Raw genomic sequence first — 72,089 nt, forward strand, 5'->3', positions numbered from 1 at the left:
AAACCTCATCACGCCCTTCATAGGTGATACCTTTAAGAATACCCAGTCATTAATCCTGAACTCTAAGTCTCGTCGCCGCACGTCAGAATATGACTTCTGACGACTCTGAGCTGTCAACAGTCGCTCCCGGATAAGCTTTACTTTCTCTATGGCCTGTTGAACCAGGTCTGGCCCATATAACCCAGATTCCCCAACATCAAACCACCCTATAGGAGATCTGCACTTACGCCCATACAAAGCCTCGTACGGAGCCATCTGAATACTGGAGTGGTAACTGTTATTATATGCAAACTCGACAAGAGGTAGATGTTCATCCCAACTTCTTTTAAAATCCAACACACATACTCGTAACATATCCTCGAGCGTCTGAATTGTGCGCTCGGCTTGTCCATCAGTCTGTGGATGAAAAGCTGTGCTGAGATTCACCTGAGTCCCTAGACCTCTCTGAAATGACCTCCAAAAATGTGCTGTAAACTGAGCCCCACGGTCAGATATAATAGAAACTGGTACTCCGTGTAGCCGCACTATCTCCTTAATATATAACTTTGCATAATCTTCTGCTGTATATGTAGATCTGACCAGTAGGAAGTGAGCTGATTTCGTGAGCCTATCGACTATCACCCATATGGAATCGAACTTACGATTAGAACGAGGTAAACCCATGATAAAGTCCATGTTTATCGCCTCCCATCTCCATGTCGGGATCTCTATAGTCTGCATTAGCCCTCCAGGCTTCTGGTGCTCTATCTTCACTTGCTGGCAACTAGTACATTGGGCGACAAACTTAGCAATGTTCTTCTTCATATCATTCCACCAGTACACATCCTTAATGTCATGATACATCTTCGTCGACCCAGGATGGATGGAATACCATGAATAATGTGCCTCTGACATAATCCTGTCTCGTAACCCTGCTACATCTGGAACACACAAACGACCCCTATATCTGAGAACCCCATCTCCCTTTAGCTCTAACAGTGGTTTCTTCTGCTGCGGAACTCACTCTCTCAGCTCGACCAACTCTGGGTCCTCGTACTGCCTTTCCTTGACTTCCTCTATGAGGGATGATTTTGTAGTGTTTTGGAGTACAACTCCACCATCCTCAGAATCTACTTACCAAACCCCCAACGAAGACAATTGATGAATCTCTCTAGCTAATTGTCTTTTCTCGGGATCTACATGTGCTAAGCTACCCATAGATCGGCGACTTAATGCATCTGCTACAACATTAGCTTTCCCTGGATGGTAGAGAATGTTAACATCGTAATCTTTCAATAACTCAAGCCATCGCCTCTGTCGCAAATTCAACTCTTTCTTCTTGAAGATATATTGCAGGCTTTTATGATCAGTAAATACATCAACATGAACACCATATAAATAATGCCGCCATATCTTAAGTGCATGGACAACCGCAGCTAACTCGAGGTCGTGGGTCGGATAATTCCTCTCGTGCTTCCTCAACTGCCTTGAAGCATACGCAATTACCTTCCCATGTTGCATCAGGACACATCCTAACCCGATACCTGATGCATCACAATACACGGCATAACCCTCTAGACCCTCTGGAAGTGTTAGAACTGGAGCTGAGGTCAACCTGTTCTTAAGCTCTTGGAAACTCCGCTCACAAGCCTCTGTCCATTGAAACTTAGTTTCTTTCTGTGTCAACTTCGTCAATGGTGCCGAAAGGGAAGAAAAACCCTCTACGAACCTCCGATAGTATCCTGCTAAGCCTAGAAAGCTACGAACCTCTGTCGGAGTGGTAGGTCTAGGCCAATATTTCACGGCCTCAATCTTCTGAGTGTCCACCTTTATCCCTTCATCTGATACAATATGCCCCAAGAATGCTACAGACTTCAACCAGAACTCACATTTAGAAAACTTAGCATACAACTTACGATCACGGAGGGTTTGGAGTACCGCTCGTAGGTGGTCCGCATGCTCATCCTCTGAACGGGAATAAACCAGAATATCATCAATAAATACTATCACGAACAGATCTAAAAATGGCCGGAATAGGCTATTCATCAAGTCCATAAATACAGCGGGTGCATTAGTCAACCCGAAGGACATGACAAGGAACTCGAAGTGGCCATATCGGGTCCTGAAGGCTGTCTTCGGAATATCTTTTTCCCGAACTCTGACCTGGTGGTACCCCGACCTCAAATCTATCTTTGAAAAGCATCTAGCCCCCTGCAACTGATCAAACAAGTCATCGATCCTTGGAAGTGGATACTTATTCTTAATAGTTACCTTGTTCAGCTGCCTATAATCGATACACATCCTCAGCGAGCCGTCTTTCTTCCGCACAAATAGTACTGGTGCACCCCAAGGTGAGGTACTGGGCCTGATGTAACCTTTCTCCAGCAAATCTTTTAACTGCTCCTTCAACTCCTTCAATTCACCAGGTGCCATTCTATACGGAGGGACGGATATTGGTTGAGTTCCTGGAAGCAAATCGATGCTAAAATCAATCTCTCGCTCTGGAGGAATACCTGGAAGCTCATCTGGAAACACATCTGCATACTCTTTGACCACGGGAATAGACTGAAGTGTAGGTATCTCAGCATCTGCATCTCTAACTCGCACAATATGATAAATGCACCCTTTTGCGATCATTTTCCTCGCCTTCAGATAGGAAATAAACCTACCTCTGGGTGTTGGTGTATTACCTACCTATTCAAGGACTGGCTCACCCGGAAAATGAAATCTGGCTGCCTTTGCTCGGCAATCAACTGTGGCATAGCAAGCTGCCAACCAGTCCATGCCCATGATAGCATCAAAATCCATCATCTCTAGCTCAACTAGGTCAGCTGAGGTCTGACGACTACAAATTGTCACCGTACAACCTCGGTAAACCCGTCTAGCAATAATCGATTCTCCGACCGGTGTAGATACCGCAAAAGGATCACTTAGTATTTCAGGCACTATACCAAACTTCCTCGCGACAAATGGGGTAATATACGATAAAGTAGATCCTGGGTCTATCAAAGCATAAGCATCGTGAGAGCAAATGGTTAATATACCTGTCACAACGTCTGGTGAAGACTCCTGGTCCTGTCGACCCGCTAAAGCATAGATACGGTTCTGATTACCACTTGAACTGGAACCTCTACCTCTGCCTCGACCTCTACCAGCCGAAGACTGAGACTCGCGCCTTGAAGGATGCACGGACATAGATGATCCTGTTGCTGAACTCGCTGGTTGTGCCATTCCCCCAGAATCTCTATTTGGGCAATCTCGCATCATATGCCTCGGACGCCCACATGTATAACAAGCATCAGAACCTGCTCGGCATTGGCCTAAGTGTCCTCTACCACAGATGTCACACCGTGGAGGAAATGACCATGTGTGCGCAGATCCTCGCTGTCGCTGCAAACCCGACGCCCGTGAGCTCTCACCTGGTCCTGACTGATTATAGCGGTCATACCTGTAACCCTGTAACTGAGGTGGCAGAGGCCTAGGTGGCCGTCCGAAGTACTGGGTCCTATAACTACCCTAATATTGCTCCTGAGACCTGGGAAATCTCATCCTCTTACGTTGCCCTTGCTCAGCCCTTTCTGTACCCTGCTGCCGACGCCTACCCCTTTCTATATTCTGGGCGAATGCCTGAATCCGGGAGATATCCATACTATCCTGCAATGCAGCGGTGGCACATGCCTCGGTTAACTCTGGGGCTAACCCTGCTATAAACCTGTGAATCCTGTCCCGCATAGTAGCAACTATGGATGGTGCATATCTGGCCAATGAGTCAAAACGGAGACTATACTCTCGAACACTCATATTACCCTACTTGAGGGCTAGAAACTGATCGACTCGAGCCTGTCGGATCTCCCGTGGTAAGTACTGGTCAAGGAAGGCATCTGAAAAATTCCCCCAAATAGCTGGAGGTGCATCACGTCCCCTGGACCTCTCCCATCCCTCATACCAAAGGATGGCTATATCTCGGAGTCGAAAAGCTGCTAGCTCAACTGCCTCTTTCTCCGTGGCATGCATAACACGAAAGATCCTGTGAAGCTGATCTATGAAATCCTGTGGGTCCTCCCTCTGATCTGTCCCCGTGAACTCTGGGGGACTCAAAGCAATAAACTCTCGGACCCTTGAACTCCCAGACCCCTCAGAAGTTCCTGCACTAGCTGATGCCCTAGCCTGTTGCTGGGTAGCTACCAACTGTGTCAACAAATGCACCGCACTCCTCAAGTCCTGATCTGATGGAAGTGGAGGGGGAACTGGATGTGCGGTTTCCCTAGGAATCTCCGTAGTTGGTGGAGGAGCCGGTAATGGCTGAGTAGGGGTCTCACCTTGAGCCTCAGACTGGGCCCCATCTACTGGGGGTACCCTGCTGGTCCCCTCACCTACTGCTGTATCTCTCCTCTGGCTAGCCGTAGTCTTCCTAGGGCGTGATGAGGTTTGGCAAGAAAGGAAAGCTTAGCCCACGGTATATTGGGCCTTATAGGATCATTCGGAGAGTGGGCCAACTAGCTTATGAGTTAGAGTTGCCCTCAGAATTGGAGTCTGTCCATCCGGTTTTTCACGTATCTATGCTACGGAAGTGCATTGGCGATCCTACCCGAGTGGTGCCCACGGATGATGTACAGATTACAGAGGACTTGTCATACGAGGAAATTCCAGTTGCCATCCTAGACCGACAAATCCGCAATCTACGAAATAAGGAGGTAGCTTCCGTAAAGGTTTTATGGAGGAGCAAGAATGTAGAAGAGATGACGTGGGAATCGGAGGAAGAAATGAAGTCTAAATACCCCCACCTATTTCAAACTGAAGATATGGTTCGAGATGGGACGCTACAACATAGCTCTATGTAGGCTAGCAGGTCATCAGGTAAGCTTTTATTTTTCACTTTCAATATTTATGATTTACGGTCGGTGAGGCAAATTGCTGCTATTTATAAAGATTGGCCATATGTGGCATGCATAGTATGTTTCTGGCTACGTGCAGGTTGGTTTTAACCTAGTGTACGAAGGATACCTTGGCAAAATTTTCCAAAGTCTCTAAGAGTAAACATTCGAGGACGAATGTTCCCAAGGGGGGAGTGATGTTACACCCTATATTTTCGTATGTAAAAATGCGTCGTAAGCAAACTAATGTAGGACCAAAAATGAGATAATATTTAAAAGTATATAAAGTAAGTTAATCATGTTACCTCTGAGGTTACAAATATTGAAGATCATGAACAACAAGTACAAAGAGGGTTGGACAGTTCAGAAGATAAAGCAATTAAATAAAACAATGTTTGGTCGAAAGTCGACAAGTTGGGAATGTTATAACATGTACCTTTGGGGTGAGACTAGGGTGATTAACATGATAAGGAGATTATGTTATGATTTATATTAGTCGTATGACATCCGTGTGTTATGTTTTAATGTCAAGCGAGTTGTGGAACAAAAGTCGATGAAATTCATCACAAGTTACACTCATAAGTTTTACTGAAATTTTGGGTCAAATGTAACTGCGATTTTCTCCCAATATACTTAGACTTATGGGGTGTTCCACCCATCAAATTAAATATCTATGAGTCTATTTTCCAACGCATTAAACCGTTTGTTAATACGACATTGGAGTAGAAAGATATGGGCATTTGTGCGATACTGCGCAAGCTGCTAGGTGACAAGTAGGTGTGTCACCTACTTGCTTAAATGAAAGCCCAAAAATGGGCCATTTCGAGTCGTCCAAAGAGGCCTTTTAAGGGCATATTTTCTTCATATATTAGACTTAAAATATAGCATAATAACCAAACATAAGCTCTGCAAAGAATCCTCCCAAAAATTTTTCACAAACCCTATTTGATTTTCTCTCCCTTTCAAGTTCTAATTGGAGGTAAAACCTAGAGTTTGAAGAACCAAGATAAGAGCTGTGTTATCCAACAAATAAGGTGAGTTTACTGCTCTCTTTCATCCAATTTTTCTTCTGTAAATTCATGGTAAGTCGTTCTATACTTGTAAGAACTCACGGGACGGTGATCGGAAGCCGTGAGTTCGAGTTATTCACTTGTAGCGGACTGTTTTGTGGACTGTTTTGTGTTGCTGTTGGGCTGCGTGTTTTACTACTATTTTGTGGAGTTTTGGAGGAGGAAGGGGGTTTATAAACACCATATAAATTTAGGGTGGTTGGCTGGTCGTTCGTCATAACATTTTTGGGTCGTTTGACACTACTACGGTGGTCGTTTTGTGTACGAAGAGATTGGGGTGTGTTGGGCTGTTTGGTAGTATTTGATGGTGTATATAGGGCTGGAAAATGATGTATATATGTTGTTATTGTTCTGTTCTTGTATTGTTGGTGTTATCTTGAATTTGGAGGAAGTAAGGATTATAGGGGAGATGCTGCCCGTTTTAATACAAAATAAATTTGTCGTTCGTTGTGCGATAGTTGTACCTTTCGTAACTTAACGATAGTATTATTATCGTTCTTGTAGATTAAGGTGCAAAGAGGTGAGTTCAACTTGGTGATTGGAAAGATTGTGATAAGGTATGTTAAGGCTAAGCCTTCCTTCATTTTGGCATGATCTCGTAGCTACATGTGTTAGTAATGAGACAAAAAGAGAAGTTCATATTCATGAATTTATTCACACTATTCTAGTCTCATAAGTTACAATATTATTCCTTATCGAGACTCTATATTCAATTTTAGTATTGTCTTCTTCCAGTCAAGAGAGCAGCAAGCCTATATATACAATATTACAGTATTTTCATTACCATCGAGCTATAATCGATGGGCAGGCCCCTATTGGGCAACCTCTGATCAGATGGAAAGTTATATACCGAGCCTACTGTGGCCGAGCGCCTATGAGTGAGCCCAGCATGGTCGAGATACATAGCCTAGTATGGCCGAGCGCCTATGAGCGAGCCTACTATGGCAGAGCAGTTATATATACCGAGCCTTATAAGGCCGTACAATTATTTTACTTACTATATTGAAGGAGTTGAGTCAGTATCAGCAGGTAAGTATATCTCCAGATCATCTTTGACTCCCAGTTACTTCCAGTTATTATATTATCAGTTCAGTTTCGATTTTCAGTTATGTTATTGCCTTACATACTCGGTACATTATTTCGTACTGACGTCCCTTTTCCGGGGACGCTGCATTTCATGCATGCAGGTTCAGATAGACAGACGAGTAGATCTCCTCAGTAGGTGTTTCCCGAGTTCAGCCTGATCGGTAAGCTCCACGCCTTTCGGAGTTGCCAGGTCTAGAGTGTTGTGTACATCTTATGTATATCTGTATATATGTTATGGGTAGGTCGGGGCCCTGTTCCGATCATAGTACATCTATCAGTAGAGGCTTGTAGACATATCCTGTTGGTTAGTGCAGTATGTTGGGTTTGTAGGCCTGGTATGTATAATTTGGTGGTTTGTCAGCTGTAGTAGCTATGACGGCCTTTTCAGCCTAGCTTTATATTGATGTTTAGTTAGCGCTAGTTTCCATTCAGTTTTATATTTTGCTTCGCAAATTGTCTTGCAAGGTGGCCCCATGGCCAAAGTATGACATTATGTGTTCAGAGTCCCTTAGTCGCAATTTGGTACGCCAGGTTAGGTGAGGCACCAGGTGCTTGTATCGCTCCTAGGTTCGGGGCGTGACAAACTTGGTATCAGAGCAGTTCTGTCCTAGGGAGTCTACTTCACGGCATAATTTTGGAAGAAATTTCAGCAAGGTTTGGGTACGCAGGTGAATCTTAGTAAAACCTTTTATCCACAAACTGACGGGCAAGCAGAGCTGAATATTCAGACGCTTGAGGACATGTTGCGTGCTTGTGTCCTTGATTTTAATGGTAGCTGAGATGATAATTTGCCACTCATAGAGTTTGCTTATAACAACAGCTTATGGCACCATTTGAGGAATTATATGGTAGGAGGTGTAGATCTCCCATTGGGTGGTTTGAGATTGGGGAAGCAGAGTTGATAGGGCCAGACCTCGCGCATCAGGCTATGGAAAATGTTAAGATCATTAAGGAGCAGTTGAAGACAACTCAAAGTCATCAGAAGTCCTATTCGGATGTTTGTCGTAGGGATTTGGAGTTCAAAGAAGATGATTGGGTGTTCTTGAAAATTTCCCCCATGAAAGGTGTAATGCGATTTGGCAAGAAAGGGAAATTAAGTCCGAGGTATGTCGGACCGTACAGAATCATTTAGAGGATCGGTGAGGTGGCGTACAAGCTTGAGCAACCACCTGAGTTGTCATTAGTGCACCTGGTATTTCATGTGTCTATGTTGAAGAAGATAGTTAGAGATTCATCAGCTATTGTGCCGGTTGAGACCATTGAGGTTAATAAAGAACTGTGGCGATTCATCAGCTATTGCCTCTGTGAAGGTGTTGTGGCGAAACCAGCAAGTTGAAGAGGCTACTTGGGAGGCCGAGGAAGAGATGAAAAAGAAGTATCCTTACTTGTTTGTATAAACTATGTGACCTTTTTATAAAACTATCACCTATGGATTCTTCTATTACTTGTTCAGTTAATGTAAATGTGCTTCTTTCAAAATATATTGTATATGAGGCCACGACTGGTGTTGTTATGAGTTATGTTACGTCATTGGTTTATGTATATGTTTTACGGATGTGTTTCTGGGGCTCTCTAACAGGTGGATAGGTCTAGTTACAGGGGAAACTCTAGCAAAATATTTGGAAATGTAGGGAGTTAGTCAAATTTGGGGCTGATGGTGTGCGGTATGAAAACTGAGTTGCATAAGATGCTAATAGTGAACCTTGACCCTCATTCAAGGACGAATGATCTTAAGTGGGGGAGGATATGAGGCCCCATGAAATTTGGGTTCCGTGATGCCGGGGTAGGCGTAGAGGTTATCTTCGAGACACTGCAGGGCTGATAGGAGCACTTCCCTTCTTGATTCCTCATCGTGCAATTTGATTCCTTTGAGGCTTGTGCCTTTATTCCTTTCCTACTCAATCTTATGCGATATGAAGCGCTTGTTATCAATTGGGAATCAAGGAATTTTAATGGCACTACAGATGTAGTGCGGTTCGGACTTTTTGGATTGAATAGTGCGCTGGGGAGTTGAAAGAAAAATATTTTGTAGGATTGGGCATTTCTTCTGCCCATTATACGGCCGCATAATCACCCTGCAGGCCACAGAATGGCCGCAGAGTGAAGCAACTATTTGGGCCATTTTGTATGTCCATTTCGAGGCCAGATATGCAAACGCACAACCATTTCGCAGGCCGCACTTTTGTCGCACAATCATCCTTAGAGTTTTTACGGAGGGAGGTTCTGCGGCACATTATGCGACCGCATAACAGGCCTGCGGGCCGCATAGTGACCACAGGCAATTCTTTTCCAGTTTTTGACATAAAATTGTGCGGCCGATATGCGGAACGCATATTCATTCTGCGGTCGCATAGGCGGTCGCAGATCCTGTCCTGGGGCTTCATTTTTTGGGTTTTAAAACCCGACCGTATTTCATTAAAACATATGCCATAGTCCATTTTTGAGCTAAAACCTAATATTTTGAGAATGAGAGAGTGCCCTAGAGTGGGAGAGTAAACTTCAACAAATTGTCCTTCAATTCTTGCTCAAATCTTTGAAGATTAACAAGGAAAACTCACAATGTCTTCATCCTAGAGGTAAGATTCTACACCCTAGCCCTTAATTTGAAAATTTACATAAGAATGGGTAATTAGCAAGAAATTCTTGGGTATAGCAGTTGTTTATTTTGCATGCATATGTTATCAAAGGGTGTAGAACGATTGTGAGCTAAAAATGGTAAAAAGTAGGTTGTGGGATGATGGAATCCTCCATAAAAGGACCTTGAAACCTTAATGCACACCTAATGTTTGATAAAATGCTCAAATGAGCTAGAACCATGATCATCTTCTAAAATAGATTGAAGTTGCTAAAAATTCCGGATTATTTTAGAGTTTAAGGAAGCTCAATTGAGGTATGTTGGCTAAACGTTTCTTTAAGAATTGGAACCCCAATATCCTTATAAGTTCCAAGATATTTATTACAAGTTGAGTATTCCAAATAAGTTTTGTGACAAAGATATATGTTTAATTTGTGTTCAGATGCTCTAATGATATTGTATTATAAATTAAGGGTGTGTTCCAAACTATGGATTGTGTATCTATGCGTTATGATTCCAAGTCGTGATTTACGTGGAAAACTATTATGCTAAATTGTGTAGAGAATGTGATTGGGGTTATACCTCCACCCGGGAGAAGGTGTTAGGCACTCCCGGGAATTTAGCACGGTTTCTTTACGATCATATTTGGCTTAATTATCCGATTATTACGCGTTTTAAAACCTATGTGTATTTTTACCTTTACCGCTTTTAATTACTTGATTGTTAAATTATGGAATTAATCTTTGAAACGAATAACGTATGTGTAAATCCGTTTTGTTCGGGTTTCAAAATTATGTCACGCGTACGTGTACACAATTAATAACACTTAATTATATATTAAAATTGTTGGATCAAAGTCGCATGAACATATATTTTGATTTATTTTTGGGATTGTAATCATGTCACACGAACTTATACATAATCAAGATAATGATTTACAATCACGCTTAAAGCAATCTAACGTATTCATGATTTAGTTAATTTCTAAACGTTTGAGATTGTTGAAAGAAGTCTCATAGCTATAGAATTATTTTGTGAACAAGTTGAATCTGAATTTATAAATCTAAGTGCATGGCCTTTTAAAGGTCAGAAATGGGTTTGAGAAAAACTGCGTTAGTGTAGCAGGCATCTAACGCTAATTGATGTTATTTATGGAAACTACATTAATTTAGGACATGTTGGCCAAAGTAAAGAATAGTTTTGAAGATTGAAACAGGAACTCAGGGATGAACCAGGTCCATCACTGGTAGGCATAGACACGGGCAGATTCAAAGCACGTGAGATGCACATGCAGGAGATAAACGAAATCTGGCATAATAATAGATATCTCCTGATCGAAAAGATTGCATAATTGATAAGGAGAAGGACTCTTTACTCAACGAGAACATTATCCTAGATAAGGAAGGAGTTAGGAGTTGAGATTAAATAGAACTCTTCCACCAAGGAAGAGTAACATTAGAACTCTAGTTATTTTCTACTCTACTAACTCTATAAATCACTGGATGTTCTCATTCTACAGGGGACACACAAAAGCAGAAGTTAAACGTGAATTGAGAGCAAAATAGCAAGGCATTTTGCAAGCAGTTCATGTGTGATTCATGTGTGCAAACCTGAAGCTACATGAACCAGATAGAAGAACCAGCTCCAAGTGTCTGTCTTTTATTCTAGTTCAATTGTAGTAGGTATTTTCGTATTGTACCTTTCAGCTTTATCTAGAGGCAATTGTAATAGGTACTCAGAGTATTCAAGTTAGAGTTAACTTGAAGTTGTCATAGCAGTTAGAGGCTGGTTGCCACAACGGGATTAGAGTTAATCCTAGATTTACAAAAGTGTTTTGTAAATGCAGTTTATGGCTCAGTGATTTAGTGGAGAGTTTGGGAAAATCCTACTGGGAAGTAGGTCGTGGTTTTTTCACCTTTGGAGCCTGGTGTTTTCCATGTAAAATACTTGTATTCTTTAGTTTCTGTATTTATTATTCCGCAACAGTAGTATAAGGAACACATAGAAGAACCAGGTCCTTCTATAATCTGTGCACGCAAAAATTTGGACACCACACAAATCACCCCCCCCCTCTTATGTGGTATTGACGTATAAAACATCAATTGATATCAGAGCAGGTTATCCTTGAAGAGGCTAACACCTTAGGAGAAGATAAAGATGAGTGTACCACCTAGAAACTGGGAAGGGCAATCCACTGCTAGGCCACCACTCTTCAATGGCTAGTACTGCTCCTAGTGGAAAAATAGAATGAGAGACCACATCATAGGAGAAGACTATGAACTATGGGACATTGTCACAGATGGTCCATTAGCTACCATAAAGATAAATGACAAAGGAAAAGAGGTGCCAAAAATAAGAGCTGACTGCACTGCTGACGACTTAAGGAAATGGGAGAAGAATGTTAAGGCCAAGAAATGACTTGTGTGTGGACTTGGTCCAGACGAGTACAACAGAATTCAAAGTTGTACTACTACTAAGGAAATTTGGGACACCTTGCAAGTGGCTCATGAAGGAACTGCTCAGGTGAAGAGGTCCAAAGGTACTTTACTATATTCTCAATATGAGAATTTCTCTATAAAGGAAGGAGAGACTATCCAAGAGATATATACAAGGTTCACCACACTGACTAATGAACTGAAGTCTCTTGGAAGGACTCTTCTTGAAGAAGACAAAGTTGAGAAGATTCTGACTAGGGTTCTACCAATTTTTTGGGAAAGCAAAATCACTGCAATTCAGGAATCTAAGAACATTGCAACTCTTAGGTTGGATGAGCTAATTGGAAATCTCAATGCTTATGAACTTAGAAGGCAGACCATGAAGATGGATGTGCCCAAGAAGGAAAGGAGGTTGGCACTTAGAATCACTGAAGGTGCTGATCTGGAGGAAGATGAAATGGCTATGATCACCAAGGACTTCAAGAAATACCTTATGAGAGGAAAAGGTTCTTCAAGAGGTGGAAATTACAACAAAGCAAGGGTTCCTGAAAAAACGACCAATGAGGGCTGCTACAAGTGTGGGAAGACTGATCATCACATCAAGAACTGCCCTCAATGGGAAATTGAATGGAAGAAGGAAAGATCTGAATGAAGGAACATGAAGAAGGAATAGGTTCATCCCAAGAAGAACAAAGGATCAAAAAAGGCTATGGTTGCTTCTTGGGGAGAAAGTTCCGATGAGGAATCAGATGATGAAGATGGAGATGAACAAGCACTTATGGCAATTGGAGAATCAGATGAGGAATCTGAGGTAAGTATAATTCATCTCAAAGACAAGATTAAGTTTTTTTCTAAAGAAAAACTCTCTGAATTATTCTAGATTTCATTGATGAATCTGAGGTAATAAATAAAGACAAAGAACAGTTGTCTAAGGATTGTGTAATTTTAAAAGCAAAGTGTAAGAACATGGAGCTCAGAGTTAGTGAGACTGTGAGTGAAAATACTGCTTTGAAGAACCAGGTTCATACATTTGAAGCAAATGTTCTTGAGTTAAAATCTGAAAATCTAAAACTGAAACTAGGAACCAGTAAGAAGACAGCTGATTGCACACAACTCACTTTAGAAGAAAATGTAGGCAAACCGAAAGATGAGTTGTATAGGAAGGATGAGCAGGTAAGAGTGCTAAAGGAGGATCTAGGCAAGGTCAAGCATGAACTAGACAGAACTAGTAAATGGAACAGGTCCTCCGATGCTTTGTCATGGCTACAGGAACATCACAGTAGCAATAGAAGAGGATTTGGCTTTGGGAATCAGCTACCTAAGTGGGATCCTAAAAACAAGTACCTCACTCTTCCTGAGAAAAAGATTTGTACTCATTGTGGTAAGACTGGTCACTATATGTAACGCAAAAGAAAGGGCTAGTCAAAAGAACAAAAATTTTGTTCAGGGGAAGAATTGGTTACCAAGTTGGGCTAAAAGGAATTTAATTCATCGTTTTGCTTATAGAAAGGGACCCAAACTAGTTTGGGTTCCTAAGACTAACCCCTGATTTCCTTTTGTAGGTTCAAGTGAAGGGGAGCATCCAAATATGGTACATGGACAGTGATTGCTCAAAGCATATGACAGGAAGCAACCTCAAAGGAGGAAATGTCTCCTTTGGAAATGGAAAGAAAGGTGAAATCATTGGGGTTGGTAAGGTAGGTAAGGATGACTCTCATTCCATTAAGAATGTCTACTTGATAGACGACTTGAAGTATAGCCTAATCAGTGTGTCGCAATTGTGTGATAGAGGTAACTTAGTAGCATTCACCTCTACTAAATGTTTTGTGATAAATCTTATCACTGACAAGATTGTTTTGCAGGGTAAAAAGGGTGAATAATATATATATTATAGATCTGTCCACACTCTCGGAGAATGAACTAACTTGCTTAAGTGTGCTGGATAGTGATCCCCTCCTTTGGCACAAGAGACTTGGACATGCAAGTCTGACTCAACTTAACAAATTAGTCTCTAAGGACTTGGTGATAGGAATTACTAACACCAAGTTCAAGGAAGACAAAGTTTGTGAGGCTTGTGCAAGGGGGAAGCAGGTAAGATCCTCTTTTAAATGCAAGAAAGTGGTAAGTACCACCAGAATGATGGAGCTGGTTCATATGGATCTCTGTTGTCCAATGAGTATATTAAGCAGATGTGGTAAAAGATACGTGATAGTGCTTGTTGATGATTACTATAGGTTTACTTGGACATTGTTTTTAACATCTAAAGATGAAGCATTTGACATGTTCACTTCTTTTGTTAGAAAAACTCAAAAACAACTAGGTAATCAACTTGCATCAATTAGGTCCGATCATGGCACTGAATTTGAAAATACTAAATTTGCTGAATTTTGTGATGAGCATGGCATAGATCATAATTTTTCTGCTCCTAGGACTCCACAGCAAAATGGAGTAGTTGAAAGAAAGAACAGGACACTTGAAGATATGGCTAGGACTATGCTTCTTTCTAGTAAACTGCCCCATAGCTTTTGGGCAGAAGTTGTAAATATTGCATGCTACATCATAAATAGGTGCATGACTAGACCTCTTGTTGAGAAAACTCCCTATGAATTACTTAAAGGGAGAAAACCAAATATATCCCATCTTAGGGCATTTGGATGCAAGTGCTTTGTGCACAACAATGGTAAAGACTCTCTAGGCAAGTTTAATCCCAGAAGTGATGAGGGAGTATTCTTGGGATATTCTTCATTTTGTAAAGCTTATAAAGTTTATAACAAAAGAACTATATGTGTTGAAGAAAGTGTACATGTGGTTTTTGATGAAACTAACATTCTTTCTGAGAGACAGGAACGTGATGATGAAGAAATTGGGCTCGTTAAACACTTAAATAAAACCACAGCCCAGACTGAAGCATCTCTGGAGGAAGGAACAAGTGAAGGAACAGGTTCGTCTATCCCCGGCAACATGACAGGGGGAATAGAACAAAACAATTCTCAAACTTCAGTGGAACCTGTACCTGAACATATATTGGGGTGAGGCGGCAAGGCCGCTTTGTGTATGATTTTTTAATTGTTGTTGCACCACCACCCACATATATATATTGGGGTGAGGCGGCATGACCGATTTGTGTATGTATTTGTACCGTTGATGCATTTCCGCCGGCATATATTGGGGCGAGGTGGCGGGGCCGCTTTGTGTGAAAATGGGTATTGTGTTTGCACCTCCACCCGCATATATTAGGGTGAGGCGGCGGGGCCGCTTTGTGTGGAAATGGTTACAGAGGATCTCATCTTGAATTTTATAAATTTTAATGACAGCTCTCGATAAGCTTGTTTTGGTTTAACCGGCTATCTATGTTATTCTATTGTCGCCCTAGTTCATCATGTTCATATTGTATTTTCTAGTTCTTAAATTGGTGTTTGGTTTTCATACTAGTACTATTCGACATGTACTAACGTCCCTTTTTGCCGAGGGCACTGCATCTTTAATGGATGCAGGTGGTTCCACAGTAGAGGATAGCAGTGCTCATTCTTCCCAGCTGACTTGGTGAGCCCCATCTCATTCCAGGGTTGTGCATCTTTTGTTTCGTATATGTTATAATATTTTGAGGTATAGCCGGAGCGTTGTTGCCGGCATTATCTTTGTTCTCTTTGGCATTTTAGAGGCTTGGTAGACCCTATGGGTTGTGTGTGGGTGTTGGGAATGTTAAACTAGTTGTGTTGTGATTAAATCACTTGTTCCACTTTGAACCATGAAGGTGTGAGTATGTGTGTTTTGAGACTTATTAATGGAGTAACTAATGGTAATGAATTGTTATTGTAGACATGATCAACTTATTGTCTAATTAATGAAAATATGTATTATCCTTATACATGGATGAGATTTGGTTTGAAGGAAATCTAATAGTCTTGCTCGATCGAGTTCACTCGGTTGAGCGCCGGTCGTGCTCCCCGAGTTTGGGGCGTGATAGTTTCAGCTCAGTATCAGTAATTCCTATGGTTTTGAAGTTGGGCACTGGTTGTTATGATGATTCATGAGTTGTTATCGCATAGTATAGATGTAATGGTAAAATGCTTGTCTATGTGTCGGGGCAGTGAATGACTTGAAAGGAGGTTTTTCTCAGTCCATGATTCATAGGTTCAGCGATTTATTTCCCGCAGAGGGAAGCCAATGGGACTATGAATGTTCAGGGTTGGATTGATGGAGTAACGAGTCTTAGTATTTTCTAGCATGGCAAAATTTTCTTCTGTGATGTGGCGTCATTGTCCTTGTTGAATGTGTTATGTTCGCCGGTGTTATAGTTTTCTTCAATTCACCTTCGGGGCAGGGTATGGTGGAATGGTGCCGGGGAAGCTGCTGTCAGAGATCGCGGTGTGCTGTGGTTCCAAATTGAATTGGTGTTCCTAGTGTTGATGGCTCGAGAAAGGTGATCTTCCGGGAGGTTTAAAGTTGGTAGCGATCAATTAATCCAAGTGCTACAGAGATGGATTTTGATTTAAGGCAACAACTGGGCAGCGAAGGATGAGGAAGGACATGGTAGAAGGGAGTCTTGCAGTGGTTGAATTACTAGTAGGTTAAGTATGAAAAACAGAGGTCGGGAAGTTGCCTAAAAGAGAGAGTTTGACCAAAGTGGGAGAGTGGCAGAGTAGAATATGGGTTCTGTGATAGGATAACTGCACGCCTTGAAGAAAGTTTAGAGTGATTTGGGGATTCTTGGTGGACAGTGACTAGGTCTACGAGCTTAATTTTGAATATTGGCTGCTATACGGAGGAAGGTTGGATACAACAAAAAGGAGTTGCTTGATATGAAGAAGGATACAACATGACTTTGGATTGAAATGTATTGTCGCACCTTTAAGTGGTGTCAATGAGGAGTGAACGGACTTGTACAGCTGGTGAATGAGCACGGGCTCATGATGGTTTAAGGATTTCATAGTAATTGTACTCAGTGCAGTGTCGTTGGAAGGTGTCGGCATGGGCTTTCCACATGTAGGATATCTTCTGTGAGCAGGCTAGTGGTTACGTGGTGTTGATGAAGCTTCTGCGAAGCATTTTACTGGCTATCCAGTAAGAGGCCGAATATGTGAATGTGGCTAGTGATTAAGAATGTTCATGAAATGTTTAACAAGAAGATTCCAAGGAATTTTGCGGGTCGATTGTGCGAGATCGTGTTAATGAGGAAGAAGGAATTTTGGTGGGTTCTGGGGTTATGCAGTTGTAGCTTCAAGATAACTGGGAGAGCCCCATCGCCTACGATTTGATTCCATGGTTGTCTACTTGTGAGGTTTCTGGTTATCAGCATATTTGGTGGGTTATTACGACTAAGGAAAGAGAACATCAGTGGTCATTTGAGCAAAGGATTTGAGGAATGTGTGCTATAATTGGCCTTATCGATTTATGTTCATGCTTTGGGAAGACTGGGTATTTATGCTTCATGTAGATGTGATGTACAAAGAAAGTGATTCAGCCGGGTGCTTCCTTGAGAGGGTGTTCATATGCTAGCAAAGCTTTGGAGTTTGATCATATTCGGGAACAAGTCAGAGTGGGTGACTCTTAACAACGGTCCTAGAGGGCTCAAAAAAAAAATTAAAGTGCGGTGCCTAAGGATTTTGAGTTTGTCGTATGTTTAAGTATCGAGCATTGCAGCGAATTACGAAAAGGGGCTTGGAGTGTTCTATGTTATCATCGGTTTGCGGTGTAGCATTGGAGGAATGGGAGAAAATAACTTCGGATTCATAAAGGAAATATCATAATGGGTATACCAGTTGAAGATGTGAATATGCGCACAAGGAGGGTATAAAATGGTTCGTGGATTTTGAGACAACATGGTCTCGAGAAATGAGGTCACTCCGGATAAGGGCGGATTTGGGTTCTCTATGTTTGAAATGGAGCTACTATTATTCCTAAGGCTAGTCCAGAGTAAATTAGGAGAATTCGGATCGATTAGCAATGGTTGAATTGGCATGGTGGTGGTAACGATCAGTTCCTTCAACGTGTTAAATTTTACAGGTAGTTGCGGCGGTACGTGCGAGGCTTGACGGCCACCGTAATTGATTTTACTTGGAGGCATTCGAGTTTTATGGCCTGTTATGTGTAGATGGATTCCGGAAGGGTCATGGTGGTTTAGACCACTACTTGGGGTTGTATTTTTTGCAGTTATGAGAATTTGGTCGCGTGTTGCAATAATTCTCCTGAAATTAGTTAAGTGAAAAGTTGCTATATGACGGAGTGTTTATTCTATTAGCGGATCAGGGATTATTATGGAATTCTTGTACTCTCACGTATTTTCATGTTAGATGCAATGAGCGACATGGAAATCGGAAGCTGAGGATCAAGGTTGCGGTTCAGTATTGACAAGAATGTCACGAGCTCGGACAAGCAGGAAAGAATTCAGATGGTTAGAATCAGCTGGTATTACCTTTAGCGTCACCTGAGATTGGTGTCCTGTGTAAGAGGCTTTATGTACTGATTTGTGGATTCTTGATTTGCTTTACAGCATTAATGTGGCCGGCGGTATAGAGGTGCAGACTTGTTACCTGCTGCGGAAGGTCGTGGGAGCATATCCCACAGGAAGATTGTCTAAGTGTGACATGTAGTCATTTGAATGATTAAAGATTGAAATCAAGTATGAAGATTTTTGTAGTATCGCTAATGTGAGGATTTAGGCCTGAAAAGGCGCTCTATTCAATTGGTTGTGAATTGTAGAAGTTTGTTCCGGATTTGACGGCTATTCTTAGGGGTAGATCCTTGAAAGGTTATTAGCTCAGTACAGTACGATTAGAATCGTCTTGAGGTCCATGAGTCGATCTAAATGTGAGTGTGTACTCTATATCGGGCCGGATGTGTTCATTTCAGCATAGCGTTGCTTGCGGAGGAGTCTTGGGGATTGGGATGTTATTTTCGTCGTCAGCTATTTAGTGTAATCTCTATATTGCCATGTAGGTTGTGAGGCGGTTTGATTATTTGCACTTGTATTGAGATCTCGTGTAGCTTGTGGTGCTATGAGAGCAGGATGGCTCTCAATATGCAAGTCAGTTATTGTACCTTAGTTGTGCTTGCGTTTCATAGCGTATGGAGATATCCGTCTCCCCATGATTTGTATTATGCACTTTCCGTGCTTGTGGTTGATATTGGGGTATTTCGTAGGTATAAACATTTCTGGCTTGATGGGTATTTCCCTATTTATTATTATGTGTAGATCGGGTGGCACGCCGCCACGGATATGTTGTTTGGATCGGGTGGCATGCCACCACGGGTATTATGGTTGGATCTAGTTGCACGCCGCAACGGTATTATGTGTGGATCGGGTTGCACGTCGCAACAGTGTGACGTTGAGTACAATTTTCCATAGCTATTTCTTGTGTGTTTTGTGTCTCATTTCTGAGGAAGGTTCATAACATCTTCTCGGTTATTAAATTAGTTACGTGGGTTGAATAGTTCATTCTAGAGTTCGTTTTCCTTATATATCACATTCGAGTTTGTAGCTTGTTAGCACAATGTGGCATCATATGAGGCCTTTGTAGTATCTGAGGTGGCTTATTGCCTGAGCAGCTTGTACTGGGTGAAGCGAGATTATTGGACTTGGGATCAGTGCGATCAAATTTATATAAGGCATATTAAAGAGTAAATATTGTTATTCAGTCTAGAATGAGGTAATGGTTCTTGTCGGAAGGAGAGACTCCATAAATTGTGATTCGGTAGGTAGTTATGAGTTCTACATATCTTCTCTATCGTAGCTGTATTGCGAGAGTTAAAGCAAGGCTTAATTGGTCATGATGTACATTACGGGCTTCGGGTCAGTGGAAATTTTAGCTGTTGTGCTTTGGAAAGATTGCCTTTGGGCAAATGAGTTACGTGGTGCATGGTAAGAATTCAGTAAGGGTATACAATCGTGTTTGGTGCAGTGTGTAGTGATTGGTACGGTGTTCGTATGTTGGAAACAGGCCTGGTGGAGAATTCCGGATATTGGAATTTGACTCTAAGGCTTACTTGACTAAATAAAGGGGAAAATCTTTAGATTGGCTCGAGCTAATGTGGTCAACTGAGTTGTGGTAGCACGGGTAGGTACACGAGGTGTTAAACGGTGATTTCAGACAACTCCAGAACATTTCTTAGCACGTTCGAGGATGAATGTATGTTTAAGTGTGAGAGAATGTAACGACCCGGCCGGTCATTTTGATCCCTAACACATTCTTCGACAGTTTGAGGCCATGAGTAGCTTCACTTCAGGTATTATGACTTGTACGTGTGGTAGGAATTGAATTTCGGGAAGTCCGGAATTGATTTAGAAAGAAAATTCTCATTTCGGAAGCTTTAAGTTGGAAGAATTTACTAAGGTGTGATTTCGAGTAAATGACCTCGGAATTGGGGTTTTGAAGGTTCCAACAGGTTAGTATAATGATTTTGGACTTGGGCGTATGTCTGGATCGGGTTTTGGATGCCCCGGGAGCGTTTTGGCGCCTATTGTGGAAAGATGGCATTTTGGAAGGATTTCATATATTTGGGTTGAAGTGCATTTCAATGTTATCGATGTCCGTTTGGGATTATGAGCATAGGAATAGCTCTGTATGGTGATTCTGGACTTAGGGGTGCGTCAAGAAGTGGATTTGGAGGTCCGAAGGTCGTTTCGGGGTCATTTGGCGAAAAATGGAAATTTGAAGTTTTTGGAAAGTTTGACCGAGGGTGGACTTTTTGATATTGGGTTTGGATTCCGATTCCGGAAGGTTGAGTGGGTTCGTAATATCATTTAAGACTTGTAGTAGAAGCCCAGGTTTGCATTTGCGATGGATTTGTCGCATTTGCGACCTTCGCACTTGCGAATCAGGTGTCGCAAATGTGACATCTGAGACATGTGCTCAACTCTATTAAATGCGGGACTTAGGCCATTTAGCTCATTTTCTTTCATCTCTTGGGAGATTTTGGAGCTCTTGGAAGGGGGGGTTTCACCTGGCACTTTGAGGTAAGTATTTTCTACACAACATGAGTTAAATACATAGATTATGGGTAGATTAACATGTAAAAATTTGGTAAAATCAAGGGTTTAGATGAAAACCTAGGTTTTGGAGAAAAATAGAATTTTACCACAAAATTTGTTATGGAATGTAGTAAAAATCATATATTTGAGTTCATGAGGTTATGGGTATCAACTTTCTTCAAATATTTCGGGAATCCGGGCACGTGGGCCTGGGGATAAATTTTAGGAATCTAATGTTTAGGGTTGGGTAATCACTTTAATAGTTAGAATATAAACTTTTAAACATGTATTGATTAGTTTATATACTATTTGATTAGTTTTGGGTTGTTCAGCACCAAATTGAGGGTTTAAGCATAATCTTGGTCCGGAAAGTAGGCTTTGAGGCGAGGTAATTCTCTTTTCTAACCTTGTAAGAGGGAATTAAACCAATAGGTGAATTGAATAAAAATGTGCTTCTATTTGTGGGGGCTACGTACGCACGAGATGACGAGAGTCCGTACGTAGCTACTAATTATGCTATTGTCCGAGTAGTCTAGGACCCATATCATGCTATACATACAATTTGTACCCTACTTGTTAACTTAATTGCTTAAGTCTTTTGAAACTTGATAAATTAAATTTCACTTACTTGAAGTTGTGAATGGAACTCTTGACTGTTATTGAGAATTTATGTTTTCCTTAAAATATTTTCTATTTTTGGATCTGGCCGAATGCCTCGGTAACAAATAGATGCATCTATGGTTCGTGTCGTTCGACCTTTGGCAGTGCACAATTTAAATATTATGTTGGATCGGGCCGTACGACCTCGACATAATTTGCGCATGATAAATCTTTGGAGCCAATTATAATTGATATTGCTTCTTTGGCTTGAGATATAAATTATTAAATGATGAAAAATAAATTTGGGACTTAATATTGGTGAAGGGATTAGTTACTGTTTCCTGTTATTGGGTTTTCAGTATTCTTTATGTAATCCATGCTTAATTAAAATTTTGAAATATTTATTGTTAGCCCATAGTAAGTGTCGGAGTCGACCCTTCATCACTACTTCTTCGAGGTTAGACTAGATACTTACTGGGTAGGTACTGATTTACGTACTCATACTACACTTGCTGCATATTTTTGTGCAGGTACATATATGTCTAGCAGACTTGTGGGCACAGAGGCGCGGCTATTTCGGGGATTTGGTGAGCTGCATCCCATGCTGCGAATTCGCAGTACACAGAGTCTCCATCAGAGTTATATACCCTATCCTGTCTAATTGTACTTTTAGACAGATGTTGTATTTCTAATATATTTTCTAGTAGATGGTCATGTACTTGTGACACCGGGTTTTGGGGGTGATTATGGGTTGTTCATTATAGTAGTTTTGAAAATACTATCATTTACTTTGTAAAGCCTATCTCTTACTATTTAATTGAAGGAAATTATGATTTCAAAAATACTGAAGTGAGTAATTACGTTAATCAATTATTGTTGGCTAGCCTGACAGCGGTGTTAGGCACCATCACGACCTCTAATGGAATTTGGGTCGTGACAATATCCCCAATTCAATTATTTCATTTCCAAGCATCTTTATAGATTATCAACAACGAGATATTTTCAATCAAGACTTTGGGTACACATATGAGCAATTTAGAGTCTTAAGCACATCGAGTTTTTCTCACCCAATTGGTATACTAGTTTTCATTTAAAACATGACTCAAAGTCATAAAATTTTAATACGCAAACCATACTTTGAACATATATCTTTCGACATATGGCTCATTCGGAATAGTCAAGTTTATAAGAGATAACCCTGAATATAGAAATTAGAAATCTTGAGCCAACCATACTTGAAATTACGAGAACATTATGCAATTCGATTCTAAGGGAGAAAGTTTAGCCAACATACCTCAATTGAGCTTCCTTACACTCTAAAATATTACGGAAATCTTAGCAACTTCGATATATTTTTAAAATGTAACAGATTGAATCAAAATTAGGAGGATGATCATGGTTCTAGCTCATTTGAGCATTTTATCAAACACTAGGTGTGCATTAAAGTTTCAAGGTTCTTTTATGGTGGGTTCCATCATCCCAGACCCATTATCTACCATTCTTAGCACAACAATCTTCTTACACCCTTTGATAACACATGCATGCAAGATGGACAACTCTCATGCCCAAAAATTATCTTACTAATTGCCCAATTCTAGACAAAATTCGAAATTGAGGGTTAGGGTGTAAAATCTTACCTTTAGGATGAAGACCTTGTGAGTTTTCCTTGTTAATCTTCTACGATTTGAGCAAGACTTGATGAATAATTAGCCTAGGGTTTCCGCTCTCTCTAAAACACTCTCACTTCTCTCTAAAACATCAGATTTTTGGCTAAACAATGGTCCTTTGCCAGTATTTAATGAAGTAGGATCGGGTTATAAAAAATCAAAAATGAAGCTTCGGAACGGGATATGCGGTTCGCATATCGGCCGCACAATTGGCCTCCAGAACTGGGGAAAATTTTCCTGTGTTTGCAGTCACTATGCAGCCCGCAGACCTGTTCTGCGGTAGCATAATGAACCGCAGAATAGTTCTACGGTCGCATAGTCAATCGCAGAATGGCATCCAAACCTGCCCATACCTGCCTCCGCAGAGTGATTATGCGGTCGCATAATGGACCGCAGAAATGCATTTTTCTGCCAAAACTTTTCCTTTGCTCCTCAATGCATTGTTCAACCCAAAAAGTCCAGCACACAAAAAATCTTGAATTCTATACGCTGAACACCTAAACTAAACCTTTGGCGACCTCCAACGATTAGTCTAAGATGTGCTAGCTTGAATATGACCATAAAACTTCCTATCCAATATATTTGATCACGGGATGATGCTTCTTCTTTGACATATTTGAAACTTCAACCCCAATAGGTTACTATAAATATGAACAACGAGGTTCAAGATTTGCTAGAATTATTCAAGAATCCATCAATGTGCTGAGCACGGCATTTCAGGATGTTATATCCTAAGAGACATGAAGGTTACAACCAATAGCGCTGGCATGGTTAATCATTGTGATGACATCATTGATTCGATAAATGAGGCATAGAGTTGCCTAGTAGGCATTGATAATGTAGGGACCATGTTCATGATTCTGAGATTTAAAAGAAATGAGTCATGAAAAGGACAACGACAATTATTTCATTTCATATGTGCCTTGTTCGACAATAGTAGGCCTCAAAGAGAGATAGCCAAGTATGTTACACTAGTCACCTCTTGGAATGTACGAAAAAATATATCAGTTCAACTTAAAATGAGAATATTTTGGCACCCCGAATGTGATATGGGTTTCAAAATGCATGAAATTGCATTACGGTCTGAACATTAGCTAACACAAGGAATCTATGTCACAAGCCCATGGAGATGAAAAATAAGTTAAACACTTGTGATACTATTATCATTCTGACAGCTTAACCCCAGCCAATAGTTGATCCTATATGAGAGGACTAGAGATACGGCGAATTTCTCTTTCAAATCAATATGCTCTCATGTTACTAGACGGTGAAAAGGATTCATGATAATATGCACAAAGGAACAAAGTGATTGTTCAAACCATATGAGCCACATACACCGGAGAGAAAAAGAGTGGCTCAAGAAGGATCTCGACACTAGGCTGCTTGACATTAGATTTGATACCGCATAGGTAAATATTATGGTGGTGCGTGCAAAGACACCAGTTAGCAGATGTTATCCATTCGAATGAAAACGTTCTGTAAGAAATTCATCAAGTATAGTCCTTTGTTAAGAATTTAGGGAAGCAAGTGGGAAGTATTAATCCTAGAGTTATAACTCAATTCAAGGACATGATTATAGAGCTCAATTCCTCAAGATGTTGTAAATAATAGAATTTGTGATAGAGTGGCTTCAAGAATGATGCACCTCGTTCAAAGAGTAGATACAGATAACGACTCATAAAGTTGTTCTGGTTCTATCCCAACTTCCATAGTAGCATAAGGAGTGACACAAGACAAAGTGGAACCGAGATAAATAAGAGCATACACATCATGAGATTGGATAGTCAATATACCTGTAACCACAACTAGAGAAGTCTCAAACCTTTGACGTCTCCTGATAGCATAAAACCTGCTGGGTCCTCCCGAGCTCTGAATACCACCCCTAGCTACTCCAAGCCATGCGGACGATATAGTGCCTCGAGCTGGGGGATGCGCTGTGGATGTAGTAGCTACAGAACTGGCTGGCTGGGCCATACCCCTGCCCATGCTCTGGAGAGACAAATAACAATCTCTTTGAAAGTGACCCGTCATACCATACTTTTAGCATACATTGGTACCATAGTGACATACTCCTGGATGACATCTCCCACACTTCACACAACGGGGATGAGGTCTGCTAAACTGACTCTTCCTACTGACCTAATATTTACCTTTTTTGCATACATCATAAGCATACCCCTTATCCTTCTTCCAAGCTTCCAATGTGGGAGTAACAATTCCAGCACTGGATTGCTGTGTGGGCCTTTGGAATTGCCCAAAGCTACCACCCCTAACGCGTTGCTAAGCACACTCACAACACGACGCCAAATGTTCCTTCCCGCATGTCTTACATGACATGATTCACAAAGAGATCGAGGTATATGTGGATGACATCATCGTCAAGTCTCAGAAAAGTTAAGAAAATTTTGGACGATTTGAGGAAATATTTCGAATGCTTGCGGAGGTACAACTTCAAGTTGAACCCTGCAAAGTGTGCGTTCGGAGTCCCTACTAGAAAATTGCTAGGTTTCATGGTAAGATGATTAGGGATAGAATTGGACCCTTCAAAGATCAAATCCATTCAAGAGCCACCACCCAAAAGCAAGAAAGATGTGATGAGTTTCCAAGGTAGAATGAATTATGTCAACCGTTTCATAGCCCAACCTACAATAATTTGTGAACCTATTTTCAAGCTGCTGAAAAAGGATGTTGCCACAAAGTGGATAGAAGGGTGTCAAAATGCCTTCAACCGAATTAAGGAGTATTTGTCAAATTCACCAGTGTTGGTTCCCCCCGAGCTCAGGAATCAACTGTTCCTGTACCTGTCGGTCTTGGATAACTCATTTGGATATGTGTTAGGGCAGCCCGACGAAATCGGAAGAAAGGATCAGGCCATTTACTACTAAAATAAAAAGTTCACACCATGTGAGGCCAAATACACTTTGATAGAGTGCACTTGTTGTGCTTTGACTTGGATCGCCCAGACATTAAGGCATTATATGTCAGCATACACCATGCATTTGATATCTTGGCTCGACCCGCTCATGTATATCTTTTAGAACTCGATGCCGACCAGAAAGCTAGTTAAATGGAATATTCTTCTTAGAAAATTTGACATTGTGTACATGACCCAAAAACCTATCAAAGGTCATGCTTTAGCCGACCACCTTGCAAAGAATCCAGTGGACAAGGATTATGATCCACTCACTACGTGCTTTCCCGACGAGGAGGTGTTGTTCGCCGGAAAAGATATCGTAGAGTCATACCTTGGATGGTGAATGTTTTTTGGCAGAGCAGCGAATTTCAAAGGAGTAGGAATTGGGGAAGTCCTAATTACGGAATCAGGACAACACTATCTAGCATCAGCAAAGATAATTTTCCGTTGCACCAATAATATGGCTGAGTACGAAGCGTGCATCGTTGAAATTAGGATGGCAGTCGACATGAACATCAAAGTGCTTTTGGTCATAGGGGATTCTGACCTATTGATACATCAAGTCCAAGAAGAGTGGTCAACCAAGAACGTCAAGATATATCCATACCTACACTGTGTAAAAGAGTTATGCAAGAAGCTTACAAAGATCGAGTTCAAGCACGTTCCTAGGATCCACAACGAGTTTGCCGATGCTCTTACAATCCTAATATCAATGATTCAACATCCAGATAAGAATTATATCTACCCTATCAAGGAAGAAATTAGATATCAACATGCGTACTATTTTTATGTAGACGAAAAGCCAGATGGTAAACCATGGTACCATGACATCAAAAGATTCCTCGAAACAAGAGAATATCCGGAGAGTGCTACAAATAGTTAGAAGCGAGCGCTCAGGAGGTTAGCAAATCATTATTTCCTTAATGGGAAAGTTCTATATATAAGGACCCCATACATGGGTCTGTTAAGATGTGTGGATGCCATCGAAGCAACCAGACTATTAGAAGAGATACATGCAGGAACATATGGACCCCACATGAATGGTTTCACCATAGCCAAGAAGATCTTGAGAGCCGAATACTTTTGGATGACCATGGAAAGCGATAGTATCTGCTACGTATAGAAGTGTCAGCAGTGTCAGATCCACAGGGATTTCATCTGGGTTCGGCCTAGTGAGTCGAATGTAATGCGTTCGCCTTGGGAATTCGCCACTTGGTGCATGGGTGTGATTGGACAAATAGAGCCCGCTGCATCAAACATGCACCATTTCATCTTGGTAGCCATTGACTACTTCACCAAATGGGTGGAAGCATCTACCTACAAGACCGTCACAAATAAGGTAATGGCGGATTTCGTCCGAAATAACATAGTTTGCCAATTTGTGATAACCGAGTCAATCATCACTGACAACGCAACTAACCTCAACAGTGATCTCATTAGGGAAATCCGAGAGAAGTTTAGAATTGTCCACCGCAACACCACAGCCTACAGGAAACAAATGAATGGAGCAGTTTAGGCAGCTAACAAAAACATCAAGAGAATTCTATGGAAGATAGTGGACAATCATAGGCAATGGCATGATAAGTTATCCTTCGCCTTACTGGGTTATTGAAACACCATGATAACTTCCACTAGGGAGACGCCATATATGCTGGTATATGGAATCGAAACCGTGATACCCGCAGAGGTGGAGATACCATCCTTAAGAGTCATCCAAGACACCATGTTAGATGATGCATAATGGATACGGGCAGACAGGAGCAACTCATGCTCATTTACGAGAAGAGAACGTATGTAGTATGCCATGGTCAGCTGTATCGAAATAGGATGGCTAGTGAATTTAACAAAAGGGTGAAGCCTCGCCAGTTTACACTGGGGAAATTGGTTCTGAAGAAAATCTTCCCCTACCAAGAATAAGCCAAAGGAAAGTTCACATCCAATTGGAAAGGTCCTTATATGGTCCACCGACTGTTGTCAGGTGTAGCTCTAATCTTGGTAAAAATAGATAGAAGAGTTAGCACAAAGCCCATCAACTCAGACGCAATCAAGAGATACTACGTTTGAAGGCAATAGAGTTAGGGTTTGGCTATAATAGAACTACGCTCAACCTGACTTCCCATAGAGGGATACGTAGGCAACCCATGTAGGGTTTGGTTTCTCTCCCCTTTCTGTTGTAATATAAGATCCAAATATCATTTTTATATTGCTTGAAACCACACCATGATTTGATTTCCTCTGGAAGGAATACGTAGGCAATCCTCGTCGGATTTAGTTTTCTTTTGTAATCGAACTATGTTCTGCCATGATTCAATTTGGATACGTAGGCAGTCCAAGTCAGACTCGACCATTCCGTTCTTAATATCATCATTTTGCATCTATTGTAATCGAACTATGTCTTGACTTGATTCCATTTGGATACGTAGGCTGCCTGAGTCAGGCTCGGTCATATTTATCATAATTTCTTTATCATCATCATCGAACTATGTCTTGACCTGATTCTGTTTGAATACGTAGGATGCCGGAGTCAGGCTCGATCATATTTATCATACTTACTTTATCATCATCATCATCAAACTACGTCTTGACCTGATTCCGTTTGCATACGTAGGCAACCTAAAAGGGTTCGGTCATAACCCTAGGAAACTTTTGTAATGCATTAGTTAAGATTAGGACGCAGTCACAACGACAAGAAGCCATGCCGTTAGAAGCATCGCGGAGGACCGACACCAATGAGATAGAGTTTTCAAGGAACAATGCTCGCATTCAAGAAACCTTGGAAACATGTCTTAATCCAGAACGACGGCATTTGCCATAAAACGAATATTTTCAAAAACTATTTTCTAAAAAATATCATAATTTGTTCCACCTACCAAACATCATGGCATAACCTTATTAGGACCGAGGCAAAGCCAGGACTATGGTCGACATAAACCAACAACCCCTCCCATGCTAAGAAATTTCTTTGAGTGCAGGGCCAATAGGACATATTGAACTGTTGGAAATACACTAGGGCAAATGGCGGATTCGCCGCTCTCTCAGGACTATCATCCTTCTCTCTTTATTTCAGAAACTACGTCTAAATCCTTGCAGCTATTTCGGAATCAGACCGTTAACGTAAACAAGACATATTGTACATAGCAAACCGTTCGCTCAATCAAACGGTGCACCTCATACAAAACGAGTCGCTGGCTTCACCAATTGCAGCCTTTTATATAGCAAACTGTCCGCTCAATGAATTGGAGCACCTTGTACAAAACGAGCAAATGGCTTCACCAATTTGAGCCATGTATATAGAAAATCACTAACTCAAACAATGGGAGCACCTTGTACGAAACTAGCCGCTAGCTTCACCAATCTGAGCCCTGTACATAACAAATCATCAGCTCATTCGACAAGAGCGCCCTGTACAAATCAAACATCAACTTTGCCAATCGAAGCCATGTATATCACCAACTATTTTTCTCCACAAACGGGAATGATCCGCACAACCACTCCATCACATCGGAGACTAGAATAGACAGTTGCAAACCTCGTCGCCAACCTTCCACCAATCGATGGCCACAACTTAGCCTCATAGTCAAGAGAATCTCTTGGGCATGCTATTCTTTTCCTTTATTTTTATCTTTAATGTTTTGACATTTTTCTCTTGCAGCTTACATGCATGTTTACGTTTCCTTCAAGTCGATCGCTCCCATCAAGCGGAAATACTTTACATTTTTAGTGCAAAGCTCTCCCAAAAAGTGGAAACCCACTCTATAAGTCAATTGCTCGCATCAAGCGGAGATACTTTATATTTTCAGTGCAAAGCTCTCCCAACAAGCGGAGACGCACTGTCACGCCCCAAACCTGGGAAGGCATGGTATTCACCCAGTGCCATATTTGGCCCGAGCGTTCTGTTTTGCAACTGTGAACTCTGGAGGGGTAACCCTCAACTTAGGCCAACGAGGCCTACTTGCGAGCTGACAATACCAATCAAGGAGGACAAGGCCACCATGAATGTCTACAACCAGCAATACCAAACTAACATGTACACAGGGCTGGCAAGGCCACAATACTGATATATAAAATATGCAGAACTCGTCTACAAGCCTCTAGAGATAACTGAACTGTATATGTGAATCATGAAACATTTATAATGTCATGCATATGCGTAAAAATATCATATCATGGATAGGTATATGCGTACATAACATCATAAAGCCTCTGAGGGCATCCCATCATATCATCTCGGACTTAGTGGGCGAAATCATCAATGTATGCCAATCGATCAGGTGGTGGTGCATATACAATGCCATAACCTTTACCCATACAATATATACATATAATATACATTTATATAACGGCATATGGCCATGGGTAAATATACATGTATAAATGAATGCAATGCATAATGAAGTAAGTCAATAAGATCTCTCGGAATGTCATAAGATCAATATGCCTTCAACTAATATCCCAAATAAACTTTATAAACTTTTGTATTTTCTAAGACCCATGAACAGACGAAATAATAATAGGACATATGGGGAATCAAGAGATTGGGAACCCTAGTACTTCTAAGAATATAGTCATTTGTGAAAGTTGCGTGTTTGCCCGTTTCGTTGTATCATATGGATCATGCCAAAAGGAAATAAGGGATAGCCTTAACATACCTGATAAACGAAGTTACTATTATTGCAAAAGTCCTCACACCTCTTACAGTTGGTAATCTATATCTTACAAAGGATTGGTATCAATATCGACTTCATATTCTATAGGGAAGTACATTTAGTCATTTTATCGTACAACTTATGTGCATAATTTCATAGGGTCTATTATAGCTCCAATTTAACACGTTATAGCACAATGATCTTCATATTCATTTCCCTTAATCCTAACTATGATATCCATACATTTACAATTCCAGTTGGTATCTTAAAACATGTAAAAATAGCCCACACAACACAACTCAACATCATGTTTCATAGTTACTAGTTTCTTCAATAATCCTACAACAAAAATACCAACACTTGTAAAATCTTAAGATTAGGTTATGGAAGATGAAACATACCTCAAATATACAAAGAACCCTCTCTTCTTTTACTCACTTCAACACTAAGTAACTTCCTAAGTCGTTACCACGAGAAGGAAATGGAGTTATTGGTAACCATGATATTATTTATGTCGAACTTGCATGGTTTATCATTGGATTCGCACTAGGATCATGGGGGAACCCTTGGAGAGCATCTAGAAGGGTTTAGGAACTGGGTTGGTCGAGAAAACGGAGTTAAAACGACTTAGAATTAACCTATATAGAAGCTGGAGTTTTACACCGGCTTTGTGGGTCCCAAAGGAGCTGCTTGCGCAATCTCTTGAAAATGTGAATATCTCTCTATTCCGGTGTCGTATCGATGAAGGGTTTAATGTGTTAGAAACTATAATTGTAGATCTTCAATTTGGTAGGTGGATAACCCTATAATTCAAGGTACATTGGGAAAAAGATCAGCTACATTTGACATAATGTTCATCACATTTATGAATGTAACTTGTGATGACCTCTGCCAACTTTTGTTCCACAACTCGCTTTACTTCAAAACATAGCACATGAATATCATACGACTACAATAACTCATCACATAAACTTCTTATCATGTTAAGCACCCTAGTCTCACCCCAAAAGTACAAGTTATATCATTCCCAACTTTTCGACTTTCGACAAAACTTATTTTCTTCAGTTCGTTTAGCTTCTAAGCCTTCCAACCCTCTTGGTACTTGTTATACATGATATTAATATATGTAACCGCCAAAGTAATATTATTAACTTACTTTATGTACTTTCAAAGTTGATCTCATTTTTGAGCTTATATCAATTGACTTACGATATACTTTTACGTACGAAAACATGGGGGGTAACATTATTCTCCTTTTGTAACATTCGTCCTCGAATGTTGACTGATGCGCTTATCGGTCTCATAACCGGATAGATCTTAAGAATAATTTAGTACTGTCCTTTCCATCTAGATAATTGTTTCATAAATAAATCCCAAGGCCAGGGCATTCCTCTCTTTAGGCCTCTTTCTCACACCACGACTTGTGGCCGGAATTCTTCCAATATCGTAATTCTTGCTACCATATATCATGCAGCATGTACGACTCTGTCCTTGTATCCGCGCCTTGTTATCTTCTCTAATTTTTCCTCTAGCTTTTAGCCAATCTCTAGGCCTTACTTTGTGAACATATGCAGTACTATGACAAGCTGTCCCTCTAGGCATTTGTAGGTGTACTAAAGTTGTTCGCTCGGTACTTTGTCGAACTTTTGACTATTGCTATATTTTGTTTCAAAGACTCAGTTATTTATCCATATGGCTTTACTGCTTCTAGGTAGGTCATACTATACCATACCTCTTACTTTGATTTTATTATTATCGAGGTCTGCTACCCAACTCTAGGTTACTCTCTCGCTGCTTATCCTACATGTATAAATCTAAGTCCTTTAATGCTTCCTCATTACTGTTCATCTTAATAATTATAGCCTAATCTCATCTCATACTTTGGAACTTTTATCCATCTATTGGTGATTCACCTCAGTGTTTATTTATAATCTACCAATGATGATGTCAAGCCCCGACCTCGGGGAGCATGACCGACGCTCAACAGAGTTACCCCGGTCGAGCAAGCCTACACAATGTCGTCTACCCAACTCACCCATAAATAAATAGAAGAGTACTTTTTATTAATTAGACAGTAAGAGGTCATGTGAATAAAACCACTTAATTTCCATTAGTTACGTCATTAATAAGTCTCCAAAACAGTACATTGTACAATAATTGTTAAAGTGAAACAGATGATACGATTACAACATTTTTAGTTTAACCTTCCCAAAAATAAATACAACCCACACTATGTATACGGAGCTTCTAACGGGAACAAATGAGTGCTATGACAGTGCCGGCAACAAGGCCCCGGCTATACCTCAAAATGCTATGTACAAAGGATAAGAGATACATGACCCCAGAATGAAGTGGGGCTTACCAAGTCAGCTGAGTAGAGGGTGTGCTGCTATCACTGATCAATACCACCTTCTACGGAACCACCTGCATCTATTAAAGATGCAGCGCCCCCGGAAAAAGGGACCTTAGTACATATGGAATAGTATTAGTATGTAGAACTAAACACCCCCTCAATAGAATGAGTAACAGCAAACGAAGCATAAAACATGAATTCAATAAGAGACTCAAATGGTAGAAAAGTGTCAAATTAGGGGAAAAGTAAATTTCAAGTAAGTTTCAGTAATTTAAGTTGGGAGATCTTTAGCACCGATACACCACCGTGCTTTAGCACGGAGTCCGATCTCAGCCCGACCGGCTAAGCCGTCTCACCCTAAGACATACACTCACAATACCACCATGTGCGCGACATGGCATCCGATCTCAACCCGATCGGCTAAACCGTCTCACCACCATGCCGTGTTAAGGGAAAACAGTCTCATGACATTAACATGGGGATTTACCCCTCAATCATTCCTATATCATCACGTGTAGTGTTGGGGTTAGGTTGTTCTGACCTACCCTTCATCGGTGCTAAAAGATACTCCCAAGGTATTTATAATAAAAAAGATTTACCACTCATTTCACATTCTTTTACATGTCATTCATTTTGTTGGCACCGTTGGCCATAACGCAATATCATTCTTGGAACGTTGGCCGAACTTCATAATTCATGCTCACTATTTCACTTTCAAACATCATTATGGATAATCAACAACAAGACCTTTCAAATTAAGACTTTAACACATACTTGAGCAATTTAGGGTCTTAGGCACATGTGATTTTTTTTACACAATTTGACATGATAACTTTCGTTAGAAACACATTTTTAAATCATAGCACAATAACACACAGCCCATGCTTAAACCATATTCTCAAATTGCAACTCAACATAACAAGAATCTTTTGAATACATATTGAACGCATATTTGTTTTGAGACAAGGCTTATTTGGAATAATTCAATTTATAATAAGCATCACGGGACTTACAAGGGTATTGTGGGGTTCAATTCTAAGAGAAGAGTTTAGCCAACATACCTCGAAAGAGATTTTCATAATGCAAGAATAATGTCCCAACACTCCTAATCGCGCCAACCTATAGAGAAGGGGAGAAATACATGCATGATTAGAGAAATTCGTATGACAAGGGCTGTTACAACTATGACCCAACCTATCCCTCAACCAATTCAACAACAAAACCACCCAAGATTGTTCAACAACTTCCCCACATGCCCTATTATCTCTTGCATGTGATAAATCTACCCCTATCACCCATAATCAACTCCAAACCGGAAATTGAAGAATTAGGGAAAGAAATTCTTACCTCTTTGAAACCCTACCAAGTTCTTTTCGATGAAATCCGAAGGTTCGATCAATGTGGAGTAGTAAAATCCTTAACCCTCCCTTTCCTCTCTCTAGAATAGTTCTCTAAAATGACATGTGATCCCCCAAAAATGAACCCTTAGGTTAGATAAACGAAATGGGGGTCGGGTTATAAAATTAAAAAAATTAATACTCTAACACAGATCTGCGGTCGCATATGCAACCGCATAATGCTTCTGCGGTCCACGAAATAGGCTGCATAATGGCCCTCCAGTTCAGGGCAAGTCTGCCCCACTCTGCGACCATTCTGTGGTCCGCAGATCTGTTCTACTATCGCATAATGCGCCGCAGAACTTCCCTCTGAAAATTTTCATGCTGGGTCTGCAATGGGTTATGTGGCCCGCAAAACGATTATGCGGCCGCATTATGAAACGCATAATGGTCCAAAATTTTTGCCCAATTCTCTACTTCAGTATGCGGCCGTTATGCGGTCCGCATACCAGTTCTGCGACCTCAAAATGCCCTATATTTCTAAATATTTTCTTCAACTCTCTAACGCCATATATCTCTACAATCAACAACGCATAAGTCTACCCCGACATTACGAAATCCCGGTTTTTAGGTGAAATATTTACGGGGCCTTACAGATGACTTAAAACCTCTTACATAACTCATTGACACTAGGGCTCACGTCTCATCGGGGAACATCTAAAGTGATTTACCTATTCCACCTAGGGGCGATACTATACTTCAATAACACTATTTCATAACATCCCAACGTGGTTCTACTTATGGAGTATTCTAATTCTGTGTAATTCATGAAATGTTTTCTCTAAGAATCATTACTCAATCAAAGGACTAAACGTCATTCTCTTATCATTTATCACAATTACCCTTTCATTCTACAACCAAGTGTTGACGACGAATTTTGACCCTTCCTTTTTTAAAATTAATTTATTTATACTTAATAATTTACAATGAATATTTTGAAAGTATTTTCTATCAATAAATACCTATTTTACAAAATTGATTAAGTATTATTTTTGAAATTAATAAACTAGTACTAACATTATGTAATTATAAATATACTTACTATTTTTTTTTATCATTGAGGCAATTTCTAAAATACACCATCTAGGCTTTATAATTAATTTAATGAATTATTTATTTAATTTTTATTAGTAAGATTATTATGTTCAACACTAGTGCTATAATTTAGAAGACAAAGTATTTCATAAATAATTAATTATAATAATTAGTAGTATGTTTGATAATTTCGATTTTACTACATTTTATTGAAAATAATTAAGTTTATTTAAATTTATTAAAAGAGTTAGAAGAACAAAAGGCTACAATTATAAATCTCCAATTAAATACAAGATTCCCTTCTTTTAATCTAATTTTGGCCCAATACCAAACTCAATCCGGAAAATGCACCTAGTGCAAAGACCCTCTAATCCAAGTTGGCAATCCTGGCCACTTTATTTAAACCAATCAGAGCATGCCACATAACACTCTAATCCCACTCACAAAATAAACATAAATGATATGAGCCGTTGACCCAAATCATCGACGGTCCAAAATCATCCCCATTTTCTCTTTTAAATTTGACCGGTTATCTGATATTATCTCTGCCATTGGATCACATAGATCCAAATGTTCCCGTACTTTCACCAAACTGATTTCTTTAAACATATAAAGCCTCGAATTATCAGGGTCGTTAATCAAATGATCAAACATCCAATATTCCATCTCTCAATCATAACCCTCACAGACCACCCCCAATACCCTAACCCTATATCATTTTTTCTTTGACACCGCCGCCCTCTTTCCCTTTTCTCTCTCACTTCTCACAATCTCACAGACATGGCCAGCAAAGAAACCTTGCACAAATTCATGTAAGGCTTCAAATCAACCAGAGATTTATACTGTATGTCCCTCATATCTGCGATTCCCGCCGATACCTTCCTCGTCTCGTCGCTTCACCTCAAAACCCCTCAATTTTGAACCCTAATCTTCAAATACGAAACCTCAACTCACCATCTATCTTTCAAATCCATGGCATGCATGGCCATCTGTTCTGTCTCTGTACTACGAAACTCATCACTTCCTTTCCATTTTTATCATTTAATCTCAATAGCGCTATTTGAAGAAGTCAGACCGAAATGGTGAAACTTTAATTCACCAGATCTCCTCTTCTGTCTTTTTAATTATAAGCGAGTCTGAGACGCTAGCTGGCTTCATTAATGATATTCGACACCTTGAAACTTTTGTTTCTAGTTTCTCTATGATTTTGAGTATTGCATTTGTCGGGTGAGCTCTTGATCCTATACCTCTAAACAAGAACCTTTTGTTTGGTTTGATGCTCAATAGGAGGTCAGTATGCCTCCATCATCTCTATCTTGATTTCTTCATTTAGAATCATGAACATGTTATTGTTTTCCTAATTAACTGCTTAGTCTATCATATATATTCAGCATTTTATTACTTATTTTGGTGCACTATGACTTGTTAATGATCTATGATAAGATGTTGTGCTTATGCTAATTATGTAGTTGCGTGACTTTAATGACTTTATTTTCTGTATTGAATAGCATATGTGTTTACGTTGTTTAACCTGTTGACTTCTCACATCTGCCTAAGACCTCAGATCTTACTCTAACGTTCTATTATAATATTCATACTACATTTTGAGTTCAGTTAACGTCCTGTTGCAACCTTCATGCTCATCATGTTGCATTTTGATTTCTGTTAATGTCGTGTTGCAACTTTCATAATCTTCATGTTGCATTTTGAGTTTTATTCCACGTAATGCTCTGTTATAACCTTCATGCTCATCATGCTTTATTCTGAATTTTGATCCACCTAATGTTCTATTATAAGTCCTCATGATTCATCTTGTTATATTCTCCCATGTGTTGTATTTAGGTTCTGCTATAGTCATCATGTTTAACGTGCATCACCCTTCTAAGCACTGTTATCCTACCTAGGCTTTTCTGTTCATCATGCCATATGCTTGAGTTCTATCATGCTATATTTGGGGTTGTTATTGTAGTCTTCATGTTTAACATGCCATGTTCCTTTAGGTTCTGTCATACTAGATTTGGGATGTTGTTAGATAACCTTAGCTAGGGTACATATGAAATACATAGAATAACCCTGCCTTACTAGGTTAAGGCTTACGAAAATTGAGTGTAAAAAGTGCTATCATAAATGTTTATTAGTCCTTATGTATCTTTTGAATCCTCATTATGAATGCTTTACATCTATGTCTAACTGTTAGTTTGTGAACAATCCTACTGGAATGGACTCTCCTTTGAATGTCAGTAGTATGTGTCATGATCAGTCCATCTCTTGTGAGTTAGACTATAGTTGTGCCCTCTGATTATTTCGGAGATTTGAATATGACTCCATCATGTTTAGCTATCCAACCAAGCCCGTGTAGCTGATTTAGGTCTGTTAAGTGTGATGTTTCCCCTATCCTTACCCCCCCTCCCAATGATACTAACAACCTAATTTTTTAATGTTTGGGACTTATCTTGTCTTGGGAAGTCATAATCTTGATTGAAATATCTGTATGTGTGGGAGTTTGGTATGAATGTTTGCTTATCCTTAATGACTTCACATTTTGACCACTGTTTTAAACTTATACTCAGTCTTTTATTTCCTTTGTTATTCCGGATTGAACCTGGTGTAATGGAATTATTATTGGTAGAATGCAATAACCTGCTTGTGTCATTGTCTAAATCCGTATTAATGATCCCAAGGGATTCAAGTAATGTAATTAACCAAACTGCATGCTCATGTGTGATCAATGTTAAGGAATTAGTCTCTATATCCTAAAGTTGTTATAATTCCAAACTATGTGCCTTATTTGTCTATGAGATGTATGATCTCTGTTGCCTAATTTTCAGCAATAACATCAAAAGTATTCCTATTTTCATATGTACCTAGAAGTCTGATTTTCAAAACCTGTTCATATGTGTGCTTCACTTATTTGATGTTGAAGTATATGGATTGTTCTATTTGTCTATTTCTATGTTATTCTACTTAGGAAAGTAGAGTCATATGGTAGGAAATGTCAAAGTGGGTGGTTTGCATTGAGAGGGCCTCATTGGAATACAAACCTATAAGGAAGAGTTAGTCGTTAGTGGATAAAGGTATTTGGGAGTAGAGTTTAACTCTAGGTTGAACAGTTCTCCCTAGCACAAGCATTAACCTGGGCTTTGAGACCTGTGGGAACTTTGAATATTGGGGGATTCAAAGGGGGCATCAGCCTTGAGTAGAAATCTCTCTTTAACCTTTAATTCATTGACACTTATTACTCTTATTGGGTTTGGTGTTTAATAGCAACGAAAGGTATTCAATATGGGTCATTCACTATACACAACCTCAATATTAGCATGATTCCCTTAGCATTTAGGCAATGTTAGTAACCTCTTCTTTAATATTTGCTTAGTATGATTCCCTTAGAATTTAAACACTGTTAGTGATTTCTTTTAGTCTTTGATTGAGAATTTTATAAATGGATATGTATACAATATTGTTATTCTAATGACATTCTCTTTTATTTATTTTCGCATCTACAAATGGTTTGGGCCTGTTGAGCTCTTTAAGAACTCAGGCCCAACTCTAGCCATGCTATGGTCCAAGGGTCTACTGTCGCTTGCCATTTGTTACTGTTGGGCCTGCCGTTTGATGCCCAAACCTTCCGGAGACACTTCTCTCCCTTCACCTCTTTACTTACTGTTTCGTCATTCCTCAGTTGCACTATGTCATTGCTCGTTGCTATTTTCTGTTATTATATCTCTTTATGTATGTTACAAGAATATATTGGATAGAATGTTTATCCTTATCTTTTGATTCATAGAATGATAGCCTAAAGAGTTGAGGATTAAAAAGAAGCCTTAGTTAGCAATTAACTTCATATCCGCTAATCGTAAGTTGTTATTAATTTGTCATGCCTTACTAACTCTTTTGTTAAAGATTTTTTGAAGCCCAAAGGCTTAACAAAGGCAGCTATCCCTCTTTCAAAAAAATCTGATTTGTCGCGAATTTGGTCTTTCTAAAAGGAATCAACTAATTCGAAAGATTAGGTGATGCTGCCCTAAAACAAACGTTTTCAAATAGTTTCCTACTTAAAAACTAAGGTATATCATAGAATCATTCGCATAACATTTTTTACCACATTAGAATGACATGAACCTCCATGATTTAGGAAATAAAAGGCTTTAACTTGGTTTCCTTTTCACATTTATACAAACGTTTCCATCTTTCAAAGTTCCTTTTAAGCTGATATATACTAACACTAATTTTCTAAAGGCTTTTCTTTAAATCCACGTTCATTAAACCATACTAGATATTATGTCCTAATGTATGGTAAGTTATTCCCTTAGAGCATTAGTTAAGGCATAGTATAAATAATTAATTCCAAATTTAGTCTAAGTCCTATGGAGCTACCTCAGGTAGATTTTAAGGGGTGCCTAATACCTTCCCCTTAGAAGAACAAGAACCCTTACGCATGATCTCATAAATTAGTAGACCAATAAAGAATATAATCTTTTGTAATTAAATAGGTACCCTAGTATACCTTTAAATATTAGGTGGAGACTCTCTTTAATCAACAACAGAGAAACTACAAGTTGAATCTTGTTTTGACTAGTGCAAAATAGGGAGCAACACCAGTGCGGCATTTCATCTCTTCTAAATGCTCCTACTCTTAGACTCCTCTAAGTTGATTCAGGCTATACTGAGTTTTTTATAACTTACATAAACCATCAACTCTATTGTTTTCATGAGCTTAATCCCAAGAACTTTTCTATTATCGTCACCTTCTCACTTGCTTTTTCTTATCCTTACTCTTGTCTTACTAAAACTTTGTTTCTCTACCATACTTTAGCTTGCGACCTACACATATCTATTTATGCTACTCGTAACCTTCCTTTAACTGGCTTGCACCATAGATTTCCTTACGTTATTCTGGAACCTCAAGCCAGACATCACATCGTCTCTAACTCTTCTTTACTCTCTTAACTAGACCTCTCGGTACCTAGAAACCATAGGCTGGAAGATAAGCCACTGATGACACCGCTATCATTTCTAGATACTGAATCCCAACGCTTCTAGACCTCCATCTGAAATATAGACTATTCACAATCTCGTGCAGTTGAGTATCTCGCATCATCTTCACCTTTACCTTACTTACCTTAAAATCTCGCATCGTATCTTCTATCTCTTTGATAACCTCCCTTCCACATAGGTATAATTCACATCCATACCTTGAAGCTCTACTATAATACTTGCACCTCTAATTATACACAATCCGATGGGAGCTTCATACTGAATTCTTATGAGGCTGGTACTCTTCTAACTGGCTTTATCGTACAGCCGTTATAGGATATGGCTGTTGTATTATCTCTCTTGTACCTCTGATATAAAGAGTGATTCTACAATGTTTTAAATCACGATTTCTATAATTATTTGGGTCCAATAATCAGACTCCTGATTTACTTAGCTGTTGTAACTCTTTAGTTTCCTCTTTTTCTCTGCCTTTATGTAGGCTTAAGCTATCTTCCGATCTGCGGCTCATGGTATTAGTTATTACTTTACCCTTTCATGGACGATATGGAATATCCATGATATTATCTTCTAACAATTCAATCCTTTGTTTGTGACATGGACTCAATTCTCTCTTTTAACTTATACCGGAGTTTTCTACGGCTGTATGAATATCAACATATATGGTGCATGGATAATAGTCTGAAATCTTAAGTGAGTTCATAACGTAACTAACTCTAGGTCATTTATTGAATAATTTCATTTGTTCCTTCTCTGCTTTCTTTTGTCACGACCCCAAACCGATGGGCCGCGACGGGTGCCCGAGACCTACCTGTCGAACACCCTTATACATGTGTCTAAGATATAAACATGTATAACATATGCGAGGGAAACCTGTCGAAAAAACATATGTACATATACATGCGGAATACAGTGGGCGAGCCGGCAAGGTTGCTATACCAAAACTGGAAGGCGACAAAGCCACATACTACCCCAACTATACATAATTGTCTACAGACCTCTAATAGAAATACAATTGTACAAAGATGGGACTGAGCCACGTTATACCCATATATGTATAAGAGCATATCGTACCAAAATCAAAAGCAGCTCCGGATCAAATGGAGCACGCCAACTCTCGCTGATCAAGGATCCTAAGAAGGGGGACCGTTAGGAAAGTCTTGTATTCTTAACTATGAAAATAGTTAGGAAAGTCTTGGTTAAGTTTGAAGAGATTATGACTATGCTTAACAAAAACGTTAAGAGAAGTGAGTTACGGAAGTTATGGAAAGTTTTTGTTAAAAGTCTTAGAATTCAAGAGTTGTTAGAAAATGAAAACATTAGGCATGAGATGTCTTGTAACTAACATACTAGGTTGCCACATAATCCAAAGTGACTATGAGTCATTTATTTGGAAAGTGTCTTGCTGCCACGTTTTGGGGGGGGGGGGGGGGTTAATCTTATCTTATAATTTATTAACTAATTGGGTAATATTCCGTTACCCGGTAATTAACCAATTACCCGCATAATTAAGAATTATCTCGAATTATTTATAATTCTACTCATTTTTAATACACCTTATACATCATACTATCATGGTCATATGGTACCTTGTATAGTACTAGTCCATAAATATCGGGTATTATAGCTCGGACCGTATTTTATCCAAAATCGACAACCTTCAACGAAACTCATTTTCTTTAATTTGTGTACACTTTATCCTTCATGGCACTTACTTATCGTTTGTTATAAATAGCATAAATACGTTAACTTCAAAATAATCTGATCTGCGTCTACGTCGATTAACTGACGACGAAACTTTAACGTATAAAAACGCGAGATGTAACATCCTTCCCCCATTGAAACACTCGTCCTCGAATGTTTATCTCCTCATGATCTATATAACTTTGGTAGAGTAACCTTTGTAACAATACTACTTCCAACTCTTCCTATAGAAACTCAATAATTCAATGCCATATAGGACCACAATCATCAATAACGACAATGGCCTCACACGAACAATGATAATAACTAACACAAGAACCTATACACGTACCTTAAGGTTGTGATGTCTCAGTCGGACCCTTCTATGGAGGAGGAAATAAGTGAGGATATTTAGACTTCATGTCTTCCTCGGCCTCCCAAGTTATTTCTTCCACATTGTTGTTTCTCCAAAGTACTTTCACCGAAGCTATGTATTTAGTTCTCAATCTCTGAACCTGTCTGTCTAGTATAGCAATATGGGTTTCTTCATATGATAGCTGCTCTGTGACCTGAACGCCGTCAACTGACACAATTCTAGAAGGATCTCCGATACATTTACGGAGCATAGACACATGAAAGACTGGATGTACGGATTCCAAGTCTGAAGGCAAGTCCAACTCATATGCTACCTGGCCTACCTTGCGTATGACCCTATATGGTCCAATGTACCGAGGGCTAAGTTTTCCCTTCCTATCGAACCTCATGACACCTTTCATCGGTGATACCTTTAGGAATACCTAGTGGTCAACCTGAAACTCCAAGTCTCGCCGTCGATTATCCGCATAAGAATTCTGATGGCTTTGAGCTGCTAATAGACTTTCCTCTCTAAGCTTAATTTTCTCGATTTCCTGTTGTACCAATTCTGGTCCTACTAACGTAGTTTCCCCAACATCGAACCACCCTATAGGCGACCTACACTTCCATCCGTAAAGAGCTTCGTATGGAGCAATTTGAATACTGGAATGGTAGCTATTATTATATGCGAACTCAATAAGCGGCAGATGATAATCCCAGCTACCTTTGAAGTCTATCACACAAGCTCGTAACATATCCTCAAGTGTCTGAATAGTACCCTCAACCTGTCCGTCTGTCTGGGGATGAAATGATGTACTAAGATTTACTTGAGTCCCTAATCCTTTTTTGGAAGGACCTCCAAAAGTTAGCTGTAAATTGAGCTCATCTATCCGAGATAATAGATACAGGGACACCATGCAATCATACTATCTTCTTAATATAAAGCCTTGCATAATCCTCTGCGGAATATATAGTCCTAACGGGCAGAAAATGGGCTGACTTTATAAGCCTATGAACAATCACCCATATCGAATCAAACTTACATTGGGTAAGAGGTAAGCCTACGATGAAATCCATATTGATTACTTCCCACTTCCAAGTCGGAATCTCTATAGCCTGCAATAATCCACCGGGTTTTTTATGCTCAATCTTGGCCTGATAACAGTTAGGGCACTGAGCAACAAACTCCGCTATATCCTTTTTCATTCCGTCCCACCAATATACTTCCCTGATATCATGATACATCTTTGTTGCTCCTAGATGGATAGAATAACGAGAATAGTGAGTTTCTCCCATAACCTGCCGACGCAGCCTTGCGACATTAGGGACACATAATCGTCCTCGATATCTGAGGACCCCATCTTCTGTAATTTCAAATGGTGTCTTACCCTTCTGAGGGGTGGTATCCCTATAATGAACTAACACATGATCCTCGTACTGGCGTTTCTTTACTTCAGTTACTAAAGAGGATGTTGTCGTATCCTGAATAGTAATCCCAATATCACCTGAGTCCAGTAACCGAACTCCAAGACTAGCTAGCTGATGAATCTCATGGGCTTATCCCATCTTTAATTTTCTCACGTTGAGCTTCATATATTTCTAATCGTGCTGCACGGACAACTCACGTGCAATAATAAAGCCTATAAGGCCTGCTGCAGGCGGGTAGTCCCGATCCACATAATAATAAAGTATATAAAGCCAATATGGCCTGTTGCGGCGTGCAACCCGATCCCATAATTATCCTCATAATCAGGCCCTCGGCCTCACTCATTCATCAATCTCTCCAGTCTCTCGGGCTCAGAATGTCATGAAATTAGCCCAAAATGATGATATGATGAATCAATAAATAGCAACAGAGACTGAGATATGATATGTAATGAGATGAATATGACTAAGTATAAATCTTCAATTTAAACAAATAATTCACAGTAATATGACCTCTGTGGGTCCCAATAATACTGGCACATAGTCTCAACATGATTTTTAATATGATTCTCAGCTCAATTTCTCTAGCACATAAAACTATATAGAAAATGCCTTTCACGGAAACAATTATGTCACAATTTCCATGGTGCACACCCACACGCCCGTCACCTAGCATGTGCGTCACCTCCCAACAATTCACATAATACATATATTCAGGGTTCATAACCTCAGCTCCAAGATTAGAAGAGTTACTTACCTCGAACAAACCAAATCCAATGTCGAGCAGGCTAAACAATGCTCCTAAAATTCCATTATACGCGTATCAACTTCCAAACGGCTCGAATCTAGTCACAATTAATTTGATTCAATCAACACAAATTATAGGAATTTATTCCATATCAAAATACTAATTTTTCCAAAAAATCCGAACTTACACTCAAAATATCGCTCGTGGAGACCACGTATCGGAGCCCAAAATAAGTTACAAAATATGAATGCTCATTCAACCACGAGTCCAACCATATAAAGTTTACTCAAATTCGACATCAACTCGACCCTCAAATCTTCAAATTAAACCAAGAAGATTTTTCACAATTTTCCAATTTAATTCACCAATTAAATATTAAAAACAATCATGGATTCGGGTAATTTGACCAATATTGAGTTAAGAACACTTACCCCATTGTTTTCCTTGAAAAACTCCCGAAAATCACCTCTTCCCGAGCTCCAATACGTCAAAAATGAAAAATGGGACGAAGTCCCATTTTTAGAACTTAAACTCTATGCACAGTCATTTCTTCTATGCGATCGCGGACCAAGTCCCGCGATCGCGAAGCACAACATTTTCACTGCCAAAATAACCCTATGTGACTGCGTACAAGGTTATACGATCGCGAAGACCAAAATACACTGCCCCCCAAAACTTCACTATGCGACCGCATCATAACACACGCGAACGCGAAGCACGAGCTTCCCAGGCCTATGCGACCGCGGACTAGCCCACGCGATCGCGAAGCACAAACGCATGACCTCCACTCCTGCTACATTTCCTCTACGAGAATGCGACCTTAGCCACGCGTTCGCGAATCACAAAATCCCAGAGCTACGTGATTGCATCCCTCCTCACACGATCGCATAGAACAAAACTCAACAGCCTCCCATTAACCCTACACGATCGCGGATATACCCACGTGATCACATAGAACAAAACCTCCACTATCCAGCTAAGCCTACGCGATCACAGACAAGTTCACGCGATCGCGTATAAGTAAACCAAATACAGACATCAAAATAGTCCAAGTCCAAGAATTGATCTGTTAATCGTCTGAAACTCACCCGAGGCCCTCAGGACCTCAACCAAATACACCAACAAGTCCTAAAACATCATTTGAACTTAGTCACGCCCTCAAATCACATCAAACAACATCAAAAACACAAATCGTACTCCAATTCAAGCCTAATGAAAAACTAACAATTTCTAACTTTTACCTTCAATGCCGAAACCTATCAAATCAGGTCCGATTGACCTCAAATTTTGCACACAAGTCATAAATGACATAATGAAGCTATGAAAATTTTCAGAACTAGATTCTGACCCCGATATCAGAAAGTCAACCCCAGTCAATCTTCCTAAAAATTCGACTTTCGCCATTTCAAGCCTAATTCCACTACGGACCTCCAAATAATTTTCTGGACACGTTCCTAACTCCAAAATTACCATACAGAGCTATTGGAATCATCAGAATTCAATTCCGAGGTCGTTTACACATAAGTGAATATCCGATTATCTTTTCCAACTTAAGTTTTTAATTATGAGACTAAGTGTCTCATTTCACTCTGAAATCCTTCCGGACCCAAACCAAGTAACCCGATAAGTCATAAATCAACTGTAAGGCGTAAATTTAGCAGTAAATGGGGGAACGGGGTAGTAATACTCAAAATGATTGGCAAGGTCGTAACACCTACAGGTTCAGGGTCTTATAATGTTTATTGTGCTGCGCCGCGCATTGGTCTCGGCGTAGTGTTGATGCAAGATAGTAGGGTGATTGCCTATGTGTCCAGACAGTTAAAGGTACATCAGAAAAATTATCCAATCCACGACCTTGAGTTAGCAGCTATTGTTCATGCCTCGATAATTTGGTTGCATTATTTGTATGGTACGATGTCCATTGTGAGGTTTATACCGATCACTGGAGTCTACACCATCTGTTTAAATAGAAGGATCTTAATTTGCGACAGCGGAGGTGGTTGGAAGTTCTTAAGGATTATGATATCATCATTATTTATCATCCCGGGAAGGCCAATGTGGTGGCCGATGTCTTGAGTCGTAAGGCGGAGAGTTTGGGCAGCTTAGCATACATACCGGTAGCAGAAAGGCCTTTAGCCTTCGATGTCCAGGCCTTGTCCAACCAGTTTGTTAGATTTGATGTTTCCGAGCCGAGCTGAACCGAGCCGAGTTTTGGCTTGTGTGGTTTATTAGTCTTCTCTTTATGATCGTATTAGAGAGCGTCAGTATGATGACCCCCATCTGCTTGTCCTTATGGACACAGTTCAGCACGGTGATGCCAAGGAAGTCACTATTGGAGATGACAGTGTATTATGGATGCAGGGCATGCTATGTGTACCCAATGTAGATGGCTTGCGTGAATTGATTCTCCATGAGGCTCACAGTTCATGGTACTTCATTCATCAGGGTGCTACAAAGATGTATCAGGACTTGAGACAACACTATTGGTGGGGACGGATGAATAAAGACATAGTGGAGTCTATCTCCCGATGCATAAATTATCAACAGGTGAAATATGAGCATCAACGACCAGGTGTATTACTTCAAAAGTTGGAGATTCTAGAATGGAAATGGGAGCGGATCACTATGGATTTCGTTGTTGGGCTCCCACAGACGTAGAGGAAGTTCGATGCAGTTTGGGTAATTATGGATAGATTGACCAAGTCAGCTCATTTCATTCATATGGTTCCTACTTACTCTTCAGAGTAGTTGGCTCAGGTTTACATTCACGAGATTGTCAGGTTTCATGGCGTACAGATATCTATCATCTCTGACTGGGGCATGTAGTTTACATCACAGTTTTGGAGAGCCGTACAATGAGATTTGGGTACTCGTGTGGAGTTGAGTACAACATTTCACCCTCAGACGGACGGACAGTCCGAGTGCACTATTCAGATATTGGAGGATATGCTTCGTGCATGTGTGATGGATTTTGGGGGAGCTTGGGATCAGTTCTTGCCACTTGCGGAGTTTGTTTACAACAACAGCTACCAGTCGAGCATTCAGATGGCTCCGTATGAGGCTTTGTATGGTAGGCGGTGCCGATCTCCAGTGGGTTGGTTTGAACCGGGCGAGGCTAGACTATTGGGTACAGACCTGGTTCAGGATGCTTTGAAAAAGGTTAAGTTGATTCAAGATCGACTTCGTACAGCCCAATCTAGATAGAAGAGTTATGCGGATCGTACAGTTCATGATATTGCATTCATGGTTGGTGAGCGGGTCTTGCTCCGGGTTTCGCCTATGAAGGGTGTTATGAGGTTCAGAAAGAAGGGCAAGTTGAGCCCAAGGTAAATCGGACCTTTTGAGATTCTCGAGAGAGTTGGAGAGGTGGCTTACAGACTTGCACTACCACCTAGTCTCTCTGCAGTTCATCCAGTGTTCCATGATTCCATGCTCCAAAGTATCACAGCGATCTGTCTCATGTGTTAAACTTCAGCTCAGTCTAGTTGAACAAGGATCTATCTCATGTCGAGGAACCAATGGTCATTTTGGACAGACAGGTTAGAAAGTTAAGATCGAAGAGCATTGCTTCAGTAAACGTACAGTGGAGGGGTCATCCGGTCGAGGAGGCGACTTGGGAGATCGAGGTATAATTCTAAACCCATTCGAGGACGAATATTTGTTTAAGAAGGGGAGGATGTAACGACCCGGCTCGTCGTTTGGAGAGTTGTAGCCCCATTTCCCCATTTACTGCTCATTCTATATTTATAGCTGTATTGTGACTTGCCGGGTAGTCAATTCGAGTCCGGCGAGATTTTGGAATGAATTGAGACACTTAGTCTCAAGGTTGAAAACTTAAGTTGAAAAGGTTGACTGGATATTGACTTATGTGTAAACGACTCCGGAATAGAGTTTTGATGATTCCAATAGCTCTGTATGGTGATTTTGAACTTAGGAGAGTGTCCGGAAAATTATTTGAAAGTCCAAAGCAAAATTAAGCTTAAAATGGCTAAAATAGAAATTTAAGTTTGGAAGTTTGACCGGGGAGTTGCCTTTTTGATATCGGAGTCGAAATCCAGTTTTGAAAATTTTCATAGCTCTCTTATGTCATTTGTGACTTGTGTTCAAAATTTGAGGTCAATCGTATTTGATTTGATAGGTTTCGACATCGAATGTAGAAGTTGGAAATTCTTAAGTTTCATTAAGCTTGAATTGGGATGTGATTTGTTATTTTAGCGCTATTTAATGTGATTTTAGGTTTCGGCTAAGTCTGTATGATGTTTTAGGACTTGTTGGTATGATTGGTTGAGGTCTCGAGGGCCTGGCGTAATTCGGATCATGTTCGGCGCATTTCAGAAGCTTTAAACTGCTGAACCTACTTCTACTGGTTTCGTTCTTCACGTTCCCGAGGGAGGTCTCGCGTTCGCGAAAGCTCTTCCGTTGTGGACTTCGTTGCATCGGTCTCTTCTGGAACTTGGAAATATCTCAGCACTTGATAAGCCGTTGGGACCGTTTGGCCCGCTAAGGGACCGGTCCCTGGCGGGCTAAATGGTCCCGGGCCACGTTCTGCGGCTAACTCTAAATCGTGGGTCGGGTAATTCTTCTCGTGCTTTCTTAGTTGTCTAGAATCATAAGCTACAACCTTACCATGCTGCATCAGCACGTAACCCAATCCAATGCCTGAAGCATCATAATAGATAACATAACCATAGGTCCCTTCTGGGAGTGTTAGAACCAGTGCTGAAGTTAATTTGTCCTTCAATGCCTGGAAACTATGTTCGCAAGCATCAGTCCACTGAAACTTAGCTCCCTTTTGAGTACACTTACATGGGTATTCTATTCTTTTACAATTCATGAAATTCCTCCTTTTAAAGGCCCAAACGTGATCCTTTATCTATCACAATAATGCCTTTATTTTACTACAAGGGCAACATTCCATCTCTTCTAAATGCTACTGGTCTTAGACTCTTTTAAGTTCACTCAGGCTATACTTAGCTTTCTATGACTTAGAGAAACCATCAGCTCTCTTATTTTCATGGGCTTAATCCCAAGGACTTATCCATTTTCGTCACCTTCTCATTCACCTTTTCTTATCCTTATTCATATCTTCCTAAAACCTTGTCGCTCTACCATACTTTAGCTTGCGATACACATATCTATTTATACATATTCGCAACCTTCCTTCAACTTGTTTGCACCATAGATTTCCTTATGTTATTCTAGAACATCAAGCGAGACATCACGTCGTCACACTACTTTTGTCAAAGGTGCTGAAAGAGAAGAAAATCCCTTTACAGGTTTCCTGTAATAATCAGCCAAACCGAGAAACGACCTAAACAGAGAAAGCTACGAACCTCCATCGGTGTCGTGGGTCTAGGTCAAGTATTTACTTCCTCAATCTTTTGTGTATTAACCGGAATACCTTCACTTGAAATAGTATGCCCATGAAAAGCTACAGAATTCACATTTAGAGAATTTTGTATACAACTTCCCTTTTTGTAGAACTTTGAGCACAATATGCAAATGATCTGCGTGCTCAGTCTCTTAATGAGAGTACATCAATATATCATCAAATAATGCAATCACGAATAGATCTAGAAAGGGTCTGAACTCTCGGTTTATCAAGTCCATGAATACTGCCGGGGCATTAGTCAAACTGAATGACATGATATGAAACTCAAGTGCCCATATCTGGTCCTGAATGCTATCTGTGGGATATCTTTCACCTTATCCCTTACCTGAGGGTAACCGGACCTCACGTCTATCTTCGAGAAATACTTGGCACTTTGCAACTGACCAAATAAATCATCAATCCTCGGGAGGGGGTACTTATTCTTGATTGTCACCTTATTCAACTGTCTATAATCAATACGCATCCGCAAGGAACCATCTTTGATATACACTTGCTGTTAGCATAACAAAAATCCAACCAATCCATACCCATTATAATATCAAATTCTACCCAACCGAACACCACATACCTTATCCTTGTTTATTATTAAATCTATCACGGGCCATTACGGGCAACATCCATATATATAAGTAACAATATTAAGACTTAAATCCCATAACTAATTTAGAAAAAGTTTTATAAACACAGGGGTCGACAAGGCCGTTGACATATCATAACCAAAACTATATACAAGATAGTGTTTGCAAAACCTCTAAGTAAACATAACCATAATATATACAAGTCGAGACAAGACTCCCTACGTCCTAAAAAAACAACCTTACATATTTAGAACCCTGAATTGGTAATACTCCAAGAAGAAGTGGAGCTCACCAACCAAAAGCTGACATCTGGAGGAAGTCTACAATAGAGGGTCCTAGCCTCGTCCTATATGAGAGCCTCGATTAGACACACTTCAAAGCGGAATCTCCATATCCTTATTAGTTACATTCTTCCTCTTGGCCTGACTACTATCCTCTTCCTCTACATATCCCATAACATACACTGACGAAACTTGATTGACGGACTCCCAAGACTGTGGACTATCTAGAACCTCAGAAGAGCTGGTGTCCGCAAATATCTTGACATAGTTTTGAGCCTGAGGGGAACCCGGTTTTGCCAATCCATGCACCACACCCTTTATACCCTGATCAATGGGCCCTGATAATGAAACTAAGGGCCTTGGTGAGATCGGAACTCCCCTCACCTCATCCGCTGCTGGCGAAATCGAAACTAGTAGAACGGATGACTCATATGGATCCTCAGATGAATCCTCCTCGATAGAACCCATGATCTCCGATGGATTTGACTCCATAGTGTAACTAATATCTCCTTCTAACACCTTCGTATCCTTCTGGCCCGTGCTAGCGGCTGTAGTCTTCGGAGGCGTCGCTGAAAACGTAACATATCATTAGGAACATGAATTCTTATATCGCACGATCTAAGATAAGAAAGGAGGATAACATCCTATATGTCCTGTAGCCTCCTGTCTATAAGTGTGGTGCACAACACACCCATAAACAAGACTCTACTAGACACGGTCTGTAGACAACCCTAGGATAGAACTGCTCTGATACCACTTTTGTCATGACCCCAAACCGATGGGCCACGATGGGTGCCCGAGTCCTACCTGCCGAACACCCTTAAACATGTGTCTAAGATATAAACATGTATAACATATGCGAGGGAAACCTGTCCGAAAGACATATGTACATATACATGTGAAATACAGTGGGCGAGCCGGCAAGGTTACTATACCCAAAACTGGAAGGCGACAAAGCCACATACTACCCCAACTATACATAACTGTCTACAAACCTCTAATAGAAATACAACTGTACAAAGACGGGACTGAGCCACATCATACCCATATATGTATACAAGCATATCGTACCAAAATCAAAAGCAGCTCCGGATCAAGTGGAGCACGCCAACTCTCGCTGATCAAGGATCCTAAGAAGGGGGACCGTCAGTTTGCCTACCTGCACCTACGGGCATGAAATGCAGGCCCCAGGAAATAGGGTGTTAGTACGAATAATGTACTGAGCATGTAAGGCATGAAAATCAGTACATAAAAGATATAGATGAAACATGGAATAAAGAAATCCACCTGTAAGTCTGGATAACTTTATAAATTTTGAAACATTTATAGTGTTATACACGTTCATATAAATGCCGTGTCATGCAGAGGTATAGGTGTATATATATCATCATCAAGCCTCTGCCATAACCTTTTCCCATATCCTATATACATATAATATACATGTATATAACACCATTTGGTCATGGGTCAATGTACATGTATAATTGCATGAAATGCATAAGAATTACGTTAATAAGATTTCTCGGAATGTCATAAAAATTAATATGCCTTTCGGATACTTTATCAAATATGTGATTTTTTAAGACCGATGAACAGAAGATATAATAATAATTCACACGAGAAATATAGACACCCCTAGTATTTCTATGAATAGAGTCATTTATGAAAGTTACGTATTTTGCTTATTTCATTTGTATTATTTGGATCACGCCAAAAGGAAAGAAGAATAGCCTTAACATACCTGTAGTAGGGAAAAATTCATATGATATTCTTGGAAAAGGTTGCACCGTACTCCCTTAGAATCACAAAATCTCATGTTGCTGCTGTGCTAAGAAATCTCGTTGGTTGAAGAAATCACGTTGTAGTGTTAGAAATGAATCATGTGAAATCATGTTGTAGTGTTAGAAATGAAGAAATCATGTTTGATTGTTAGAAATGAAAAGGTTAGAAATCAAATGTCTTGTATTATTAACTATGAAAAGAGTTAGGAAAGTCTTGGTGAAATTTGAAGAGATTATGACTATGCTAAACAGAAACGTTAAGAGAAGTGAGTTACTAAAGTTATGGAAAGTTTTTGTTAAAAGTCTTAGAATTAAATTGTTGTTAGTAAATGAAAACATTAGGCATGAGATTTCTTGTAACTAACATACTAGGTTGCCACATAATCCAAAGTGACTATGAGACATTTATTTGGAATGTGGCTTGCTGCCACGTTTATGGGGGGGGGGGGGTGTTAATCTTATCTTTTAATTTATTAACTAATTGGGTAATATTCCGTTACCCGATAATTAACGACGTTAACCTCAAAATAATCTCATCCCCGCGTCTACGTCGATTAACTGAAGACAAAACTTTGACGTATGAAAATGCGAGATGTAACATCTTTAAACATTAGCAATTACTTTTTCTAGTCTTTGTGACACTTGTTGCGTGAATACTTGGCTTATCTTAGTTCCCACACATACCAAAATGTTTGTGCAACTCATATGATCTCGAATATTACTCTTGATCTTACTTCCCATTCATTAGCCACGATAGGTGCCACTTTCTTATGGAGTGCATACAATGTTGTAGTGAGACTGCTGTTAGAAGATTATTTCTTTTTTAAGCTACTATGGTTAGGTTGAAGCCTTCTTTCTTATTTCCTTAGCTAGTCTTTTGTTGTAGTACTTAGGGGAGGCCCTCTGACTCTTATAAAGCTGCGAGCCTATTACCTCGTATACCCGATGGAATTTTTGATGTTCTAACTCACCTATAATTATCCTTAGTTACTTACCTCTGTGCCCAAGTGCTCGTAGGGTTACTTTTGAACTGAAATTTTTGACTGTCTCCCTAGTGGCATTCTCTTTTTTTTCTGTAACACTTATACGATACCTTTAACTACCCCAACTCCTATTTGAATATTTCTCAAGAATTATGATGTCGTATTTGCGAGACTGAATTTCCTATGCTGGGTTTCACTACGTTTATCTTGCATGATCTACTGCTTTATGTGAGACCTCTTGTCTATCCATAATTGGGCTCTTCCTGAATAACTACTAACTACTTATTAGTCCATGCTCATATATATATATTCTGCGTAACCTTTCTTGGTTTATGTCTTTTATCTTAACTTACCTTTCGCATTAGCTCCTAATGTATCAAGTGTCCATTCGTGCTTATTTACTAATTGAAATCCTAGTAAGGAACCCTTACTGCTTATTCTCGGCATCATCCATAAATATCATTCTGGTGTCATAACATATCTGTTAGATCCCAATAAATGCAATCTCATCCCTTTCCCCTTTTACAGCATTCTTCCTTTACCATTTCATAGTTACATGAATGACTTAACTCCGATTTAATACCATATCACACCATCTTTCCCCCTTTAGGGGAGTACTAACATTTAATGCTCTAAAGTTTACATGTAAATGTTTTACCCCTTCATCTTCGGTGTCTTTTCATATTTTCAATGACCCTTACTCACCTTGCAGTAACCCTTCTGTACAAGGGATAACTGAATTTCCTACGCACGAGGGGGACACCTAGTGTAACTAGCACACTTAGTCCCTTAAGCTTAACTCTGCTCACAGTGCTTTCTTTTAGTGAAGCGTCTTCCTGAATGACCATTAAAGGTTATTATTCTGTTGTCCGTTCAATTGTTAACGAAATACGGTCTCTTAAATTCTCACAATGTCGATTATTATCTAATCCTCTAGTATCTAAATTTATCATGTTTACTAGCCCAGGCTGATTTTTATTACTCTAGGGGTCTACTTAGCCTTCTGGTAATCGCGTTGGAATCACCAACTCATTTCTTGAAATGAGGATATAACTTTATGGCTTATACTCTTTTATAGTCTCAAGGCCTGTCCCTTTTTGTCTTTTCCTTCACTTAACTATAGAATTTGCCATCTTGTCATATTTTGATTTACCGTTATCACCCATTTATCACATCGTACTCATAATACTTCACTTACTCTATTTTTATTCTCCTGCTAATATCTGTGTCTATTACCTTATTCTGAAAACTTCAAAAAACAATCTCTCACTTTTAGCTCCATCTTCTCCATCTCACTGGCTCTTCGGGTCGCCTAACATTCTCTTTTTTACTAGGGGCGTGAGTCATACTAAAGTAAATATTTATCCCTTTTAGGATTCCACTGCATATCTTTTGAAACTCCTGAACGTTCTAGTATTTATATCTGACTGTACTATTCTAGGGTGCACCATCTAGATGTCTCACTAGTAGAATTATTACCACGTTTGCAATATCCTTCAGAAATGTCAGCTAACGCTAACAATCCATCCACCATTTTGGGTTACTTGAACCCCAGCTGGATCCTTATATCTCATCCTTCTCTTAAACAATATCTCTTATCTCCCATAGGGCATAACTGAGATGGGAGTGGCCAAATGTACATACCTTTGTTACTATTGAAGGTAACTCATAATGCTTATATTTTTCTTCCTCAATAGTAAATACCGATAATCTTCACTAACTGGGTGCCTCGTACCCTCCTTCACCTTGTTTCTCTTACTCATTAAAACTTATTCTTTTACCTTCTGATACTCCCATGGCCTGCTATTCGTGAGGGCATTAGATATTCCCATCCTAAGGTTTTAAGAAGGAAATTTACACATCAGGTATGCACGATCTGATAAGGCCTCAAACTGGGCCATGTCGTCAAGAATTATCCCTCTACAAGTGCCCTTAATTTATGTTGCATTAGCCTTCTAGCTAGCTGTAATCTCTCTGTATCATTAGCAAACATAAGTTCAGGCTTAAACTCTTATGACTCAGCTCTATAGCATGGTTTAGATTTGAAAGAATAGTAATAAACTCCTAAATGCATTGTAGCTTCATGTTTATATAATGTGGTGCACAACACATCTATAAACAAGGCTCTACTAGACACAGCTTGTAGAATCCCTAGGATAGAACTACTCGGACACCAAGTTTGTCACACCCCAAACATGGGGAGGCATGGCCGGCACTCGATGCCATATTTGGCCAGAGTGTATCACTATGTAACTGTGAACTTTGGAGGGGTAACTCTCAACTTAGGCCGACAAGGCCTACCTACAAGCTGACAATACCAATCAAGGCCGACGTGGCCACCATGAATGTCTATAACCAGCAATAGCAAACTAACATGTACACATGGCCGGCAAGGCCACAATATAGATATACAAAATATACAGAACTCTTCTACAAGTCTATAAAGATAACTAAACTGTATCATGGTCCGGACAAGTCATCGACCTTCCCATCAAACCTATATATATAAAATGGCCTCCAAGGTCTAGACCTGGTAACTCCTAGGAAGTGGAGCTTACCAACCAAGCTGATGTTTGAGTCTGTCTATTGGGAAGGTCTACTCAGCTGTCTATCGGGACCTGCAGGCATAAAATGCAGCGTCCCCAGCAAAAGGGATGTCAGTACGAATAATGTACCGAGTATGTAAGGCATATAAATCAGTATATAAAAGACACGAAAGAAACATGGAGTAAAGGGCTCAACCTGTAAGTTTGAATAGCTCTGTGAATCATCAAACATTTATAATGTCATACATATGTGTATAAATATCATATCATGCATAGGTATATGCGTACATAACATCAACAAGACTTTGTGGCCATCCTATCATATCATCTCGGCCTTAGTGGACGAAATCATCAACGTATACCAGTTGATCAGGTGGTGGTGCGTATATAATGCCATAACCTTTTTCCATATCCCATATACATATAATATTCATGTATATAAAGCCATACGGTTGCGGGTCAATATACATGTATAAATGAATGCAATGCATAATGAAGTAAGTCAATAAGATCTCTTGGAATGTCATAAGATCAATATGCCTTCGACTATGCAACCGCATAACTGTTATGCGGTGCATTATGCGACCACATAACAGTTATGCTGACCGTATAGTGACTGCATACGCAAACAAATTTTTGATCATTTTTGTCAGCAATTATGCGACCATTATGCCGTCCGCATATCCCTTATGCGGTCGTATATGCGACCGCATAACTGTTCCGGAGCTCCATTTTTGGATTTTTAAAACCCGATCCTATTTCGTTAAATACATTCTTTGGGCAATTTTTGAGCTATAATTTGACATTTTAGAGTTAGAGAGAGTGCCCTAGAGTGAGAAGATGTTCTTCAATAATTGTTCTTCAATTCTTGCTTAAGTTTTGAAAGATTAAGAAGGGAAACTCGCTAGGTCTTTATCCTAGAGGTAAGATTCTACACCCTAACCCTCAATTTCAAATTTTGTGTAGAAATGGATAATTAGCAAGATGATTTCTGGGCAGGAGGGTTGATTATTTTATATGCATGTGTTATCAAAGGGTGTAGGAAGATTGTTGAGCTAAAAATGGTAAAGATTGGGTTGTGGGATGATGGAATCCTCCATAAAAGGACCTTGAAACCTTAATGGACATCTAGTGGTTGATAAAATGCTCAAATGAGCTAAAACCATGATCATCTTCCTAATTTTGGTTCAATTTATTATATTTCTAAAATAGATTGAAGTTCCTAAGAATTCCGGAACATTTAGAGGGTTCATTGATGATATTCTTGTATATTCACGAAGTCGAGAGGACTATGCCGGTCACCTCAGGGCAGTATTGCAGACCCTGTACCAACACCAGTTGTATGCAAAGTTTTCAAAATGTGAATTTTGGCTTGAATCTGTCACACTCTTGGGTCATGTTGTCTCTAGTGAAGGGATTAAGGTTAATCCTCAGAAAATTACAGATGTGAAGAATTGGCGAGGCCTACAACTCCAATAGAGATTCGCAGTTTCTTAGGCTTAGCTCGATATTACAGAAAGTTTATGGATGGGTTTTCTACTCTTGCCTCTCCATTGACTAAATTGATGAAGAAGGTAATTATGTTCCAATGGTCAGATGCTTGCGAAAAGAGTTTCGAGGAATTGAAAGCAAGATTGACTACGACACCGGTATTGACTCTACCAGAGGGTATAGATGGATTTGTTGTATATTGTGATGCTTCAAGAATCGGTCTTGGGTGTGTATTAATGCAACATGGGAAGTGGCTAGGCAACTAAAGAATCATGAAAAGAACTATCCAACACATGATTTAGAACTTGCGGTTATGGTATTTGCATTGAAAATTTGGTGTCATTATTTATATGGGGCCCATGTTGATATATTCACGGACCATAAGAGCCTTCAATATATTTTCAAGTAGAAGGAATTGAATCTAAGGCAGAGAAGATGGCTTGAGTTACTCAAGGACTACGATATTGATATTCTATATCATCCGGGAAAGGCCAATGTTGTGGAAGATGCTCTTAGCTGGAAATCTATGGGAAGTTTGGCTCACTTGAAGGCACATCAAAGGCCATTGGCCAAGGAAGTTCACCGATTGGCTAGTTTGGGAGTTCATCTTGCCGACTCTAGTGAAGGAGGGATACTTGTGCAAAATAGGGCTGGATCATCGCTTGTTGGGGAAGTCAAAGAGAAGCAATACAACGATCCATTGTTGGTGCAATTGAAAGAGGGGATTCATAAGCATAAGACCATGACCTTTTCTCTTGGCATGGATGATGGTACATTAAGGTACCAAGGGCGACTATGTATTCCAAATGTGGATGGTCTCTGGGAAAGAATTATGACTGAAGCTCAAACTTCTAGGTATTCCGTGCACCCAGGTTCTACAAAAATGTATCATGATCTTAAGGAAGTCTATTGGTGGAATGATATGAAGAGGAATGTGGCGGATTTTGTGGCAAGATTTCCGAATTGTCATCAAGTGAAGGTCGAACACCAACGGCCCGGTGGGTTGGTAAAGAACATAGAAATTCCAATGTGGAAGTAGGAAATGATTAATATGGACTTTGTGGTAGGATTACCGCGCACTCCGCGCAAGTTTGACTCAATTTGTGTGATTGTGGATCGACTCACAAAATTAGCACACTTTTTGCCAATTAAGTCTACCGACACAGCAGAGCAGTATGCTCAGTTGTATATCAAAGAAATAGTCAGGTTGCATGGCACCCCAATTTCCATCATTTCTGATCGGGGAGCACAATTCACTGCTAATTTTTGGAAGAAATTGCAGTAAGGTTTGGGTACTCAGGTGAATCTTATTATAGCCTTTCACCCGCAGACTGACGGGCAGGTAGAGTGGACTATTCAGACGCTTGAGGATATGTTGTGCGCTTGTGTTCTAGACTTCAAAGGTAGCTGGGATGATCATTTACCACTCATAGAATTTGCATACAACAATGGTTATCATGCTAGCATTCAAATGGCACCGTTTGAGGCTTTATATGGTAGGAGATGTAGATCTCCCATTGGGTGGTACAAAATTGGGGAAGCAGAGTTGATAGTGCCAGACCTCGTGCATCAGGTATGGAAAAAGTTAAAATCATTAAGGAGCGGTTGAAGACTGCTCGAAGTCATCAGAAATCCTATTCGGATGTTCGTCGTAGGTATTTGGAGTTCAAAGAAGATGATGGGATATTCTTGAAAGTTTTGCCCATGAAAGGCATAATGCGATTTAGTAAGAAAGGGAAATTGAGTCTGAGGTATGTCGGACTGTACAAAATCATTCAGAGGATCGATGAGGTGGCATACAAGCTTGAGCTACCACCTGAGATATCATTAGTACACCCGCTGTTTCATGTGTCTATGTTAAAGAAGGTAGTTGGAAACCCGTCAATCATTGTTCCAGTAGAGAGTATTGAAGTTAATGAAGAATTGACTTATGAAGAGATTCCAGTTCTATTATTGATCGGCAAGTCCAAAAATTGAGAAACAAAGAAATTGCATTCGTGAAAGTGCTATGGCGAAACCAGCAGGTTGAAGAGGCTACTTGGGTGGCCGAGGAAGAAATGAAGAAAAAGTATCCTTATTTGTTTGAACGACCATGTATTTATAAAGTTGTGATCTAGGAAAATTGTAAGACTTACTTTCTATTAATTTTGTATCATTTTTACAATTGGCATTAAGGGTGTTCCTTTCTGGTAATATAATTGCTTGTGAGGCCACAGTTGGTGTTGTTTCGTATTATGTTACGTCGTTAGATTATGTATATGTTGTTAGGATGTGTTTTTGGGGCTCTCTGACAGGTGAATAGGCCTAGTTACAAGGGAAACTCTGGCGAAATATTTGGAAATTTAGGGAGTCAGTCAAATTTGGGACTGTTGGTATGTGGTATGAAAACTGAGTTGTATGAGATGCTAATAATGGATTTTTACCCTCATTCAAGGACCAATGATCCTAAGTGGGGGAGAATGTAAGGCTTCGTAAAATGTTTGTAGAAGAAAATTTTGTGGCACCGAATTGGTTTTACGTGTTGAGGACGAATGATCCTTTACCTTTTGGTTTTATGTGTGGAGGACAATGTAAGGCTCAGATATTTTGGATTGAACAATGCACCGGAAGGTAAAGGAAATTTTTTGGCAAAAATATGCAATTCTATGGTCCATTACGCAACCGCAGAACCACTCTGCGGGCCGCATAATGGTCACAAAAGTGAGCAGGAAAGGGGCCATTCTAGCAGCAGCTATGCGGTCGACTATGCGACCGCATAACTGTTATGCGGTATATTATGCGACCACATAACAGTTATGCAGACCGCATAATGACCGCATACACAAACAAATTTTTGATCATTTTTGTCATCAATTAGGCGACCATTATGCGGTCGCACCGTTCCGGAGCTCCATTTTTGGATTTTTAAACCCGACCCTATTTCGTTAAATACACTCTTTGGGCCATTTTTTAGCTATAATCTGACATTTTAGAGTGAGAAAGAGTGCCCTAGAGTGAGAAGGTGTTCTTCAATAATTGTTCTTCAATTCTTGCTCAAGTTTTGGAAGATTAAGAAGGGAAACTCGCTAGGTCTTTATCCTAGAGGTAAGATTCTACACCCTAACCCCCAATTTCGAATTTTATGTAGAAATGGATAATTAGCAAGATGATTTCTGGGCAGGAGGGTTGTTTATTTTACATGCATGTGTTATCAAAGGGTGTAGGAAGATTGTTGAGCTAGAAATGGAAAAGATTGGGTTGTGGGATGATGGAATTCTCCATAAAAGGACCTTGAAACCTTAATGCACATATAGTGATTGATAAAATGCTTAAATGAGCTAGAACCATGATCATCTTCCTAATTTTGGTTCAATTTATTATATTTCTATAATAGATTGAAGTTGCTAAGAATTCCGGAATATTTAGAGTGTAAGGAAGCTCAAGTGAGGTATATTGGCTAAACCCTTCTTTAAGAATTGGAATTCCCATTATCCTTGTATGTTCCAAGATGTTGATTATAAATCGAGTATTCCAATAAGTTTTGTGATAAAGATATATGTTCAATTCGTGTTTCAAATACTCTTATCATATTACATTATAAATTGAGGATGTGTTCCAAACTATGGATTGTGTATCCACATGTTATAATTTCAAGTCGTGAATTATGTGAAAGTTATTATGCCAAGTTGTGTTGAGATTGGAATTGTGATACACCTCCACCTACATATATTGGGGTGAGGCGGCATGACCGCTTTGTATAGGGACTATGGTATTAACGGACTACACCTCCACCCGCATACATTGGGGTGCGGCGGTACGACCGCTTTGTGTATAGTTTTGGTATTGTTGTGGCACCACCACCCACATATATATATATATATATATATATATATATATATATATATATATATATATATATATTGGGGTGAGGCGGCATAACCGCTTTGTGTTGGTATTGGTATCATTTATGCAATTCCACCCGCATACAACGGGGTGAGGCGGCATAACTGCTTTGTGTTGGTATTGTTATCATTGATGCATTTCCAACCACATTACATTTGGTTGTGGCGGCATAGCCGCTTTTTGTAGGTTCTTGTTACTGTGTGAAGGTTGATACATCCACCTGCATACATTGGGGTGAGGCGGCATGGCTGTTTGAGTAGAGTTGTGGTATTGTGCTTACACCTCCACCTGCATACATCGGTTGAGGCGGTGAGGACGCTTTGTGTGAAGGTTACAGAGTATCTCATCTTAAATCCTATAAATGTTATTGATAGGTCTTAATAAGCTTGCTCTGGTTTACACGGTTATCTATATTATTCTATTGCTTCCCTGGTTCATCATATTTATATTGTATTTCTAAATTCTTAAATTGGTGTTTGGTTTTCATACTAGTACTATTCGACGGTACTAACGTCGCTTTTGCCGGCGGCACTGCATCTTTAAATGGATGCAGGTGGTTTCATAGCAGGAGGAATCGAGCAGTGATAGCGGGTGCACCCTCTTCCCAGCTGACTTGGTGAGTCCCACTTCATCCCGGGGTCATGTATCTTTTTTACTTTGTGTATTTTGTTTGGGGTATAGCCGGGGCCTTGTTGTCGGCATTATCATTGTACTCTTCTTAATCCATAGAGGCTCCATAGACATAGTGTGCATTGTGTATTGGTGCTGGGAAAGACAACTATGTTATATTGTGGTTGTATTACTTGTCTCATTTGAGACTTTAAAAATGATGAAAACTATTGGTAATGAACTGGTATTGTAGACATGATCACAGTTTATCTAATTAATGAAAATATGTATTATCTCCATTAGTGGATGAGTTTGAGTAGAATGAAATCTAACAGGCTTGCTCAGTCTGGTTCACTCGATTGAGCGTCGGTCGCGCTCCTCGGTTTTTGGGCATGACATAAACTTTATCAACTTACGTATTTTCTGCGACCCATGAACATACGATATGATAATAGGACATATAGGGAATCAAGAACATAGGCAACCCTAGTACTTCTAACAATAGAGTCATTTGTGAAAGTTGCATGTTTGCTCATTTCGTTGTATCATATGGATCATACCAAGAGGAAATAAGGGATAGCCTTAACATACCTTATCAATGAAGTTACAAATGTTGCACAGGTACTCGCACCTCTTACTGATGGTAATCTATATCATACAAAGGATTGGTATCAATACCGACTTCATATTCTATAGGGAAGTTCATTTGGTCATTTTATGGAACAACTTATGTGCATAACTTCATAGGGTCTTTCATAGCTCCAATTCAACATGTTCTAGCACAATGATCTTCATCTTCATTTCTCCTAATCCTCACCATGATATCCATAACTTTACAATTCCATTTCGTATCTTAAAACATGTAAAAATAGCCCACATAACATAGCTCCACTTCAAGTTTCATAGCTACTAGTTTCTTCAAGAATCCTCCAACAAAATTCAAACCAACACTTGTACAAACTTAAGATTAGTTATGGAATATGCAACTTACCTCAAACATACCAAGAACCCTCTGTTCTTTAACTCACTTCAACACCAAGTAACTTCATAAGTCATCATAACTAGAAGGAAAGAGAGTTATTGGTAACCACGATATTCTTTACGTCGAACTTGCGTGGTGTATCTTTGGATTAGCTCTAAGATCACAGGGGAACCCTTGGAGAGCATCTAGTAGGGTTTAGGAACTTTTTTAGTCGAGAAATATGAGTTAAAATGACTTTGAATTGACTTATAACAAGCTGGAGTTTTACACCGACTTTGTAAGTCCCAAGGGAGCTTCTTGCGCAGTCTCGCGAAAATAAAAATATCTCTATACTCCTTTGTCACATTGCTGAACGATTTAATGCGTTAAAAACTAGACACATAGATCTTCCATTTGGTTGGTGAATCACCACATAATTCAAAGTACATTAGGAGAAATGCTCAGCTATATTTAACCTAATTTTCAGCACATTTATGAATGTAACTTGTGATGACCTTTCCCAACTTTTGTTCCGCAACTCGCTTGACTTCAAAACATAGCACATCACTATTATACGACTAAAATAACTCATAAAATAACCCCTTATCATGTTAATCACCTTAGGCTCACCCCAAAAGTACACGTTATAACATTCTCAACTTATCGACTTTGACGAAACTTATTTTCTTCAATTCGTTTAGCTTCTAAGACTTCCAACCCTCTTGGTACTTGTTATCTGTGATCTTTAATATTTGTAACCTCCAAAGTAACATTATTAACTTACTTTATTTACTTTAAAAAATGATCTCATTTCTGAGCTGACATCAATTGACTTACAATGTACTTTACGTACGAAAACATGGGGTGTAACACACACTCTACAAGTCAATTCCTCCCTTCAAACAGAGATACTTTCAATGAAAAAATTCTCCCAGCAAGCGGAGTTGCATTCTAAATTATAAGTCAACTACTTCCAATCGAGTAACAATCGAGTCAAATTGAAGTATTCCATCATCCCGATCCCAAATAATGGCTCGCCAGCAGCCATGCGTTATCATTCCTGAATCAGTTACATCATATCTTAACATATTCGGCATTGCAATAAATGAGTATATGTGTATTTTATTTTTTGCAGGAATAAACATCGCAACGTGGAACTCCTTCTAAATAGCAAACCAAACTACAATACTACGAGGGACAATAATCTCATAAGCGGGACAAGGAAAGAAATTCAAAACGGTCAGTGAAACTCTAATTTCTCAAATCTTTCGAGTCAAGCCACAAATTCAAAGCTATCGTGAGCGTCAAATTCTCTGCCTCACAGTATTGTCACACTACGAACTGGGACAATTCCTGCGAGCATCACTTCCACAAAGTCATTATTCTAGAACTACATGAGGCCTGATCCTTGTTAAGCCCGAAGTATGTAAGAAATTCAAAGCTAGAATTCGGGACAAAATTGGTTTTGGTTCAATTTCTTTGCCTGAAAACTCTTTCATCGTCTCCGGTCTAAGAGAGGTAGATATTGACGGCCAATTTTGACCCTCCTTTTTAAAATTAATTTATTTATACTTAATAATTCACAATGAATATTTTTGTATACACTAATCAATAACACCTATTTTACAAAATTAATTTGGTACTAATAATTCAATTTTATAATTGTAATTATAAATATATCATACTTTCTATTCTTCGATTAATCAAATAACCTATATATATATATATATATATATATATATATATATATATATATATATATATTACATAGGTCTTGCAATTAGTTTAATTAGTTATTTCTTCGATTTTAGTTTATTGGTCAATCATTTCAATAATTTGAAACTAATCTTACAGTTTAAAAAATATAGTAATTTTATAATTCATTATTTTCACAATAATTAGTAGTGTATATGATAATTATAATTTTATTGAAAATAATTAAGTTTATATAATTTAATTTAAAAAGGGATGAAAATGGCTTAAGGCTTTAATTGAAATTCTCTATTAAATACAGAAGTGTTATTCTTTAAGTTAGTAATAGTGCAATGACAAGCCGAAACAAATCAGACCCAATCTAAACCCTCTCCCTACTCCACCTTGGCGATCAACTCCCCTCTCCCTAAATCAATCACAACTCGCCACGTCATCGGTCTCCCTCACTCACAAATAAAGCACAAAAGATCTGGACCGTTAATCTATTTCATGAACGGTCTACGTTTTATCCTCCTTTTCCTATTATTCTTTAATCCTTTAAGACTTAATCTCCACCATCCGATTAGGGAGATCCAATGGTCACCGTTTTTAGTAATTTAAATATTTTATTAAATATTTATCTCCCTAAATATCAGGGTCGTTGACCAAATGATCCCACGGCCCGGATTCAATCTCGCATTTTTGAATTTGAGAAACCCCTAAACCCTAATTCATTTTTCATCCAACCCCAGCTGCCCCCTTTCCCTTTCCCTCCATATTTACTCATACCCTCTCCCAACTCCACCTTGGCGATCAACTCCCCTCTCCCTAAATCAATCATAACTCGCCACGTCATCGGTCTCCCTCACTCACAAATAAAGCACAAAAGATCTGGACCGTTAATCTATTTCATGAACGGTCTACGTTTTATCCTCCTTTTCCTATTATTCTTTAATCCTTTAAGACTTAATCTCCACCATCCGATTAGGGAGATCCAATGGTCACCGTTTTTAGTAATTTAAATATTTTATTAAATATTTAGCTCCCTAAATATCAGGGTCGTTGACCAAATAATCCCACGGCCCGGATTCCATCTCGCATTTTTGAATTTGAGAAACCCCTAAACCCTAATTCATTTTTCATCCAACCCCAGCTGCCCCCTTTCCCTTTCCCTCCATATTCTCTCATACCTTTAGCCACATCAATCTTCAAGACCTTGCACAAATTCATGCAAGGTCAAAGAATGAACCACGAAATCATTTCTCTCTGTCCCTGCAATCCGCAATTCTCGCTCAGGTCTTTCCTCTTTCGTTGTTAAAATTCAAAAACCCAAATCAAAGCCCTAGATCTAAAATTGTGACTTAGGATTTCATCTGCTTTTGGCTCTGTGCTTTCAAATTGAAGCAAGCATGAAGACATTAGTTGGATTCATCATTGATATTCGATATCCAAAGGTCAAATACAATGACCTCTGGGTATTAGGTTTTTGACCGACAATCTCTCATGCTTCAACAACCAATCTCTCACTTCCTCACCCTCAGGTAAATTACTTCACCATTTTTCCCTCTGTCGTCTCTAATTTCACTCAATCGTGCTCACATCATTAACTTTTCATTATCTTCCACTATCTAGTCTGAATCCATTGAACCTAAGGTATTGAATACCACTATAAATAGGGCTTTCAATGCTCTCGCCTAACAAAGGATCTAAGACCTAATATAAGCACAAAAAATACACTAACATTTCAAAAGTTTAAGCTCTTTTACTGATTTTTGTTTCTCTTTTGTTTCCGAGTTCTTTCACTGTTCAAAGCATAAAACGTTGGTTCCTATACGGCTAAGTAAACATTTGTTTGGTCTGATGCACAAAAGGAGGTCAATATACCTCGACCCCTTCCCTTTTGAATATTTTATTCTAAATTATGAATACGTCGTTGTCTTTGTATTGATTGCTTTCGTTTATGATGTTTGTCATTAGTTTATAACTGTTTGTTCCTGCTTATAATTAGTTGTTATTAGTTTATGACTGACCGTTACGCATTTATGTGTCTCGAATCAGTATTGATTGAACTATTTTATGACCTTGATAATTATTATTCTAAATCAAGCAGCCTATACAATTAAGCTTCTTAATATGCCGTAATAGCTTCTCATACTTATTCAGACTTCAGATTTCTTTAATGCTCTGCTATGGTCTTCTTGTCTATCACACTAATTTTATTTAATGTAGTCTGTTGTTCTGTACTTGAGGTTTTTATTTGATGATTTTAAATAGGATAGATATAAATGCTTAAGTCCAATCCTTTAGCACTTAGTTGGAGTATGTCAAGTTTAAGTGTTTAAGGTGCTTTCTTTCTTCACCTGAGTCTTTGTTAATCCTGAAGTAGTCTTGAGGCATTACTGTGAATACCTTTGTGTCTTTATATAACTGTTGATTACATTTGAGAGCCTCATTTCATAAAAAGGTATCTTAAGGTAACTAGGCTAACTCTGATGAACTCCTTGAACTATTCTTGTATGCATTCTGTCATGATCAGGTTATCTCTTATGAATTAGGCTTCAATTGTGTCTGTTGTGACTGGAGAATAGCTATTATGTCAGTTGGTTGTGCAAAACTTCATCATGTTTAGATATTAACCCTTAATTTGTACATTTGAATTAGACCTACTTAGTATAAAGTCTCCCCCTGTCCTGAACTTCTTTAATGATATTATTGACTTGACTTTATAATGATTGAAACCCTAATCCTATTTGTAAAACCTTGGCTGGAACATCTTATGTATGTATTTGAATGAGAGTTTTGCGTCCACCTCTGTTGGTCCTTTATGCCCATTCTTGTGCATTCAATAATTAAAACTTGCTGAGTTTATTTGAGTCTACTGTAATCCACTATTAGAACTAATGAAGAACTTTGTGATTATCTGCTTTGCTTGAGGATTGTAATATGCCTTGACTTCCAAATAAAGTCAGTAATGAATGTGAGACTAAAAGCTCCTTTAAAAGAGAGTAATAATGTTAGTTTGAAGTGTTGCACTGGGCCCTCGAGTCCATTGGGAACTTTAAAGTATTAGGGGATTCAAATGGGGCTTTGACCTTGATTGGAGATCTACCCTTAGCCTCTAATACATTAATATTATTACTTCGTTTGGGTTTAGTGTTTAATAACAATAAAAAAATTTCAAAATAAATTACTTAACCATATGCGACCCCATATTAGCCTAACCTTTCATAATATTTAAGTACTGTTAGTTTTTATATTTCGTTCAACTTACTTACTTATATTTTTCATGTATGACTGTATTTATAGAGCATTATATCCAATGACTTTCTCTCTTTCTTTTTGAACATGTCAATTGGGCCTGCTGAGTTCTCAAAGAACTCAAGCCCAAACCTCGAACCAGTGCATCCGAAAGTATAGAGTTTATTGTTATCTATCCACATTAATTGTTGGGCCTACTTCTTTCAAGCCCAAACCAGAGTCACTCCTTACCTCTTCATTATATTTCGTTATTTATATTCTCTTAAATGTATATAACATTGATCTCGTCATCTTTGATTTAGTATTTTGTTACTTATTGAATTACATAAATAACTTAGGCAAACCTTAAAGAACATAGGGTTAAAAGAAATACTAGATAGTAACTATTTATTTAAAACTCATTAATCATGTGTTGATCACACTGTTAATTTGTTATGTTTTACTAACCTTTACATGAAGATTTTGAAGTTGAAAATAACTTAGCGAAGGCGACAGTCCCTTTTTTTCAAAACCATAAACGAATAGCAAAACTAGTTTAATTGTTGCCGCCCAACAAAGACTTTCAAATATTCCCTCAAGCCTAAGATTTAAGTAATTGCAGAAGCCAAGGTATATCTTAAACTAATTTTCTTATAACATCTTAGAATTATATGAACATCCATTCTTAAAACAAAACAAAGTGTTAACTACAAGCTTCATACAAACCATTCGATTTTAGAACTCTTTTAATTGCACCAACAGTAGTTTTCAAGACTCTTTCTAAACTCATGCCTCTTTTAAATCTCAGATCCCTTCTAACATCATACTCTCACCTAGATAAACAGTAAGCCATTCCTCTATAAGACTAATTAAGCAAAGTACAAACAAATAACCCTTTAAACCTAGTCTAAGTTCTATGGAGCTGCCTCAGGTAGATTTTAATGGGTGTCTAACACCTTCCCATTAAAAGAACAAGAACCCTTACCTTAAATTTTACCAGTTAGCAGACTAATAAAGAACGTGACTTTAGTAATTAAATAGTTACCCTAGTATACCTCTAAATATTAGGTGGCAACTTTCTTTCATCAACAATAGAGAAACCACAAGTTGAATTGTGTTTTGACTTGTGCAAAATAGGGTGCAACAAGGGGTTTGCTTGAGCTGCTAAGAAATTGTGAATGCTTTATTATCATCTTGGTGTGTATACCATCTTGAGTTGAGATATCTTGAAAGGTATTCTAGTTGTCCATCGGTGGAATTAAATAGATTTTTGTAGCCTGTAGACAAGTGTGAACTCGTGAGGAGTCATTAATTACATGGCAGTTATAACCCTGGAAGTTCATAGAAAGATGTTCATATGAGGTCACAGAGGTGGGCTATCTCCTACGAGGAAGTTGAGGATTGTATGATTTCTTATGAGGTTCTTATGAAGAGGTTTACCTTCTATCCAGTGGAATGCATGTGCCACGATATGGGTTGGATATCTCGAGTAAGATGGTACTACTGTTACATGGTGAAATGTGCATTTGGGCTAATAACTTGGGATGTGTTATGGTTGGTGCACCATGAACTTATAAGAAATTAATCTCATAAATAGTGTGGGATCATGGATGTTAAGGAGGAGGAGTCATTACGTGTTCTTGGGTTATGTGATTGTGGCTTAAGGCCAAGTGGGGGAGTCTACCATCAGCGATTAGGTCACCTAGTTGTATGTTGTTATAGATTCGGGGCTAAAGGACGCTTTTGGATTAGATATGATCTTAGGATGATGACTTTGAGGATGATTTGAGCAAAGAATTATTGGGTGCGTGTTGTATTTTACCTTAGTAATATATGGAGATTGTGGGAGGACTCATATCCAATATTCATCTATGGAGGTAGTATGCAAGGGAAGGTTCCGAGCGGTTGTTTTCTTTTTGGAGTATTCATATACTAATGGAGCACTACTCATTTGACATGAATATATATATATATATATATATATATATATATATATATATATATATATATATATATATATATATATATATTCGGGACTAGGATTGCGTGGGTGGCTCTCGAGAAGGTTCTGATGAATTAAAGATGAAATAATGGTATCTAAGGATTTTTGAATTTGTATGTGACTGAAGATTCAATATTGGCATTGGTTTGCGAAAGAGACATTGAGCATTTCTACATCATTATCGGTTCTGCGAGGAAGTGATTTAGAGATGAAAAGAACAAGATTCGGATTCGTAGAATGCTTCATCAGAAAAGGTACTTGGGATCGAGGTACTACTGGTTGTATAAGAGGGAATAAGTGGCTCACGAGTCTTAGGACAATAAAATTTCATGTTGGGATCATCTGGGATGAGCTTTGACTGAAGTCCATAGTATACTTGGGAAGGGTAGTGTTGCCGTGAAGGCGGGTCATGAGTAATCTCAAGGATTTGGGTCCATTCAGCGATGACTTTGGTTAGCATAATAATAGAGACAATTGTTTCCTTATGTATTATAGGGCTTTACATGTGTTTTATGGTAATAGTATTGGGTTTGGTAGGCTGTGTCATTTGGATGATTTAGAGGGATGCAATTCAGCTTGGTTATGTGCATGTGGATTTCGAAGGGTTTGGGATAATTTGGACCACGCTTGCGGTTGGTGTCTTCTACAGGCATGGAAAATTTTGTTGCATATTATGATTTTATCCTGAATAGAGGTCAATGGGAAGTTTCTGGTCGATGGCATGTGTATCCTATACGTAATTCAGAGTTGGTAATGGGATTCTTGTATTTCTGCACATCAACATGATAGATGATGTGAGTTGTGTGTAATTGGGATTGCACTAATACGGTTGCAGTTCAACTTCGAAAGAAATGTCATGAGTTCTAGTCAACATGGAAGATATCATACGTTAAGATAATGCTAGCACTATTTTTGTATCGCCTAAGGATGGTGTGTTTTGTGGAAAATGCATCGTGTTTTGATTGTGGATGTTTGAATAGTACTACAGAAGCACATGGTTGGTAGCTATTTATGTTCAGGTTTTGCTACTTGGTGCGAAAGGTTATGAGAGTATCTCTCATAGGGAGATTGTTTATGTGTGACGTGTAAGTCATTAAGAGAAAGAGTTAGATATGAGGTATGGGGATTCTGGTACTCTTGCGGTTTGGACATTTTATTTCTGAGAGGCAAACTATACCTCTAGGTGCGGACTATGGAAGTGTATTCACGATTTGATAGCTTATTGTATGTGTCGTGGAAGGGGTCACTGGTAATTTTCGTAAGGCTATTAACCAATTTTGGAATGACCCGAATTGTTTTGGAGGCCCTTTGTTAGGCCTAACGAGAATGTGTATTCTAGGCTGAATTGGATTTGCTCTTTCAGTGCAACATTTTCTACGGGGGTTGCATCGGGTTAAATGGATATTATTCTTGCCTTGATCTGTTTCATGTGTTACTCCCTTATGCTATGATGAGTTGTGAGACTACTTGATTGTTCGCACGCCTGCTTTGGTTCTGTTTAGGTCTTATGACAATATTTGAGCGAGATAGTTCTTGAGATGTTGATTTATTTACTGCATCTTAGTCATGTTTTGCCTTTTCCTATAATGACCCAAATCCCACTACAGGGGTCGTGATGGCACTTAACCTTCAAAACTATAATGACTCAGCCGGTAATTTCGAGAGTTATAGCCCCGTTTCCCCCATTTCTGCTTCTTTATATGTTATTTAGCTTTATTGTGTTGTATCGGGTTGGTTGGTTTGGGTCCGGAGTGGTTTCGGAGTGGAATGAGACACTTAGTTTCTAAAGTAGAAGTTTAAGTTGGAAAAGTCAACCGGATATTGACCTATGTATAAACGATCTCGGAATT

At 39.3% G+C, this 72,089-nt stretch overlaps 1 protein-coding gene across 1 annotated transcript; it reads left to right on the forward strand.

The window, feature by feature from the left end:
• Positions 1–26,301: 26,301 nt before the first annotated feature.
• On the forward strand, positions 26,302–27,054 carry LOC138901486 (uncharacterized). Its single transcript, XM_070189255.1, has 2 exons — positions 26,302–26,447; positions 26,529–27,054. The coding sequence occupies exons 1-2, from the start codon at positions 26,302–26,304 to the stop codon at positions 27,052–27,054; spliced, it is 672 nt and encodes a 223-aa protein (XP_070045356.1).
• Positions 27,055–72,089: the final 45,035 nt, after the last annotated feature.

The sequence above is a fragment of the Nicotiana tomentosiformis genome, chromosome 11 (genome assembly GCF_000390325.3).
Source record: "Nicotiana tomentosiformis chromosome 11, ASM39032v3, whole genome shotgun sequence".
Classification (NCBI taxonomy): Eukaryota; Viridiplantae; Streptophyta; class Magnoliopsida; order Solanales; family Solanaceae; genus Nicotiana; species Nicotiana tomentosiformis.

Bases quoted from the DNA above. Each gene is read 5' to 3' on its own strand.
- LOC138901486 (XM_070189255.1), top strand. From the start codon at position 26,302: ATGCCGACCAGAAAGCTAGTTAAATGGAATATTCTTCTTAGAAAATTT. The intron at 26,448-26,528 runs GTGCTTTCCCGA...GTTTTTTGGCAG, and splicing joins GATTATGATCCACTCACTAC to AGCAGCGAATTTCAAAGGAG.